General features: G+C 44.8%; 1 protein-coding gene and 3 pseudogenes across 1 annotated transcript; all 4 read right to left on the bottom strand.

The window, feature by feature from the left end:
- Positions 1 to 3,887: 3,887 nt before the first annotated feature.
- LOC124968157 (olfactory receptor 7A17-like) lies at positions 3,888 to 4,856 on the bottom strand. Its single transcript, XM_047530474.1, has one exon. It carries the CDS (start codon positions 4,854 to 4,856, stop codon positions 3,888 to 3,890), a length of 969 nt encoding a protein of 322 aa, XP_047386430.1.
- Positions 4,857 to 28,905: 24,049 nt separating this feature from the next.
- On the bottom strand, positions 28,906 to 52,682 carry LOC124969533 (adhesion G protein-coupled receptor E2-like; annotated as a pseudogene).
- A 3,991-nt stretch (positions 52,683 to 56,673) lies between these two features.
- LOC124968155 (olfactory receptor 7A17-like) lies at positions 56,674 to 57,542 on the bottom strand (annotated as a pseudogene).
- A 9,229-nt stretch (positions 57,543 to 66,771) lies between these two features.
- Positions 66,772 to 72,089, bottom strand: part of LOC124968154 (olfactory receptor 7A10-like) — a 6,240-nt pseudogene continuing 922 nt past the window's right edge.

The following is a 72,089-nucleotide window of genomic DNA, read 5'->3' as shown; positions in this document are numbered from 1 at the left end:
CACCCTCCTTGGAGTATTTTAGTTCTATTGTGACCCAAAATTCACAGTCAATTTCAACAGCCTCTGTGATGTACACTGTGGTCACCCCATGCTAAACCCCTTCATCTACAGTCTGAGGAATAAGGACATCAAGAGCGCTCTGAGAAGACTCTTTGGGGGAAACCGTGAAAGCCCTCATTCTCCTGAGTCTTAACAGTGATGTTGATCACTTGTTTCAAAGTCTCACAGGAGGAAATTACACTATTTTGATCAGATGGTGATCTGATCACCAGAGTTATATTTCTTTTTCAACTTCTCTTAAAAGTTATGTAACAAGCCAGGCACAGTGGTGCACATCTGTAATTCCAGCATTTCAAGAGGCTGAGGCAGGAGGATCCCAAGTTCAAAGCCAAACTCAGCAACTTTTCAAGGCTCTGAGCAGCTTAGTGAGACCCTGTCTCTAAGTTAAATATAAAAAGGGTTGGAGATGTGGCTCACTGGTTGAATTCCCTGGGTACAATCCCTAGTACCAAAGGGGAAAAAATTGTTATGTAACTCTCCTTGCTCAGTTTTATGCCCTCTCTGTCATGTGAAGAGTGTTCCCCTCTATCCTTTGCATACTTCCTCAAAGGTGCTTTCAATCTTGGATCAGAAACATTGGAAATTCCCATTTATCTCATGGCACCACTGAGATATATTTCATTTGTGGGTGAGTAGTTCTTAAGAACATTGTTCTCAAATGACATAAATCACATTGTTACTTTTTTGTTGTTGTTAGCAAAAAACACGGTCATTGTAGGAGTGCCAGGCTATCTCAGGTTCAGGTAAGGTCCCGGAGTCAAGACCCCCAGACTCTAGGATTGGGTTGAAAGCAGGCTTGTGGCGAGCAGCCTGCAAACTCGTTATTGCCGGCCTAACCATATATTTTATAGACTTTTTGCCCAATCACAATGTACCACGGGGGATCAGATCACCAGGCCCCTATACAGGTTCCCTTGGTAACACTAGGTCAATTTGGGGGCAGTTGTTTACTTTCCTAAGTGGCCAGAGCTGAAGGCTCCCTCCACAGTTTTCCTGATGGGCATGAATGTGCGAAAGGTTTTCCTTTTACACACTTGAGATGTTCACTGCTGCTAGCCAAGACTTAGGATTTCCTCCCAACAGGTCATGTGTTGAACTCATCCTATGAGAAAACCACACTTGACAACCAAGCTCATTTGTAACTTTGCCACCAGCAGAAACCCGAGGACCACAGCTATGCACAGGGGCATCAGCATCTCAACGGCTCTTCCTGCTGATGTGCATTCTGACAGACCAGTGTGCTTCAAGACTGAGCATCGGCTTTTCTTCTCCGGTTAGAGGTCTGTTTTCTTACCTCAGCTTGGTGCCCACAGTCCTGCACCACAATCTCTGCCCAAAGAAACTGATTGGCAAATACATATCCCCAAGTGAAGTCCGTATGGAAAGACAACTTGGAAACGATAAGTCTCTTTGGCCTCCGCATCAGAAAGGACTTCCAATAGGACGCAGGACTCGCTCCCAGGGTAATGGCATGAATCCATTAACCCCTCTTCAAGCACCACCTCTCAAGAATGTCACAGTGATGGCATTTGAATTTCAACTTGATTGTGGAGGAGTCCTTCACTGCATAGAATTTTTCAAGACTTGAATCAACTTGGACTAGACTGCAAGCAGCCCCTCAGAGGACTCACTTTTATCTGGGTTTCAATTCCAACATTGCACACACCTCCCTTGTCCTGGCATCTCATTCAAGGATTGCTCTGTGTGGTATGTTTAACTGATAGAAATAAAGTGATACTCAGGGTGGGGCCAGGGAAAGGAGTCACATAAAAATTTTAAGTTGCAGACAAATAAGAAATTATACTGTCATTTCTGTATGGTTTATCAAGCTGCCTAAATGCATTCTACTGTCATGTAAAACTCATTAGAACAAATTTAAAAAATTAATAGAAAGAAAGATTCTCAGTCATGAATTCTTGATCCAGAAATTACAATGTTGTCTGAAAAGTAAAAACAAAAAATAAACTCTCATAATATATGTTGTATTATTAAACAAAAGATAACTTCTTACTTTAAATATAACCAAGGATTGTGGAAGATGGTTGTCCCTATGTAAGTGGATATCGCTCATAGAATAGCAATTTCATTTGTGAACTGCCTGATCAGTGCATTATAGTCATACATAACCGTGGTGTTCACTTTGACATATTTGTACACTCATGGAATATAATTTGTTCTACCTCAATCCCCAGTACTTCCACATTCCCTCTTCTCCTCCCTTGTCCTCTTTCCTCTACTCTGTTGGTCTTCCTTCTCTTTATTGCTTTTTTCATTACTGCATTATAGATATACATAAAAGTGGAATCTTCATGATATATTTATACATGTACATAGCATAAATTGACTAATTTCTAATTAAGCTAATTTTTTTAAAAACCACACCCACAAATATATAATATCATACCATATCCCATAAATTGGTGCAATGATAATTTTTTTACATAAACTTTTATTTAAAGTTCATGTCAAAAACATTGTTAATGTAATAAAAGCAAATGAATAACTGGTGGAAATATGTGATTTGTAGTGTGTTTTGGAAATCAGCCTAATCGCAGCAACCACATACTACCTATATACATCCCAGAACATGATGTAAGTCTCAAATATGCAGAATAACAAAGGCCCAGAATCAGCCTAAGTGTATCACCTTTCCTTCATGAAAAAGAAAATGTGGCAAATATACACAGGTGGTATTGTTCCGCCACAAAAAGAGTGAAATCCTGACAGGCACTGTGGCGTACGCCTGTCATCCCAGCAGCTCAGCACTGCTACTGAGACAGGAGGATCGTGAGTTTAAACCCGGCCCTAAGCAACTCAGAGACCATGTCTCTAAATAAAATACAACATAGGGCTGGGGTGTGGCTCAGTGGTTAGCATCCCTGGGTTCAATGCCTGTTACCAATTTAAAAAGAATAAAATCCTTCATGGTAGCAACATGCATGGGCTTGGTGCACAGTGAGCAGGTGACAGAAGTCCAACAGAGGGAGACAAGTGCTGCATGTTTCCCCGGGTGTGCTGAAGTAAGAAATAAACAGGGTCCTCAAAACCAGAGTAGCTATTGTTGAAAGTTTGGAAGAGTGGGTGGAGGGTGGGTAACAGAAGCTGCATGCAAATAATGCACACTGTGCAGACAGACACACAATAACATGGCAACTGAAATGGCTAGTCAAGCACAAAAATAAATAAAACACTTCCATCAAGGATACCATGTTTCCCTTCTACAGCCACATCCACCACCTCCCTCCCCTTGCCCAACCCCCAAGGACCACCCATCTGTTTGCTATTCTACCTTGCCCTCATGTAGTAATGCTATCTAGAGTATAAATCAGCTACTGGGGAAATGCTGAGCCAATGTCCAGGGGCCTGGTTCCCCTGAGTGCAGCAGGCACTGTGGACACTGTGGTGAACAGAGGCAGCTCCCCACACTGAGCACGCCACACATGGCCAGCTGGGTAACACAACCCGGGTTGTCAAGTGTGGGATTTTTTCCATAGGATCAAAGCTTATTTTCATTTTTATTCAAACATAAGGAAAATCATTTGGTGTGATTTGTGTCATTTAAGATGAAATTATTCTTAAAAATACATCCTTTAGGTTAATTAGGAATATCTAAGTATTTCTGATACACAGATGGCAATTACTGGGGAAAGTTAGAAAATATCACAGTGGAGAGGACTGGATGTCAGAGAGTGGAGACTGCAGTAAAGAAACATGGAACTGAATTGTATGGACAAACTGAAACTTAGGAATAGAACACAAGGAGCAAGTTCTGCTTCCACCTGCTGATGAGGACTCAGGTTCTGGCTCTGAGGCTCTGAGCCCTGTAATTATGGGCACATCTTCAGTCTCAGCACAACTGATGATTTCATATATTCTCTCTCACAGAGTCTCCTCAGAGCACTCTTGAGGTTCTTATTCCTCAGACTGTAGATGAAGGGGTTCAGCATGGGGGTGACCACGCTGTACATCACTGAGGCTGTTGCAGTAGAGCGTGAGTTCTGGGTCACAGCAGAACTGAGATACACACCTAGGCTCGTAAAATAAAATAAGGAGACCACAGAGAGGTGAGAAGCACAGGTGGAGAAGGCTTTATACCTGCCCTGAGCTGAAGAGATTGCACGGATGGAGGAAACAATCTTGGAGTACGAGTAAAGAAGGCCAGCGAGGGGACCACCAGCCAGCAAGACCGCAACAACATACATCACCACCTCATTGACAAAGGTGTCAGAGCAGGCAAGGTGGACCAGGTGATTAAGCTCACAGAAAAAGTGGGGGATTTCCACATCAGTGCAGAACGAGAGCTGCAACACCATTAAAACTTGTAACAGCGAATGAAGAGCACTCATGATCCAGGACACCAGAACCAACAACCCACATCGCTGGGAGTTCATGATGACCATGTAGTGCAGAGGATGGCAGATGGCCACAAAGCGGTCATAGGCCATCACAGTCAGAAGAAAAATGTCCAGCCCTGCAAAGAGTATGGAAAACTGCATCTGGGTGATGCAGCCTGCATAGGTAATGGCCTTGCTCTGTGTCTGGATGTTCATCAGCATCTTTGGGATGGTGTTGGAGGTGAAGCAGATGTCCACAAAGGACAGGTTGGAGAGGAAGAAGTACATGGGCGTGTGCAGGTGGGAGTCTGAGATGGTGGCCAGGATGATGAGCAGGTTCCCCAGGACAGTGACCAGGTACATGGAGAGGAAAAGCCCAAAGATGAGGGGCTGCAGTTCTGGGTCCTCTGAAAGTCCCAGCAGAAGGAATTCTGAAATTTGTGTCTCATTTTCTGGACCCATAGAGTTGATGTAACTAAAAAGAGAGAGAGAGAGAGAGAGAAAAGAGACATGATGTGATAATGTAACAATACCATGACATAAAGGCTATCATTCATGTTCCACAGTCAGGACACAAATTTCTGTGTTTTGTGTTTGAATCTGTTCCCCTCGGGGGATTCCCTTGTCACCTATGATTTAGAATTCCAGTATCAATTTTAGCTTTTCCCCAGAAGTTTATCTATTCAAAAGTTTGAAATTTTTTTCATGCATTTGAGGAACACAATCTAATGGTGACCGTGTTCCAGGCACTGTCCAAGTCATGGCAGAGTAAAACTGAAAAAAACAAACAACAATTTTAAAAGTCCAAGGTTCCTAAGTCTAATGAGGGAGAAATAGTACGAGCAAATATAAGGAGGTAGGAAACTAATCATGTGATGTGCCATAAGTTGGAAGGGAATAAAGCATCTATGAGGGAGAAAGTAGAGAGGGAGCTACTTTGTCTTGCGTGCTTGGCTAAGACAAGCAGATAGGTGACACTTGCCCAGAGACGCCCAGGCAGAGAAGGAGGGAGCCAGAAAATATCTGCAGAAGTGTGCAGCAGTGAACAGCCAGGGCAAAGGCCCTGAGTAAGGTACTTGTTCAGATGTTCAAAGTCAACAGGGTCCCATGTGACATGCAGGATTAGCAGGAGGGAGAGGGACGTGAGTGGGTATCAGAAGATCCAAGTGGTCCCGGTGCTGTGCATATATCACAGCATTTGCATTTTAAGTTGTCCACCAAGTCGACTTGAGAGTGGAAAGCCACCTTTGTCATTTCCTCCGTCACCTTATGACCTGGGCTCTGCACTTTGAGTAACCTTTTAGACTATGTTGAGCCCAGGTCCCCTTTCTGTTTGTCCTCCTCCAGCCTCTAAAGACACAGACACACAAACACACACACCACTTAAAGGTAAGCCCTGTGCCGGAGTCTCCTGGGGCCATGTTAATACCATTCCCACATCCAGACACTCTATTAGAAAGCAATGGACACCAGACAAGCTTTTGAGACCAAATTATCTTTCTTCAAATAGATAGACAAGTGGTACCCAGAAATTCCAGTTTGTGAATATTTGGTACACATGAAAACTTGGAGCTTCCTTTCACTATGGCCATTCTGCACCCTGTGCTTAAAGAAATATAAAACAACAGGGGCTGGGGTTGTGGCTCAGTGGCAGAGCACTTGCCTGGCCTGCAAGGGTCCCTGGGTTCAATCCTCAGCACTGCAAATGAAAGAAAGAGGAGGAGAGAAAGAGAAGGGAAGGAATATATAAACCTGCTCAATAAACTTAGATGTTAAGTTGCCCTAGGTGGGAAGAAGGCATGGAACCTCAGGTGGTACCCCAGAGCTGGTGGGAATGAAAAAAATGAACAGTTTCTGACAACATTTGAAGCCCAGTCGTGTTTTCTTGAGGACTAGAAACCAAATAAGAAAGCAAATGATCAACAGATGTCTCAAAAGGCAAGTGTTATCATCTTTTTGGTACCATGACACCTACACCACAGGATAAGCAAAAATATTTTAAAAACCAAGGGCAAAGATAAGAAAAAAATAATAAAAGAAAATACATAAAGCACAACAAAAATTGTACATATTGATATGAAGCGTTCCTGTGCCATTCAATACTGTTTTGACTTACTGGAGTTTCATGTTTGACTTCATTTTTTATGGACACAGTAATAGTACATATTTGACATATAGAATGTGGGGTTTCAATACCTGTATACATTGTATAATGAATGAATCAGGGTGTCCATATCCATAAATAGCTCAAGTATTGATAATTTCCTTGTGCTAAGATTACTGAAAACCCTCCCTTATAGGAACTTGGAAATACTTCTGGCGATGGAATACCAACATTTCCTCCACATATCTAACTGTAACTTGGTATCCATTGATCAACTCTGCCCCCTCCGTGGGCCCCTTACCCCCCGCATGTTGGAAACTACTCTTCTACTCTCTACTCCTAGATCAATATTTTTAGATTCCACAGCGAAAACCAACTAGATTTGTCATTCTGTGAAATAAGCCAGACCCACCAAGAAAATATACAGTTGGGTTTTATGTGCACAGTAGCAGATGAAACCGGTCCCTTTCTTGACTTTCTTGTGTGGTGTATTTTTTGTTTTATTCACAGTCTTTCAGTTTGAATTCCTAGGATAAAACCAAGGAGCACATCTAGCTCTGGTTGTGGTCTTCATCTAACATTCAATGTCCTTTTAAGACCATATTCTATAAAATCTTACACACGTAAAATTTCTATTCTTTTTCCATTGAAAAACATCCTGCTTAAGACTTAGCCCCAAGGGCATTACATCAGGCACATAGTTCTTCCCTCATACTGTGTCCATATTGTGGTTCAATACCACATGAGCAGACTGCACCAGATTTGGTCACATGTCTGTGTTCACAGCAGGATGCGAGCATGTGTTCATGGTATAGAACAAAGACACAGAAAAGCAGAAGTCGTGAAATAAACCAAGGACAGCAGGGGACAGAACCAGGTTAAACTGAGGGGTTACAGAACAACTTTATTTAAAAATTGAAAGGAGCATCAGACACTAAGTGAATGAAGATATGTAACACCAATAAATTTCATAATTAAATGGGCAAGGATTAGATGTAAAAGATATAATGAGAATGTTCCTCAAATGCTGTGGCACACAGCAGGTACTAAGTTACCATTTGTTGAATGAATAGGGAATTCTGCCTCACCCTTGATGCAGAAAATATGACAAAATCATATTTCTATGTTGTTGGAAATCCTCGATAGTTAAATAAAAACTGGCATAATTGCCTATCTACTTGGAAGAAATAAGGCAGTACCCTAGTTTACACATCTACTAAAATTAAGAGGAATTAAGACTTCAATATGAAAGTAAACAATATATGTTAGAAGGACATCAAGAAAGTGTTATATAAGTTCATGGGGAGACAAAATTATCTGAAGGCAAAAAAATCCAGAAGTGTTAAGATAGACATGTTTCACTAAATGAAATTTTAAAAACTTTTTATGGCCAAACACATCCCTCCAAAAGTCAAAAGAGAAATATTAATCTGAAAAATTCCATTGAAATGCTGATAACCATAGAAAATGGGTATTTGAAAATAACAAGTCGATCAAATGCTGCTCCACCTCAGATATAAGAAGTGCCCTCCCTTCACTCTCCATCCCTCCACGGCAATGCATCCCCCTCTTTTCCACCTAATTAATTGCCGAGGTCCTGGGACACATGCTCCACTTACACTGAAACCAGAGGGAGCCTCCCCGCCCTCTTCTGACGGGGCTGCCTTTGCCACCATGTCATTGTCAACAAGGACCTGGCACTGCTGAGCTCACTGCTCACTCCTCCTTCCACCATGGTAAACATAGATTCCAATGAGTTAATCAAATACTTCATCAACTACCACAGCGACCTCTCAGCTCTGGGTGGGGCTGGGTGGGCTCTCGATGAACTTAGGTACACATTCTTGGCTTCCAGCCTCTCCAACGCCTTCCTGCAGCCCCTGCTGGGCTCTCAGACTCACCTGGATGGGTTTCTGGATGGGAGGTCTACACATGAAAGTCCAAATTCCCCCCTGAATGGTTGATGATGAGGACTGAAACTGTTCCAGGCAAGACAGCAGGAAGGGCTCAAGCATCAGCACCCAAACCCGATGTAGGAGTCCAGAGTAAACCTCCAGCCAGTCCAAGGCTGCACAGGCTGGAGAACAAGGGCAGGAGAGATGTTTATACAGCTCAGGGCTTCTGCTCATTAGGCACATTTCCAACACCAAGCACATCATTTCTCTGTAGGATGTTGCTCTACACCAAAAGCAATTTTTCTTACAGACTCTCTCTTCCCAATATATACCAGGGTAAATGTCAGGGGAAGAGTCTTTATTTTTCTTTCTCGTGAAATATTCTGCCTTCCAGAGATCTAACCTCCTAACGCGTTATCCAAGACCACACCTAAAGTTTTCTCCAAAGTCTGAAGGGACAAGACTGTCTTGTCCCATGAGCCCCCAAAGCCTGGCTTGTGTTTGTGACACAGTCCTTGATATCTCCAGAAAATTTACTATTTCTCTCTTCAACTAGGGCATGAACTGTGATCCCTTGATAGAAAGCTGAGACTAATACATTACTTGGATTCAAAATACTCTAAAACAATTGAAAATACCATGTTTATGACCAAGTTAAGAGCTGTCATGTAACCATGTATTTATAGAACATTTGATAATTCAGACATAAAGTTATATTTTTATGCATGCTGCCCTGTGATTAGCAATTCATAAGAATTATGATCAATTTTTAAATTAAAGTCCATTCTTGAATTGGACATAACTTTCCTATGTTCAATATTAATATATAATCAGTGTAACTCCACATCATGTACAATCACAAGAATGGGAATTATATTGCATATGTGTATAATACATCAAAATACATTCTACAGTTATGTATAACTAAAAAGAACAAATAAACACTTAAAAGAACACTTAAGAACATTTAAAAGAATGTATTTGAATTTTAAGAGGGATGCCAGCAACACACATATATCCCAGAGACCAGCCAGGATGAGGAAGGAGAATTGTAAGTTGAAGGGCAGTCCTAAAGAATTTTATAATACCCTCAGCAACTTAGACTCTGTCTCAAAATTGTAAAATAAAATAAAATGGGATTTAACTCAATGGTAAAGTGCTTCTGGTCTCAATTCCTAACACCAAAAGAAAACCTTTAAGAATGAATAATTATTTAAATAAATAAAATTAAAAATGAAAAGAAAGAATATAGGGATTATATTAAGTGTAGAGATCACTTTGGCTACTCTGGGCATCCCTAATAATATTAATCATTCCAATTGATAAATACCAAATGTCTTTCCATTTGTCTGCAAATTCTTTAATTTCCTTTGCCAATGTTTACTAATTTTCATTGCATAATTAATTTGGTGAATTTATAAGTATTTCATTTACTTGGTTTTTGTTGCAAATGTAAGTGGGATTGTTTTGTTACTTTCTCTTTTGGTTAGTTGTATAGAAATGCCACTGTTTTTTGTATATTGATTTTGTATTCTGTGACTTTGCAGAATTCATCATTTCTAACGGTTGAAGAAATCTTTAGAGTTTTCTATGTATATGATCATATTGTCTGCAAATAGTAAAAAATTTAATTTTCCTTTCCAAAAAAGTTCTTTTTTGTGATCTTCACTATTAGGATCCTCATTGCACATTCACAAGTAGGGGACTTTGAAGGGTTAAGTGATCTGCCCACTGGGTCCAAGGAAATTGGCATCTCAACAAGTGAACTTTAGATGAGACAAATATTCAGTCCATTAACAGAATGGAAAGGCCACAAGGACAAGGACCAGGTGCCTGGAAAATAATAGATGATCAATAAACATCTGGGCTCCACACACAAAAATGAGAAATGTTTAAGGAGATGGGATGCTCATCACCCTGATTTGATCATTGATCATGGTATACACATTTTGTATTATCACAGTACCTACAAATGTGTATAAAATAGGCCAACTTAAAAATAATCTTTGACATATCATGTCATGTGTAAAGGGGAATTTGATTTCTCCTTTTCCAGTTTGGATTCCCTTATTATTTCTCTGGTCTACTTGCTTTTGCCTCAACTTCCAGTATTATGGTGAATAGGAATGAGTGGGCCCCTTTTCTTAATCCAGATGTTAGAGGTAAAGCTTCCATCCTTCCCCCTTTCAGTATGATGTTACCTGCAGGTTTGTCATTGTAGTCTTCATTGTTGAGGAATCTTTCTTCTTACCTAATTTGTTGCATTTTACTATAAAGGGATGTTGAATTTTATGTCCCTTCTGAATCTATCAAACTGACTGGATAGTTTTTGCCCTTCCTTCTGTTGACAGGAGGCTCCACATTTATTGATCTGATGTGTTGAACCATCCTTGTATTCCTGTGATACATTTCCCTTGATTGTGCTATAGACTCTATTTGACATACTGGTGGGTTTGGTTTGCTGGTATTTTTATTGAGGACTTTTGAATCTATCTTCATCAGGGATATTGCCCAGTAGTTTTCTGGGTCCTTGTCTGGTTTTGATGTGAGGGTAATGTTGACCTTATAGACTGGAGTTGGGTCTTTGATTTATTTTTGGAAAAGTTTGAAAAGGCTTGTATTCGCACCTCAAATATTTGTGAGAATTCAGAAGTGACACTGTTGGGACCTGGGCTTTTCTCAGAGGGGAGGCATCTTATTACTGACCCATTCTCCTCACTCCTTAGCAGACCATTCAGATTTTCTTTTCAGATTTTCTCTTTCTTCCTGTTTCAATCTTACTGACATCTATTTCGCTTCCATCATGTTCCCAAAGATACTGGTGAACATCCAGAGGCACAGAAAGTTCATTACCTAGGTGTCCTATATCACCCGAGTGTGTGTTTTCAGTTTTGAGGTCCTGGACAAGTGAGTTCCTACTGTCATGGTCAGTAGCCATCTGCCACTCCCTGCACTGCACTGGTAGCCATCTGCCACTTGGTAGCCATCTGCCACTCCCTGCACTGCACTGTCCTCATGATCCCCAGACTCTATGCCTGACCTGCTCATCAGCGTGCAGTGAGCCCTTCCTGAGAGTCTGACTGGGTTACAGCTTTCTTCCTGCACAGACTCCACACACAGGATTTCCAAATCCTGCGCTACTTCTCTGTACTGCTCAGGTGTTCAGCTTTCCTGTTATGATTCCTTCAACAGTAACATCTTGCTACACATGGTGACAGGTGTCAAGGACTTTTTTCCTCTTGCTGGGATCCCTTTCCTCTTATTCTAAAAGTGTGGCTTCTGTCCTGCAGATTGCAACAGCAGGAGGGAAATACACCTGAAGTTCTCACCTCTCAGTTTTCTCCCTGGGGGTCAGTTCAGCTCCATCTGCACACACACCTCCTGGACAGGGGTGTTTGCCCAATCCTGTACTCCCTGGTCACTCCCATGGTGACCTCCTTTATCTTCACCCTGAGGGACAGGATCATGAGGAGGGTCCTGACAACACTTCTGTGTAGCCTTTGACCTTATGGTGACACTGACCCTGAGTCTGGGCAAAATGTGACCGAGGGTAATGGACAGGGCCCTTCTTGGTGGACTCCAATGCAGATGCTTGCTTAATGTGTTTAGTCACCATTTCCAAATATTTTTTGAAGGTGGTCTTCAAGTCTTTTGCGCATTTGGCATTTTTCTTCTTTTCAATTTCTAGGAGGAGGTAAATTCCTTATCAGATTTGTGCACATGTGAGTGTCATTTCCCAGTCAATGGCTTCCTTTTCCATTCTATGCATTGAGTCGTTTGAGGAGAAAACTTGCACAATTTTGATAAAGCCCAATTTTTGTCATATAAAACAATGTGTTCTGCCATTATTAGTGCATTATAGTTATGCATGATATTGGGGTTCACTTTGGCAGAGTCATATGAGCATGGAATATAATTCACTCTGTCAGTCACCAGGGCTTCATCTTTCCCTGCCCTCCTCCCTCACATGTTCCCCTTCTCTACTACTGGTCTTTTATTTGTTTATGGGTTGTTTATAATTAGTATTTATAGATATGCAGAAATTGAAATTGACAGTGGTATATTCACATATGTACATAGCATAATTTGTTCAATTTTTCCCACCATTCCTCCCTTTTCCTGTCTCTCTCCCTACCCCAAACCTGTTCCTCTCCTCCACTGATCTCCCTTCCATTTTGGAGGGATTCCCTTCCTCCTTGTTTTCCCTTATGTTGCTTGAGTTTCTTCATGTGAGAGAAAAACTTCCAGAAGCATCTCACTTATTTCACTTAGCATGCTGTTCTCCAGTTCATCCATTTATAAGCTAGTGCCATTATTTCATTCTTCTTTATGGCTGAGTAAATCTCCACTGTGTGAAATGCCACATTTTCTTTGTCCATTCATCCTTTGATAGGCATCCAGGCTGGCTCCATAGCTTGGCCATGGTGAATTGTGCTGCTGTGAACATTGATGTGGCCTTGTCATTGTGCTATAGTGGTTTCAGATCTTGAGATCTATACTAAGGAGTGGGATAGCTGGATCATGTGGTGGATCCCAGTTTTCTGAGGAATCTCCATACTTCTTTCCAGAGTGGGTAAACTCATTTGCAATCCCTCCAACAACATATAAGTGTATCATTTTTCCCACAACCCTGCCAGCATTTACTATTTTTTATGTTCTTTATATTTTTAAATATTTTTTTATATTATTTATATTTATCATTCTGATTGGAGTGAGATGAAACCTCATTATAGTTTTGATTTACATTTCCCTGATTGGTGGGGATGTTGAACATTTTTTTTAATATTTGTTGGGTATTTCTCTTTCTTTCTTTTTTTTTTTTTTTGAGAAACATCTATTTAGTTCTTTTGCCCATTTATTAATTTGGTTTTATGGGAGTTTTGATGTTAAGTTTTTTGAGTCCTTTATATATTGTGGATATTAATCCCCTGTCTGAGTAGCAGGTGGCAAAGATCTCCTCCCATTCTGTAGACTCTCTCTTCAAACTCTGTTTCCTTTGCTGTGCAAATGATTTGAAATTTGATGCTTTCCCACTTATCGATTCTTGGTTATATTTCTTGTGCTTCAGGGGTTTTGTGGAGGAAGTCAGTGCCTGTGCCAACATGCTGGAGTGTTGAACCTGTGTTTTCCTCTAGCAGTTGCAAAGTTTGTGGTCCAATTCTTAGGTCTTCTCTCTACCTCAAGTTAAATTTTTTGCAAGGTGAAAGAGGTGAAGTTTCATTCTTCTACATATGGACATCTATTTTTCCAGCACCATTTGTTAAAAAGCCTGTCTTCTCAGATGACATTAGGTCACTTGCAGGAAAATGAATGGGACCATTTTGTTAAGCCAAATTCAAGAAAGTCAAGGGTTACTTATTTTCTCATATGTGGAAGCTAGAGAGGAAAAAGGAAATGAAAGGACAGGGTGGGGGTTCTCATGAAAACTGGAGGGAGAACAGTAGAGCAGAGGGAAGGGACCAAGGGGCGGGAGGAGGGAAGGGAAAGGGGAAATAAAGGAGAATGATATTGGCCAAATTCTGTTGTTAAACTGTGTGCATGCATGCATCTGTAACAACAAATTCCACCACCATGTACAGCTACGATGCACCCATATAAACTATGGGGGGCAGCTGTTTCTCTCCAATGTATGTTTGTGGCACCTTTGTGGAGTATCAGATGACTCTATGGGGTTTGTCTATTTCTTCTCTTCAATACCATTGCTCTTCATGTCTGTTTTGGTGCCAATACCATGCCGTTTTGGTAACAACTATTGAATAAGAACTTTAGATTACATAGAGGGAAATGAGAGGGTGGGGGTGTGAAAAATGGTGGAATGAGACAGACATCATTATCCTAAGTACACGTATGATTACGCAAATGGTGTGAATCTACATCATGCACAACCATAGAAATGAAAAGATGTTCCCCATTTGTGTACAATGAATCGAAAAGCAGTCTGTAAAAATATAAAAATAATTTAAAATAAAAGAATGGTCAATGGTCAGGCAATTAGGGTACAGGGCCCAAATTAAGGTCTTGTAAAGACCACACCAGGAGTAATCTTTAGAACCATGAATGGCCCCATGAGGCCTTTTTCAAATGTAAAGACCATGAGACTTGCCAAGTGGAAACTTTCCAACTCCTTTGTCCCAGGTTGGGGGCAAAATGGAAGGTGGCACTGATCCTGATGGGAGTTACAGGAGGATTAAAGCTCAAAGGCTGAAGGACGTGGCCAACGGCTTTGGTACTTCTTCGATGCCTGTTTAACATAGATTTTGGTCAATGCTCATACCAAAAACATAGAAGCCCTAGTCTGGCACACCAAAAGGGTTTTCCTGCTCTCAGTTCCCCTCCTGCATTGTGGGAGTTCTATCTCTTCTCTTCTCACTCAAATGAATCCTACTCTGTTTATTCTTGCCTTCCATTATTGTCTGTGGATTTTATTTTTCAAATTTGTGAGACATGAACCCGGAAGGAAATTGGTAAAGCCCATAGCCTGCACAAACCCCTCTATCAACAGAAGCAGGAATCTGGTTCATCCTGATAGAGACAGACAGATGAGGATGGTGGGAACAGGAGGCTAAGGGAATAATTCTTTAAAGTGGGCCCCCTGTGCAGACCCCCCACATGCTTCTTCTCCAAGAAGCAATTTACCTGCAGCCCTGCTTGGCCTAAGTGAACAGGATATGTCATATTCCTCAGCCAACTACCTGTTATTTGCAGGAGAAATTCAGGCCTGAAATAATGTCAACAAGAGGAACCCAAGTTACCCTGAAGGGGGAGACATTTGTGACCCTTTTCACAAACCAGATCCCACAGGGAGATAAGGATAATTCCTCCTAACCATAACTCTGTAAGAATTTATGGTTAAGTAGCCAATTAGAATTGTCAGCAGGGGCCAAGGTGACCTAGAGTTGTCATGGCAGTGGGGACTTGAAAGTCTGATGCCATCCTGCTGTCCATCAAAAGTCAAGAGGTACACCTGGGCAGGACTCTCTGGAAACTTCTCTAAGACCCCCAACAAAACTGGAGTGCAGGTGAGGCATGCTGTCTGTTTCCTCCCTGAGAGGACCCACTCTCTCCCTTGAGAGGTTATTGAAGGATAGGAAAAGGGAAAGGGGACACTCTCAAGCAGGTCATCGTTTTAATTGTACTGATTCAAGGGGCACAGTGTGTAACAATCACCACATGTATATAGAGAGAGTGCAATAATCTAATCAGACTACTTACCATTTCTACCTTCTTAACCATTTTTTTGATTAATACTTTAAACTTGTGCATATTTATAGGACACAGTTTAATTTTTTAATATGTATATATGATATGCACTGATCAAATCAGGGTGACTAAAATTTTCATTCCTTTATCATTACTTCGTGTTTGGAATCTTCAAGCTCCACTCTTCTAGTTAGTTATAGAATATATAATAGGTTATTGAAAACCACAGTCACCCCACTGTGCTGCAGGAAACTAAAACACATTCCATTGAACTGTGCTTTGGTGCCCATTATCCTACCCCCGTATCTGCCTCCTTACCACCCAGCCTGATCTTAATTCCCATGGACAACTCATCTGGGGATGAAGACACAAACGAGCATGTAAAGTGCTGCGTCCACCTACCTGTTAGTTCAATGATTTAAGCACCATAAAAAGGGCGAGAGGCTCAGCCTGGCTTTGATAACAACATCTCAGATCCCAACATCTTCATATAAAGAGAGGAGTCCCCCCAACATTACATGTGGGCTGCAGGCTACTGGCTCTGACCCAGCTGTGCTCTGCTCAGTGTACATCACCATTTGGGGAAGCCAGCTGAGGAACACCCCCAGGCAAGAGGCGCTCCCCTTCCTAACAGAGAGGAAGATAGAAGTGATAGACTCTCACGACGCCTCTGCAGGGCTTGTCTCCCCACATTCTATAAATTAACCCATGTCACATGTGTCAATCAGGTTCTCCAGAGAATCCAAACCAACAGAAGACAGACAGATAGATAAACGATTGACAGATAAAGATGGAGATGGAGATATAGGATTGACTCACACAATCACAGAGGATGAGTATTTCTACTGTGGCTTCTGCAAGCTGGAGACAAGAGATACAAAGCAGATTACTCAGACCTAGAAGCTGAAACCCTCAGAACCAGATTGACCAAGAGACCAGCCCTCAGTTCTAGGCTCAAAGCCCAAGAGCTCCAGAGGTGGCTGATGCCAGTCCCTGATGCCAACTGCTGAAGAAATGGAAGTCTGATGTTTGACAGCAGCAGCAGGAGAGAATGAGCCCTGCTCCCAAAGGAAGAAGCAGTCTCCCCTTCCTACACTTTCTGGTCCCATTCAGGGCCCAGGCACTTACCTGGTGTGGCTAACGTTCAGGGTGGGTCTTCCTCACTCAGTGTGCAGACCCCCACAGCACTCTTCCCTAGAATGGGCCTTCCAGACACACCCATAAGGAATTTACCAACCCTCCAGGCATCCCGCAAGCCAATCAAGTTGACACCCAAGTTTAATCATCCACTCATCCGAATCCAGAGGCCCTCAAGGGACATGCACTCATATCAGGTGGGCTCTGTCATGGCTCAAAGTGGTGGCAGGGGGACACACTCTTCCTACAGAAAAGAGGAGCTATACGCAATTGTGAGACATAAAACAAATGCTAAATGGGGCAGAAACAGAAAAGACAAGACATTTCTAATGACATCAATATTTGTGAATCACATGCTCCAGACTTGCAAGAAGGAGGAAGAGAAGGATCAGAGGAATCACTTGATGCAACCCAAAACAACAGCTTTGCAGATCTTCCCAACAGCAGAACATAGTAAAGCAACTTAGAAGAGGCTGAAAACCCTTACTGTGCCTGCTTGGAGCCCTCATGAGTGGGTCAGAGATGGCACCCATGAGTCCAACACAGCATAGGGTGGTGGACTCAGGCTCAGAACTGCCCACCTGGGTCCTGGGACCATGTCCCCTCCTCCACCACGCTCTGTCTCCCGGGAGCAGGTCAATGCTGCACTCACTTCCTGTGCCAGGAAACCCTTGTGATGTCACAGTGACCTGAGCCAATGAGGAGCAAGGTGATGCTCACAATGGCTGCTATCTGTGGAGCATCTGCTCTGGGCAGGTCATTTCCTGTGGGCTCTAACCTACAACTTAGCTCACACAGTAACTCCATGGAGAAGGGGGAATCTACCAAGTTTGTATATAAGGAGCCAAGGTCTGTAAGTTTAATTTCCTGATATGGAGGACATATACAAGAGGCAAGCGTCAACGTTTCTAGGCAGAAGCTGAGCTACTGAGTTCACATCTGACCACCTAAGATCAGAACGGAGGTGGGTGGAGGTGTTCATGGTGGAGAAGGCCTTGGAATTCTTGCACTTGACTCTGACACTGGATAACAGCCTCCGTGCTCAGTAATGGAACTACCATGTGATCTGGCAATCCCACCAGTGGATACTCATCCAAAATTAATGAAATCAGTATTTCAAAGAGATACTTCCATATCTATATTCTTTGAAGCATTATTCGAAATAGCTAAAATCTGTATTCCACCTAAGCGTCCATCAACAGATGAATGAAGAAAGGAAATTTGGCACATATAAACTATGGAATATGATTCAGCCATAAAAATGGATGAAATTCTGTCATGTGCAACAAAACACATGGAACTAACAGGTCATTTTATTACATGAAATTAGGCAGATGCAGAAAGACAAATGCCACCTGACCTCACTCAAAATGCAGAATCTAATTTTTTGGTCGGGGTGTACTGGGATTGAACCCAGAGGTACTTTTCTCACTGAGCCACATCTCCAGACATTTTTATTTTTCGTTTTGAGACATGGTTTAGGTTTAGGGCCTCACTAAATTGCTGGGGCTGGCCTCAAACTTGTGATCCTCCTTCCTCAGCCTCCCAAGTCCCTGGGATTACAGGTAAGCACCACCATACATGGCAGAATCTAAAATTTTATAGAAGCAATGATTAGAATAGCAGTAAGGAGGGGTGGGTAGGTTTGGGGAGGGGAGATTGGGGAAATGTTGGTCAAAGGATACAATATTTAGTTAGGAGGAACAAGATAAGAGATCTACTACTGCATACCATGGTAACCACAGTTAACAATATATTGAAATCTTGAAAAGAACCAAGAGTGGATATTGAGTGTTCTCGCCACAAAAATGACAACTATGTGAAGTGATATGTACATTAATGAGCTATATTTAGTATTTCAAATATATATACATAAATGTACACATCAAAACATTATTGTTTATGCTGTAAAGGAACACAATTTTGTCTGTTAAAAAAAGAATGGTCAATAGTAACTGGAGATTGGTTACGCATGCTCAATTTCTACCACCCTGACCGCCCAAACCATAATCTGCATTCAAACAAGATCCCCAAGTGATATTGGGGAAGTTCTGGTCTGGAAAAGTCTTTCTCAAACTCCCCACTGTTGACCTTGGTGCTAGACACCACATGTCAGGGTACTCTGCAGAATGCTGGGCCGCATCCCTGACTTCAGCCCACCAGCTACAGCACCAAGTTGGGCTCAGGGAGTTAGGAACCCGAATTCCTCCAGACACCAGCAGTGTCTCGAGGGGGCAGCATCACCCTGGAGGAGGAGCACAGCCCTGGAGGAGGAGAACTGGGAACACCGTGGCTGATATTCGTTCTTAATCAGTTCATAACATTGGGAGGATCTCTTCGTTTCTCTCTGCCCTATTTGTGCAACTGTAAGACAAGTCCCTAATATGACAGACAAACGTAAAAATTAAGTTGCAAGGATTTAATTGCAAGGATTGCAAGATTCTAACTTGAATACACAGTACACAAAAATATCACCTATATCTCTTATTAAATGTTTCATAAATATTAATGACCATGCTTATCTGTGTTCTGAGCATGAACCACCTAACTGTTTTGCAAAAAGCATCATGAAGCCAAGAGTGGTAGCGATTTCTCATGGTTTTATACCAAACGAACAGGGTTCTCTTCCTTGAAGAAGAGGGGATAGAAAATTTCTGAAGATATCAGGAGCTGTGTCCCCTCTGCAAGCCAGGGCTTTGGAGTCCAATGAGTCGGAAACCTCAGACTTTGGAGGACATTGTAACTAAGCAACAGCAGAAGTGCTGAGGAGATTGGATTTCCAGAGGGCAGGAGGCTTCATGGAGAAAGTTAAAAAGACTGAATTCACCTGATTTCTAACCTGGTCTCTTGAGAACATGGAATGAGCAGGACAATTTTCCTTTCTGCTCAGACCAAAGTCCACAGGGAAGTCACGTGCTCAGGGGATGGAGTAACAAGAAAAAAATGTACCTGATGAACAGGACAGGGAGCTATAAATAGATGCTCTGGCAATATCCCACAGAGAGTAAACCAGCGCCTCACTCCTTCCTCCTGTCTTGTCTGGGGACAGAGCTTCATTCTCCGTCTTTAACCATCCAGACCAGAATCCAGACTTCCACAAGGAGACCTTCTTCCCAGAGGCCCCATCCAGGTGAGTCCTAAGACCCCAGCAGGTTCTGCAGGCAAGAATCTGCAAGAAGAAAAGTCTAAAAAATTTACCTGAGGTCACCTGAGAACCAAGCCAGCCCAGCCCAGAGCAGAGAGTTACTGTGCTTGTTTTCTTGTCTAATTTGCAATGTGTTTCCTATGTTAAAAGAGAGCTGTGTGTTTTGTAGACTCTGCAATGCAGTTAGAGATCATTGCTGAAAATTCTATGATGGGAGGCTAATTGGATGAGACTGAATGAAGAAGTGGTATAAGCAATCTCACATAAAATTGGAGCACATCCAAAGAGTTTTGCAACTAGGGAGTTAGAAATTGAGTATTAGGTGTGGAGGGCCATGCGGGGAGGTCTTTTTTCTCTTATTTTTAATGTGAAGTGTGTTTGAGCCTGTTTCTTTATTCATTACAGGATTAGACTAATGGATTGCTTACCAACATCACCTTGCAACAACAGCTTGTGAGACAGGCATCTCACGATATCTTCACTCAGGCTGGGTACTCACATGACCAAACTAAGTTTTATTTGCTAGGTCAAAGGGAAAACTAAATTGCTTTATGCTGCAATGCTTTTGTTTGTTAGCCAGGTTCTTACTCTTTGAAATTCCAAATTGCTTATGAAAGTTCATTGTTTTTATCAGATCTGAGTTTATATATGTATATATTTACATATATATATACATATATATATATTAGTTGATGGACTTTTATTTTTATTTATTTATATGTGGTGCTAAGAATGGAACCCAGTGCCTCACACATGCTAGGTGAGTGCTCTAGCCACGACCCCAACCCAGATCTGAGTGTTTTATCTTGTGATTTCACTTTTTTTTCCAAAAAATAAAAATAAAATAAAATGGAGGAGTTTTTTTTTCCTTCTAAGTTTGTTGCTTACCATTTAGTGTTTCTATATATGCATAGATATATTTGGGAAAAATTTTGTGGTCAAATCAAAAAGACCCAAAAGTCTAATTGCATTTCTAGTTTGGGAAGTTCCTCTGCATGGTTAGTAGTAATCAATTTTCTTTTAGACCTTTTTCTTTTGCAGATTTTTGAATTTGTTCTCTTTAGTTTTATATAACACCAGGATACACCCTGACATTATCACAAAAGCATGGAACACAACCTGGTCCAATTCTGTCCCCAGTGCTGCTCCCACCCCACCCTGCCCTCCACTCATCCCTCTTGGATCCATTTACACTTTATTTTTTTTTTAATTAGTGTCCTGTGGATACCTTTTGCCATCCTCTTTCAGACCTATTTTCTCTTCTTACAACCTTTCTGCTTTGGGGGTTGGTTCTATGTTTACAAGTAACCATTGTCTTCTGCCCTCTGGTGACACAGATTTTTTTGCACTCAACCACAGATTGCCTTCATTTTTCTCATGAATACATTTTAGACACAGTAGTTTCATTATATGTATGGATGTTCCCTTTCTGTACAAGGGAGTTCTGTATAATAAGCATCATGGGGTCCCCATCAGAAATAGGTGGGATAATACCCAAGATGCATCTAGTCCACATGCCTGGCCACGTGCGTGGTCATAACTCATAAACAGAGCTATGAAAATAATCATGATTCATAATCATAATCATGATCACAAAATAAAGGTCAAAATAAAACATGTGTTTATTATGGGCAAGGGTTTATGGAAGGGGGCACTTCATGTAGAGTTGTAAACCTTACACATTCCAATTTCCTGAGTATTCACCCTGAAATACACATTACAGACTAGCAGATTCACTGGGGGATGGGTGGCTTAGTGCAAAAGGACTTGGCTAATGTAAATGAGTCCCAGGGTTAGACCCAGGACCTTGAAATAAATAAATCAATAAAATTTAAAACTAGCAGACTCGTGTGTCCCTTTACTCAGCAACTCCAATTATCTATGAATTTATCTAAAATAATTAAGTTGGTGGGAAATAAGTTTAAGCTATACTCTGCAATGTTAGGTAATCTTTTCTGGTAGTTTCTGTGTCTGGTCGAATTGTGCCCAAAAGCTAACAGAGAAAGAAGGAGACACCTGCCTGGACACCTGGGATCACTCTGAGATCAAAGTTCTGCATCACTGCTTGTACATGAGACATCTAAAGCTGAACTCAGAGGCTGGGAGCTGAGTGGTGGTGTCCAGGCTGGGCAGGAGAGGAAAGCACGGGCAACGGGTTAACAGATGTCAAGTGGCTCTTATGTAGGGTACTCAGTTTCCAGTCCTCTGCTGTGCAACCCAGTGTCTAGGGCTAGTGAGTGACATTCTGCACTTGAAGTTTTGCTTTGAGGACAGATCTCATTTTCAGTCTTCTGACCGCAGATCAAACAGAAAAACAGAAACAAAGGGATGCAGGCATGCTCTGGGAGGGGGTGGATGTGTCTCTGACCTTCATTGTGGTGATGGACCACCAGGGTTCACATGTCTGAACTCATCAGATGGCACAGATTAGATATGTATACAATATAACTATACCATGATAAAGCAGGTTAAAACAAAAGTACCAGGGACAATATGTGGCAAGTGACCCTCTTAATCCTGACAGTCTTAATATCTCAAGAATTTCATGGAGGCAACCTTCCTCAGCAATCTCAAACACAACCTCTCCTCCATCTCCCTCTTGCTCATTCTGTCTGCCAGTGGCTCGCCGAGTGAATACTGACGTATGCAGCAAGCACCAGTCTCAGGGCCTTTGCACTGCTCACCCCTGCTGCCAGACACCTGCTTCTGGAGTTAACCTTGTTGTTCCCTGCACTTACCTGAGGTCTCTGCATTCAAATGCCATCTTGTTTACCTGTCTTGCCAGGACCCCCATAAAAACAGAACCATATCTGCTCTCCTTTTTAACTGCAACCATTCTCTTCATTACAATTATAACAATCTGATATGCTATATGATCTTTTTCTATAATTTGTAAATGATGTATAAAACTTGTGCACATTGATGGCACGCCATGTGATGTTTTAATATATGTGTGAGTTTTGTAAGGTTCAAATCTATCTCCAAAATCATGTAGCATTCCTTTATGGTGAAAACATTAAAAATAATCTGCTCCCATTTCAAAAATAATTTATCTACTTCTTTCTTCATTACTGAAGCATAGGGACATTCATATTTCAGCAACCACATGCATCACCTGGACAGTGCCAGGGCACATAGGAACTCTGCCTGCGTTCCTGGAGGGCATGAAGAATTGCTCATTTTAATTATTGAATAGGCAGTGTTTGCAAGTCCTTCCATAGAGACCTGAATTCTGAATCAGGCATGGCACAGGGAATGTTCTGAGGAGGACCAGGTACAAAAACTACTCACATCATGTTTCTCTTTTCTGGTAGTTACATGCAGCACATGGAATCAAAAAATGACACATATGTATCAGAATTCCTTCTTCTGGGATTTTCAGAGGACCCAAACTGCAGTTCCCTCATCTTTGGGCTTTTCCTCACCATGTACCTGGTCACTGTGCTGGGGAACCTGCTCATCATCCTGGCCACCATCTCAGATGCCCACCTGCACATACCCATGTACTTCTTCCTCTCCAACCTGTCCTCTGTGGACATCTGCTTCACCTCCCCCACCATCCCAGATGCTGGTGAACATCCAGACACAGAGCAAGGCCATTACCTATGCATGGCTGCATCACGAAGATTATTTTTTTACATTATTTGTAGTGTTGGACAACTTCCTCCTGACTGTGATGGCCTATGACCGTTATGTGGCCATCTGCCACCCCCTGCACTACACAGTCAGCATGAACCCCCATGTCTGTGGATTGCTGGTGCTGGCATCCTGGATCGTGAGTGTCCTGAATTCCTTATTACAAAGCTTAATGGTTTTGTGGCTCTCCTTCTGCACAGATATGGAAATCCCCCACTTTTTCTGTGAACGGAACCAGGTGGTCCACCTTGCGTGTTCTGACACTTTTCTTAATGACTTGTGGTATGTCTTGCATCTGTGTTGCTGGCTGGTGGCCCCCTTGCTGGCATCCTTTACTCCTACTCCAAGATAGGGTCCTCCATCCGTGCAATCTCATCTGCTCAGGGAAGGTACAAAGCCTTCTCCACCTGTGCTTCTCACCTCTCCTGTGGTCTCCTTGTTTTATTGCACAGGCCTAGGTGTGTACCTCAGTTCTGCTAGTGACCCAAAACTCACGCTCTACTGCAACAGCCTCAGTGATGTACAGCGTGGTCACCCCCATGCTGAACCCCTTCATCTACAGTCTGAGGAATAAGGACCTCATCAGTGCTCTGAGGAGACTCCTTGGGAGCACACCTGGGAAAGGACCAGTTTGTCCACCTCAGAAGAGTTGCCCGTGATTTCAAGTCTCAAAGTTTTGGAGCCCAAAACCGTGATTCTTTAATCAGATTGTAGACTGAAATCTTGATCAATTATTGTAATTTCCACTTCTTCAACATCAATTTCCCTGTATGATTAAAGTAACTGTCTTGACTAGGCTTTCTGTTCTTTCTGGTCTTTCAAATTTGTTTTCCTTGGCCACGTCCTATCTTCCCAAACTTATTCCCAACCTTTGGTCAGAAACATTTGGAACTTCCCACTTATAGCCTGGAGCAACACGGCCTTCTTAAGAATAATTTTCTGTTTTTATTGGTTCCTTTTAGCTAAACATGACAGCAGAATCCATTTTAATGTAAGTATATAAGCATGGAATACATCTTATCCTAGTTAGGATCCCATTCTTATGGAAGTTCGTGTTGGTGGGATCCTGTCCTTCCTTTTCTTTCTCTTTCTTTCTTTTCTCTTCTCCTTCACCCCCCAGTGCTGGGAAGGGGACCCAGGACCTCAGGAGAATCAGGCAAGCACTCGCCAACACTGAGCTAAATCCCCAGCCCTTAAGAATAATTTTTTCTCCAATACCATAAAAAACAGGTTATTTTTCTTGTCTTTTACTAAAGAATGCTCATGAGTCTCACAACTCCTCCGGGACACCCTGCACTTGGAAATGGGAGCCGTTTACACGGCTGTGTAGTATTTGAACTCTGAGGCCACAGGTTCCCCCCATGCTCACATAATGCATTCTCTTCTTTTTCCTTCTTCTTTCTTTCCCTTTTCCTCCTTCCTCTCTTCCTTTTGGCACTGCAGCCCAGGGCCTCGTGCAGGCTAAACACCTTGCTGAGCTGCGTCCTGGTCGCTGTTTTTTACACCCCGACCTTCGCTGCCCTTCCTGGGACTTCAATCCACCAGGCTGCTTTGTAACTGGTCACTGGGTTTCGTTCTCTCCTTAGGGTCCTGTTTTCTGACTCAGCTCTATGCACTGTAAACCACGTTGGAAAAAACTGTCCACGATGCTTCCAAGTAGCCTATGTGGAGAGACACACTTGAACAAACGGATTGATTCAATATGGCCTCACTGTCAGGGAATACCTTACAAACGATGAAGCATAAGTTTAAATGAGGTGATTTTAATGCTATGGAAAATATTTCTTGGCACATTCTGTCTGTTTCTGCCCACTGAGGTGTGGGAGGTCACCGTCCATGTGTGGGAGGGTCTATGCGTTGGGTTTCAGGAGTGGTTGGTGGACTGTATGTTGTTTCATTGAATTGTCTTCCTGTTGCTGTTGGATATGTCTAGCACTGTCTGCAAATAAGACTCTTCCTATTGCTCCAAGGGTCTCCCAGTTTTCTAAATTTTATCATAATCTCTATGGGGCAGGTGAGTGAACAAGATCATCCAGTATTATCCCCTTGCCCTCAGGAATCAATTTATGATCTTTGGATGACTCACAGGAGAGCCTGAACTCCAGCCCAGCCTTATGACTCGGAGCCAACCATCCCCTACTCAAAGTTGCACGTCCCTCCACAACTCCAGGTCAGCTGGAAGCTCATGGGAGTCACTTTGGAATACAGTTATGTGAATGGAACTTGAATAGCAGAGTAATTATGAATGTTCTCACCAAGTGTCCAAACAAAGGTCAAAATCAGAAGTAGGAGATTATTATTATTGCACTCAGTTCTTTTTCCCTTGGATTATTGCAGTAGTTAGCTATTGCTGTGTACAAAGCCATCCTAAAACCCAATGATATAAAATAACACCACGATCATCAAGTGGAAGTATAAGATAGGGGGTGGAGGGTCACCCTGAGCTCTGCTGGTCTCCTGAGTCTGTCCTCAGCTGTGAGGTCTGCATTGTGCTTCCAAGGTGCACTGGATGTGGAGGGCAAACACAGCACTGTTCTCTCTGGAGATCATTTATGGTCCATGTACTTCATTTGTACATTTAAGGTTAATCTCCTAGTTTATAGGAAAAAAAAATTTATTGATGTGAACTAATTGAATGTAATTCCACTGTTCCTGTACCTGGATGTGATCCTTTGCTTCCCTCCCATCTAGAAAAGACAGTTCCACCCTCAGTAAGTGTTACTAGTCTTATGTGCCCTGTATTGTACCCTGAGACATGCATTGCTTGATTTTTTTTATTTTAGCTAATTTATTTGCAAATAAGGACATATAATAACCTGTACAGGTTTGAAATGTTAAATTTTAAATTTGCTGAATCACAAGAGCTCCACAACAGTGAAGAATATGTATGGCATGATTCCATTTGTGTGAAATTCAAGGAAGTGCTCCATATGTTTTAAATGTTTTGCTGTATAATCATTAAAAATCGGTGTCCTTGATCCATCCTGTGGCTAGGACAGGAGGCCACTGTGTTAAGTGAAATAAGCCAGGCACAGAAAGACAGGGACTGCAGGATCTCACTCAAATGTAGAATCCACAGAAGCTGATCTCAGAAGCACAGAGTAAGCAGTAGTTCCCAGAGACTGAGAAGAGTGAGGGGTTGTGAGGGATGGAGAAAGGCTAGCCAATGGGTACTATGTCATAGTTGGATAGGAGAAAAGGGTACTCATGTTCTATTGCACAGTAGGGCAACTATAGATAAAGATATTGTGCTTTCAAAAGAAGAAATACAAATGGCCAAGAAATACATGAAAACCTGTTCAACTTCCCTAGCAATTAGGGAAATGCAAATCAAAACTACACTGAGGTTTCATCTCACCCCAGTCAGAATGGCAATTATCAAGAATACAAGTACCATAATGCTGGTGAGGATGTGGAGGAAATGTACACTCGTACAGTGTACTTAGTACAATCACTTTGGAAAGCAGTATGGCAATTCTTCAAAAGACTAAGTATGGAACCACCATAGGATGCAACTTTACTTGGTGCTTGAGTTCTTCTTTTCCTACTCGTATCCCTTTAATTTCTTTGGTTTTAATTAATTTTAATTAATTTTTTAATTGCTCTGGCTAGAGTTTCAAGGACAATGTTGAATGGAAGTGGTGAAAGAGGGCATCCCTGCCTTGTTCCACATTTGAGAGGGAATATTTTCAGTTTTTCTCCATTTAAAATGATGTTGACCATGACCTAAGCATAAATAGACTTTACAATGTTGAGGTATGTTCTAGTATCCCTATTTTTTCTAGTGTTTTGAGCATGAAGCAGTGCTTTATCAAATGCTTTTTCTACACCTACTGAAATCATCATATGATTCTTAACTTTAAGTCTGTTATGTGAATTACATTTATTGATTTCCAGTATTTGAACCGACCTTGAATTCTTGGGATGAACCCAGTTGATCGTGGTGCACTAAGATTTTATATGTTTTTGTACCACAATTTACTAGAATTTTGTTAAGAATTTTGCATCTATGTTCATCAGGGAATGGTCTAAAGTTTTCTTTCCTTGGTGCCTTTGTCTGGCTTTGGTATCAGGGTGATACTAACTTCATAGAATGTGTTTGAAGGGTCCCCTCCTTTTCTATTCCATGGAACACTTTGAGGAGATTGGAATGTGTTCTTCTTGAAGGTCTTGTAGAACTTGGCTGAGAATCCACCTGGTCCCAGGCTTTTCTTGGTTGGTAAGCTTTTGATGGTTTCTTCTATTTCATTGGTGAAATTCATCTGTTTAAATTATGTATGCCCTCCTGATTAATTTTGGATGGATCATATGTCTCTAGAAACCTGTCTGTCTTTGAGATTTTCTATTTTGTTGGAGTGTAGATTTCCAAAAGAGCTTCTAATTATGTTTTGTATTTGAACAATGTCTGTCTTGATATTTCCTTTTTCATCACGAATTCTAGTATTTTGAGTTTTCTCTCTCCTTCTCTTCATTAGTGTAACTAAGGGTTTATCAATTTTGTTGTTTTTTTTTTTCAAATAACCAACTTTTGTTTGTCAATTTTTGAGTTTTTTCTTTTGTTTCAATTGAGTTCAATTATTTCCCGGTTTTAATTATTTCCTGTCTTCTACAACTTTTGTTATTGTTCTGTTGTTCTTTCTTTAGGGTTTTGAGATGTAATGTTAGATCATTTATTTGTTGACTTTTTATTCTTTTATTGAATACACTCCATGCAATGAATTTTCCTCTTAGTACTGCTTTCACAGTGTCACAGAGATTTTGATATGTTGTATCATTGTTCTCATTTACCTATAAGAATTTTATGTCTTCTACTATCCATGCATCATTTAATAGCATATTATTTAGTCTCGAGGTGTTGGAGTGGTTTTTGTTTTTTATTTTATCATTGATTTTGAATTTCATCCATTATGATCTGATAGAAACAAGGTAGTATCTCCATTTTTATATTTGCTAAGAGTAGCTTTCTGGAATAAATATAGTCTATTTTAGAGATGGATCCATGTGCTACTGAGAAGAAAGTGTATTCACTCATCGATGGATGGAATATTCTATATATGTCTGTCAAGTCTAAATTATTGATTGTGTTATTGAGTTCTATTATTTCTTTGTTCAATTTTTGTTTGCAAGATCTGTTCAATGGTTAGAGAGGTGTGTTAAAGCCGCCTAGTATTATTGCGCTGTGGCCTATTTGATTCCTGGAATTGAGAAGGATTTTTTAACATACATGGATGCACCATTGATTGGGGCACACACATATATATATATATATATATTATAACAGGATTGAACCCAGGGGCCCTTAACCAATGTACAACAGGAGGCAGATTTGGACGGACTCCATGAGATACACCAAACCTGTGTAATCGGGGTGTAGACAAAATAATGACTCCCAAGGATGTTCACGTCCTAATCCCATAACCTATGAATGTTACCATGCATGGAAAAAGGAACTTCTCAAGTATGAGTATGTTAAAGATTAAAAAAAATCTAATTTTAAATTAAACTCATTTAGATCGCACATATTAATGGTATAATGCGATGTTTTTATATGTGTCTATATTGTGGAGTGTTTAAATCAGGCTAAACATAGCTATCTCCTCAAACATGTATTATTTATTTGGGTAAAAACTTTCAAAATCCTTTCTTCTAGCTTTTAAGAAGATGTGGTGCTGGGAATGGAACCCAGGGCCTTGCACATACCACCATGGAGCGGCACCCCAGCCCGCTCATAGCTGTCTGAAACGCACGGCACACTTTGTTATCTAGTGACCTACTGTGCACAGCACTGCAGAGCTTCTTCCTCCTGACCGTAACCTAGTACCCACTGATCAATCTTTCCCCAGTCCCTTTCCTCCCCCAGCCTCTGGGAACCACCGTTCTACTCTGAATTTCTACGAGATCAACTTTTTTGCACTTCACATATGAGTGAGGTGATCTCAAGATGAGAAAATTGTCCTGATTGTCCAGGTGACTCTATTGTCAACTCTCAGATCTTTATGAGAGTAAGAGGCATGTAGGAGACTCAAAGATAGGGGTGAGACACAATGATAATAAGAGGGAAGGAGGCGGAAGGAAGGGCGGGAGAGGGAATCCTGTAAGGCCAGCCGACAGGCAGGCATGAATGATGGAGTCCAGAAGGCAGGAAGCATGGTCTGTGGACAGGAGAAGAGACATCCTGCCTCGGAACAGGGAGTGACCCTACCGTGCTGGGTTTGGAGCTGTCAGTCACAGCCCTGCTAGACAGGGTGTAGGACTCGGATTCAGCTCTCCTGATCCTTGTGAACCATTTCCTGTACTGCTCTCGAACCTGCAGAGGCAACACAGGCTCCGGGTCAGCTCACTGAGAGGGGTGCAGGTGGGAAGGCTGGGGTGGGAGTGGGCAGGGGTACCTGTTGGCTGAGGAGGCAGTAGACCAGGAAGATGAAGACACCCTGCAGGCTGTTGACGATGGTGAAGAGGTAGGCCATGATGCGGGCCACGGGGCCCACCTGCAGAGTGCCCAGACACCAGCTGCAGCCCAAGATGAAGAGCTGAGCCGTTGCTTTAAATGTCAGCAGCCTAGGTTGGATGAGAAGGGAGGCTTAGTATGCACCCACAACACAATCAGGCCCTTCTCATCTCCACCCACGGAGGCTCCTACCCTCCCCGGTACGCGATTCCTCAGGCTGAGCTCTGACTTTACTCTCAGTGATATCCCACAAGAAAAATGCCATTTTGGGTCCAGGATAGCATTTTGACTTGGACCAAGGACAGTGATACTTCATAAGGTTAGTTCCAAAACTTTGTTTGTTCCATGAAGATCCCAAATTTCATTAGCCAGGGTTGCTGAGGATGCCCCGTGCTAGGGCTTGGACAGAAAAATTAACACAGAGAAACCGGGGCAGTGGTGCTGCTTGGGAGGCTGAGGCAAGAGGATTGCGTGAGCCCAGGAATTGGAGGCCAGGCTGGGAAACATAGTGAGACCCCATCTCGGACAAAATAAACATAGGACAAAATTTCTGTTTACATTAAGTGTACAGTCTGTTCAAGTGACTAGTGCAACTAAATAATGATATGGAAAAACTCGAAAGGTTAATGAGAGGAAACTAGAAGAAAGAGCATGACTTTTACACAGAGACGCTGAATGAAGGAATGCCCAAGCCTCCCGGAGGATCGGAGTGGATTAGGATTTTCTAGAGGGAGGAACATTGGCGGGTGAGAAGCTTTCTGAATTGAGGGTGGGACAAGGAAGTGCAGGCTGAGATGTGGTGACTGTCACCAGAACATAAATGCTCTTTGAACTTTTGCTGTAGAACCACTGGGAAAAGTCCAAGGATGGCTTATCAACCTATGCCAATTCTTCCTGAGGCCGAGGGGTCACAAGCTGGGATCAGAGATGGATGTGTTTTGGGGTGTTAGCAGCGAGTCCTGAGTCTGAACTGGCAGCCATGGAAGCACATCTGCACTTGTTAATTCCGGGCCACTCAGAAGCCCCTGAGGAGGGCCAGAGGGGCTGTCCAGGCACATGGCTTTGCTCTTGGGCATCATCCATGTCTGTGGGGTTGTGTCCTTTGCTCCATCTCACCTCATGTTCTGGAGGGTGGACACATCTCTGTTGAGGGAGGACAGCTTGCTCTTCACAATCCAGAGGGTTATCAGGAAGAAAATGAAATTGATCTTCAAGAAGCCACAGAAGAAAAGCAAAGAGAGTGGAATGAATTGACATAACTTTCCTGTGAACAATACATCACAGTGAATCCCACCATCAAGCACATTCATGACAATGAGGTCCCAACTAGAATGAGATATAGTTCATGCTTACAAAATGTATCAAAATGGATTTTACTGTTATGTATAAGTAAAAAGAACCCCCTGCCCCCAAAGAGAGGGAGAGAGAGTGAGAGAGAGAGAGAGAGAGAGAGAGAGATAGAGATAGATAGATAGAGAGAGAGAGAGAGAGAGAAAAAAACCACAGAAGGTTTATTAACATCTTCTTTTCTCTTTTGCAGTTCTGGGGATGGAATCCCAATGGCAAGTTCTCTGCCATTGAGCTACACCCCCACCCCCAAGGCGAAGGTTGAATAAAAATTTAAACCCATCGTCTCTCCATTCTAGCCCATAAAGCATCAATTCCACACTGAAGTAGGTCTGAATATTTGTAAGTAGTGTTAGAATTTGCAGATGTAGGAGAAGTCCTGGAAAATCCAACCCAACCCACAACAATCTAGGGATATTCCTGTTCTTGCTGCTATCCTCATAATCCCACTCTTCTGATGACCCTCAGATAGACAGCGAGGAACTCTGATGACATCACTCACAGAAAAGATGGCACAGACCGGTCCAAGGAAGCCCCACACAAACCCCTTTTCTGGATGGAGCCAGCAACTGAGAAAGAGAGAGAATAATGTCACTTTCCCAAGTTCATATAGGAATCCACGGACAGTGTGACTCCACATCCTGTAAACCACGGGGACGGGAAGTCATACTCCATGTATATATGCTATGTCAAAGTAACTCGGCTGTCATGCCTATCTAAAAGGAACAAATAAAAAATCAAAAAAGAGAGAGAATAAGTGCATTGATCCTTGAAGAAACAGAGCAGTTACTTAGATCTCTTCCTCCCTTTCCTTAACAAATATTGAGTGTCTCTGTGATAGACTCTGAAGATATCAAGAAAGTGCACATGGTTTTATATGCCACGCATCTCTCCTCCAGAGGATACACACTGTAGACACAGTGTCACAATAAAACAAAAAAGCAAAGTTCTGAAACTGGATCCTTGGCTGTCATATTAAGTTTTGGGTCTATGGGATTAAGATGGTTAAGGAGAATTCCCCAAGGGAATCATGTCAAGGAAGACATGAAGACGAATGGGAGTCACTGAGGTAATCAGCACTGAAGCAGGCAGAGGTCCGTGAACACGTTCACAGTGTTTGAGAGTCCTGTGAACCGGATGGGGTTTTAAGGGTTGTCTTGCATGATTCAGTATATATATATATATTTGTCTGCTGCAAAACTTATCCAATGACTATGACTCTTTCATGGATTTATGGAGATGTAGTTCATGTCCCATAGAATTCACTCATTGAAAGTACACACTTCTGTTACATTGTCATGTTGTGTGCATGTACGACTATGTAACAACAAATTCCATCATTATGGACAACTATCATGTACCAATAAAAATGCAGAAAAAAAGTGTAGCCTGATTTTATCAATGAGTAAATAGAGGCATAGTTCAGGTAAGTGCCTGAGGATTACTAGTGTCCCTCCATCGTAAGCTCTGAAATACTCAAAATGCTACTTGGATTTGAGTGATGGCCATGGACATGCTCAGGAGGAGAAGGACAAGTGGAATCTGCATTTACCGAGTAGGGGTCCCATAGAGGTGAGGTCTGGATGCTGCAGAAACCGCCACAATGACAGCCGGGACTCCATAGCCCACAGGGAACATGACCTTCCTCATGAATCTGTTCCTGCTGGAGGAACTGAGCACCGTCAGGTTCCGCACTGTGAGGAAGAGGAACAGCCCCTCCAGCAGCATCCAGGTGAAGGAAGCCAGGTAGAGGTAGTGCAAGGCGCCTGCGACCATGGCGCACAGCACCTGGGGAGGAGAGGGACCCCGAGTAGCAGTCAGGGTCTGGGCGTGGCCCAGGATGCCCCCTGTGCCCCTCTGGCATGGGATTCCGATGTGCACTCGGGCACGGCACAGTAATGCATCAGCAATGGGCTGCATATGCAGTGGACCCATAAGATTACAACAGAGCTGGAAAGGTCCTGATGCCTAGTGACGTCACAGCCAGGAAGCGCTGCTGTGCTCCAGATTGCTCATGCATTTGTGGTTACATAAAAGTAGGGTAATACAATTATGTACAGTACCTGATACTTACAAATGGCAACAAATGATGGTTACTGGCTTACACATTTACTACCCTAGGCTTTTCTCATTATTTTAGAAGTGACTATAGTTAAGAGGGTTTAGTCTCTTCTCCCAAAATGGTGCTGATCCTGGGAACAGTTGAGGATGCACATTGAACAAAAGAGTCAGAAGCTGAATATTCACCCATCCTGGGGCTGGTAGGAGAAAGAAGCTCACTAAATAATCCCTCGCATAAAATCAGAGGTGATAATCATCCCATAAGATGGGTTGACATACAAGCCGCATGAAAAAGCAAGACAGCCCACCACACTTCAACGACTCACTCCTTGGACATCATAGTACAGGAAATGCTGGAGAAGGAATTCAGAAAGTTCCTGGTTAACATGTTGAAAGAGCTGGAACAAGATGTAAGGAATGAACTTAAGAGAGGAAGTGGAAGATCATTTCAATAAAGAGAGATTCTAAAAATGAACCAAGTAGAAATTCTGAGAATGAAAGACTCAATACATCAAATTAGAAAATCAGTAGAACCTCCTTTTTCTACAGAAAAAAAGTTTGCTGTACAACAGGATGCCGTGTGCTGCCAGCCCCGTTGCCTGCGACTTGTGTCTCTTGATTGCATCAGGAGGCCACGGCACGTGATTGATGGATACCATCTAAAGTTTGCTGTCAGTTCATCCCACGTGGTACACAGAATGAAGGAATTGCCCAACCGCGCAAGCCCTGTAGCTAAGCAACATGCGACAGTAGATGACGGAGTTGTAAACAGGGTCCCTTTTCTGGTTGAATTCGTCGATGTGAAATGGGCATCTAACCCCTAGACTTCCCCAGGACCCAAGGCTGTTTGATTAGGAGCCCGGTGCAGCCAACTCCGTGGACTCAGCAGCCCCTGGGGTGGGCGGGGTGGGGACACCTAGGTACCTTGGGCTGGGTCCTGTCGATGGCGGTGAGGAAGAGCAGGTGGGCCAGGAGGAGGCAGAGGGAGAGCTGCAGGTGCAGGGAGGTGCTGGTGTTCTGGATGGCTCTGCACAGGAGGAAGGTGAGCGCCGCCAGGACCAGGCACAGCAGGGAGACGGCCAGCCCCACGCAGGTGATGACGTGCAGCGCGGGGTCGTCCTCCTGGTCAGAGGAAGGAGCCTTCACAGTCGCTGCCCTGCTCTGAGGTAGGGACCCTCCGCTATTTTTGTCATTTGGCTTAGCAAATTCAGGAATGGAGGGACCAGGTTCATGTGTGCAATTGATGAGGCAGGACTCCAGGTTCAGAACATTAGATTTTAGGTATTCTGAACTGATCGGTTAAGCTACCAGAAGGACCAGATATAGAGTCCTTACTCAAGGAGAAGACCTGGAATTCCTGACTGTGGGGCACAAGAAGGCTGTGTGTTGATATGTGAGTGTGTGCCAAGCTCCATGCTCACAGTCCCTCTGTCCCTGTCACACAAGGCCACAAGACAGAATCTACACCTCCATGTCCAGGCATTAACCTCCCATCCCAGACCCCGCTGGCCTCAATCCAGCACCACCTGTTCCTTTTGGGTCTAATCCTGTGCATTTAGAATCAGACACTTGGCTAAAACAAGAAAACTATTTTAATGATAGCAGTAGCTTAAACTTCACATTTCTCCCACCTCTTTCTGAAAATCATCTTAAAGTCTTAAAGAAATTAAAAGGCCCACCATCAATTCTATTTCAGTATAATTGAGAGAAGAGAAACGAGGGAGGGGGGAAATGTTCAAATGGTAAATAATGAAGGTAAAAATTTCAAAGTAGGTGCATCTGGGTGAAGTATATGCAGATATTATTTGTGTAGTTTTTGTTTTTGCAACGTATCTTTAAATTTGAAATTGTTTTCCAAGAAAATGTTTGAAAAACTACAAACGCTGCAGGTGATATTTGTGCATGCCACACTTGAGACTCTTTGGTGTAAAGACAAAATTGGTCAATTAGGAGGGAGGACAGAGGAGGAACAGAAGGAAAGAATGTACACATGATAAATAAAATGGAGGTAATTTCAAAATAGATGCATCTGGGTAGGGAGTAATTGTTTTTTTTTTTTTTTCATTTTCTCATGGTTTTAAGATAACTTGGAGAAATAGGTGGTAAAGTGTAAATTTTAAGCTACCATCATCACTAACTTTCTTCCTTTAATCACGTATCTGATTTATTTTCTACTGTTTTTATTTTTGCAACCTATCTATAAATTTGAAATCGTTTCCTCAGAAAATATTTAAAAATAAATAAAAAGTCCTCCAGGCAGAAATACAAATGGTTCTTAATGAACAATTCCACTCCTGCTAAAAAGGACACAAATCTTTTCCTAGATATATTTACCTCTCACTCAGGTAAGGGCCCCACAATGAGGTCTGCAAGTAATCACACACCTTCATGTAATGCTGGTGGGGTTGTTAACAGGTTCAGCCTCTATATGTTGAAACCTGGCGATCTCTATTAATGTAGTTATGATTTAGTCACAGGGTTCTCGCAGTAAGTGCTCATGATGGGCTCACCTGAGGGAGAGTCTGATCCTGGGGAAGCAGAAGTGACCAGCTCACCTGGCTAGAGGAGAGGCAAACACAGCCCCTGGTCCTCCCTGACTCCCGGGGCCCTCTCTAACCCCCGCCATCACCAGACCTTCCTGAAACCTGACCACCCTAGTCTTACAGACCTGGTGGTAAGCAGAATTCTAACTTGGTCTTCATATCTCCACCCGCTGCTGTTCCACAAACCTTCTTCAATCCTGTGATAAGCTAGTGTTGCTGGAGAGGGATTTAGCAGGTGGAAGTCAGGTCTCAATCTGTTGGCTTTTAGATTAGGGGGTTTATTCTGGCGTGTCTGGTTTAATCAGGTGATCCCTATTAAAGATCTGGACTCTTCCTGGGAAAACAGATTCAAAACTTGAGAGGGCTTCCCTATGAGGGACATTTTCCTGCTGGTTTTCAGATAGGAACTCTGGCATTTTGTGAGAAGGCCGACAAGAGGGCCTTATGAGAAGAAGTGTGGGTGGCTTAGGAACAGAGTGGGGTCCCCTGCTGATAGTTACTAAGGGAAGGGAACTGGATTCTGCCTGCAACCGGGGGGCTTGGAGGAAGGCCGCAGGTCCCAGATGGGCCTGCAGCCCTGGCTGATGCGCTCAGCTCAGTCTTGTAAGACCCTGTGCAAGGAACTCGTCTCCCGAGCTGGGCTGCTGACCCACAGGAACCGTGAGGAGCAGCTTTGTCTTACTTAAGCAGGGTCGTTGGCATGAGGGGTTCTGCAGCAATGAGGCTGAGGGCGGCTCTCACCTGCACGTCGTAGAGGACCAGGAGGACGGCAAAGCTGCTGAGGTGGGTACAGTGGCAGGTGGTGCTGCCGTTGCCGGTGCCCACGGTCCTGCAACCTGCAGTGGCCCAGTGACCGTGTCCATTCTGGTCATGGTCCCAGAAGACACAGAGCACCTTGAGCCTTGGCTCCGGGGTCACCAGCTACAGGGACAGGACACAAGTGTGAGCTGGTCTTTTTGTGCTCAGAGAGGCTGGCCCGGGAAGGGCTGGCTTTCCTGGATGGGGTGCACCTGTGGGGGAGCCCCACTGAACCTCAAGGTTAAGAAGGACAACGAGGTGTGCTGGGCCTGGGGCTCTTCCCACCCCACCGCACTCACACGGTGGAAGAAGGTGAAGATAACTGGCGAGTTGAGGTTCTGGGTGTCTTTGTTGCTCAGAAAGGCCGAGATGACATCTGAGAGCAGGACAGGCGAGACTCTCGGCAGCAAGTTCTTGTGTGTCCCATGGGGAGCCACTGGCTGCTCAGGCTGCAGGACCAGGGGAGCCTCGGCCATTAGCTTGCCCATCCCTGGAGTGGAGATGAAGCCCACCACAGAAGGGCCTGCAGGATGAGGCCAAGGGCGTCTCAGGGTTTCCACCAGGGCCCCTTCCTCCTTAGGTGGTCTTCTGAGTTGGTGTATTATAATCACACACAGTGGTGGGACTTGTCACACGGTCACACATGCACGGAGCACAATTCGGTGAACATCACTCCCCAGCACCTCACCTTGGGACACTCCTCTTGTGACCTCTTCCCCCGCCACACCACCCTTTAGCTTTAATTCTGTATTTTCACATCCTTGGGCATCTTTTCCCACCCTGAGGCCTCTTCAAAACAGTATGGTACTGGCATAAAGATGGACATTCCCACCTTCTCCCCATCCCAGATGTTACCTGTGTGACCAGATTCCTGTGCCAGATTCCAGTTCAGCTGCATCTTTGCCTGATTCTGACTCAAGGTGACATTGCCGTCTCCTTGCTTCTGCACCTTTAGGGACAGTTCTATGAGTTGTGGGAATAAGAAGAGTTATGTTAGGAATATATGTGTGTACATGTGAATATTATATATGCACATATATATATCACATCTATCATGTGATATATATGTGGATATGTGTGAAACTTCCAATTCACTATAACCACAATATGTATATAATGTATGTATATAATCCTTCATAACTTCAGATTTCATATATATGTGTATATATGTGTTGTGTATGCATATGTGTATATACATATATCTGTATGGAATCTGAAGTTACAAAGTTATAACAGTAAGAGCAATTGTGCACCAGCAAATTAGATAACTTGGATGAAATGGACAAATTCTTAGTGACCCGTGAACTACTAAAACTGACTCAAGAAGGAATCGAAAATCTGAAGTGACCTATATTGGGTAAAGAGATTGAATTGATAGTGAAAAACCTCCTAAATGATCATCTGAGGTCAGATGGTTTTGATTGTGAATTTCACCAACCATTTAGGGAAGAGTTAACATGAATCCTTTTTATGCTATTTCAAAAAACAGAAGAGGGGACACCACCTAATAATTTCTGGAGACTAGTATTACTGTGATGCCAAAGATATCACAAGAAAAGAAAATAAGAGACCCATATCTGTTAGAAACATCTAACAAAACATTAGGAATAAATTTCAATAAGAGACTCAGGACTTGTACATGGAGAACTATAGAAGGTATTGAAAGGAGTTAAAGACCCTAAATGATTGGAAAGGCACCTTGTGTTCATGGACTGGGAAACTTTATGTTGGTAAGATGGTGACACTCCCCAAAGAGATCCACAGAGTCAAGGTCATCCCTAGCAATATCCCAACAACCCACTAATATTCTAATTTGCTTAAATAGAAAAATTCGCCTTAAAATTAACATGGCATTGCAAGAGATCCAAGTGCTTAAAGCATTGTTGAAGAATAGCATCTAAGTTGAAGGACTCACCTCCTGATTTCAGAACCGACTGCAAATGAGCAGTATCACCACAGCATGGTGCTGACGTTAAGACAGATGGGAAGCTGAGTCCAGAAATAAACCTATGCACCTATGGTCAGTTGGTATTCAGCAAGGGGGCCAAGACTATTCAATGTGGGTAAGAATAGTCTCTTCAGTGACTGATGGGGGATACTCACAAGTAAAGAAGGAAGTGGGACCCCCTACCTCACACCATACAGGAGGGTTAACTCAACACAGATCAAAGGCCTACATCTAAGAACTGAAGCCCACAGGAGGAAACGGTGGTATCTTTCTGAACTTGAATTTGGCAATAGATTCTTGGATATGAAACTGAATGTGCAAGCAAGGTGGAGAGAATAGATAAAGTAGACTTCCTCAAAATTTAAAACATCTGACATTAAAGTGAAATGATTTCCAAAGACATGAAAAGATAATCTAACGGGATGGAAGAAAGCATTTCCAAACTGCACATCTCAACGTGCTGTCAAAACGTATAAGAAGCTCTTATGACCCAACAACTGAAGGACCAACCCAATCACAAATGCACAAAGATCTGAATAGACATTTTTCCACAAAGATACACAAATGGCCCAGAGGCACAAGAAAAGATGTTAAACGTCACCAGTCAACAGGGAGAAGTCAAACCCACAAGGAGACATCACCTCGCATACACTACAAAGGCCATGATAAAAACCAAATGAAATGGAAGTAACACGTTTTGCTGAGGTTGTGGAGAGGGACACTTGCGCCCCTCTGGTGGTAATATAAAATAGTGTGGCCACTTTGCAAACAGTCTGGCAGTTCCCCCCCAAACCGAACATAGAACTACCAGGTTACCTAGTGAGTTCACTCCTTGGTAGACACGCCAAAGCACTGAGAACAGTTATTCAAACACTCATACATCAATATTCTTAGCATCGCTATTTGCAATAGCCAAAATGTGGAACCAACCCATATGTTCATCAGTGGCTGAATGGGTCAACAAAACACCCATAAGATGGAATAATACTCAGCCATGAAAAGGGATGAAGTGATGGTATGCCATGCTCAAAAGCATTATTCCAGGTGAAAGGAGCTAGATGAACAGGTCACATATTGTATGCATGCATTTATACTAAATGCATAGTTTAGGTAAATCCATTAAGACAGCAAGCAGATTAGCAGATGCCAAGGGCTGGGGGCAGGGAGGGGTGAGGAATGACAGCTGAGGAAGTACCATGCTTGCTTTTGGGGTGGTGAAAATGTTTTGGAAATGGAGGTGGGTGGCTGCATAAGTTTGTGAATGTTCTTGATTCCAGTGAAACATAGAACTGGTGAATTTTAAACGGCAAACTTAAATGGCGAATTTTGTTCTGTGGATTTTACCATAATGAAACAAATCTTTCTTAAATATTGAGTGAGATTAATTTCTATGCCTCCAAATTAGTTTTTGAAGCTGTTTTTCAATTTTGCTACCTAAAATTATTGTTATCTTATGCTGAGAATTCATACTATACTGTAAGTGTATCTTATTTGTGGTTTTACGCATTTAAGTTGTTGCAATTTGCTTATGTGAGTCACTCTGAGATACAGCTGTGGTCCCTCAGCTCTAGTGAGATTGAAGAGGAGTGAGGTACGGACCAGGAGCCTGGCGCAGACCCAGGGACTTACGTGTGCCTGCAGAATAACTGAAGGTTGATGTCTCCTCAGGCAGAGCCCTGCTTAGGGTTATCAGTGTGTTCTCCACCTCTGCCAGCAAGTGTGTGGCCACACAGTGCTTCTGTGAGGCGGGCAGGGTCTCCAGGTCCCCAGGGGTCTCCAGCAGCTCATCCACCCCCTGCATGAGCCCCTGGAGGAAGGGGGCACAGAGCCAGTGGCTTTGGGTCAGAAGGACCACGTGAAGAGCTTGACCACTCAGCCCCAGAGAACAGACCCCAGACACTGTCCAGCTGGGTTAAAGACAGCACTGTTTGGGACTTTCTGGATGGCCCTTGCTCCTCAGAGGTCAGCTCCATCCTTAAATGTCAAGGATGACAAAAAAACAAAGACCAGGATCAGAGCAAGAGGAAAGACAGTGCACCTGGGCGTCCATCAGGTGTGTGGCCTCCAGTGTCCTCTTCTGCCAGCCCTGGGAGAGCCGCCAGATCAGACCAGGACCCCACTGAACTTGGGCCTGTCCCCCTCCACCCAGACCAAAGCTGCCCACCAGCTTGGGAGGTCTCCACCTGCTTCCCAGGATCCTACCCTTACCTGAATTGTGTCCTTGGCTGTGATTGGGTTGAAATCCCTGTGCAGATCCTGGACTTTGTCAAAGAAGCGGGACAGACTCTGGGGAGGTGAGATGAGGGTCCATGGGTGGGTGGGAGGCTCAGGGCCAAGGGATGACCAGCACTGAGCCAGGGAGTCCCACCTCCCTGTCCTGCCTGGGGCTGCTCACCTGGCTCTTGACTCCGGGGGGCAGCAGCCAGGTGAAGAAGGGCTTGACTGCAGGAACAGGACAGTGGTTCATTAGGAGGAATGCACGTGTACGCGCGTGCGTTTGTGCATGTGTGTGTGGAAGGATCTGGGGTCAGGGCAGGCCAGGCACCTTGGCAGACGGTGTTGTTCCGGCCATTGAGGTGCCCAAGGATCGGCTCCCAGCCTGGGTGGCAGAGGCACTTGTAGGACCCCAGGGTGTTGTGGCAGATGGTGGAGTTGTGGCACTGATGCCACCCGGAGCTGCACTCATCCTCATCTGGGGACACAGAGAGAGGGGTCGGTCCCGGCCCAGCCACAACCAGCTGCTCTCTGCCTTCCGAGCTCCACCCCTTCTTCCTGCCATTAGTGCCCGGCCTGGGCTGCGGTGCTGCCACCTGGCGACCCACACCCTGGCGTGGCAGGCGCGGGGTCAGGGAGCATGTGAGGCCTGGTGCGCCCCAGGCCTGCCCTGTACAGGTGTGGAAGCACGTCACCCCGTTAGTTATTGGCTGCTGCCCGGGTCCCCGGAGCCTCCTGTCAGAACCCCAGCTCCTTCCCGGGACCTCGTCTTTCTGCAGGCAGCCCGGGAGCATCGGGGCTGGCGCAGGCGCCCGAGCACGGGGTCTGGTCGGTGTGCCCGGGAGGGCTGTGATCAGGGCTGGACTGTGGGTCTGGGTGTGGCCTCCGAGCTCGGACCTTCGCAGACGGTCGTGTTCGGGCCGTTGGGGGACCCAGGGCACCGGCTTCCAGCCGGGGCGGCAGTGGCACTGGTAGCCGCCCTTGTGGTTGAGGCAGTGGGTGGACTTGTGGCACGGGTTGAGTCCAGGGGCGCATTCATTCACATCTGAGGACGAAGCCAGAGGGTCAGGCCCCTCCCCTGACCGGCTGCCACGCCCCCACTAGCTGCACCCGTTTCCCCATTTTGTCGCCACCCCAACCAAGGACCCCTGCCTGTGCCCCACCTAGCGACCTTCAGCTTCCCCTTCAGAGCACCTCACGGTGGCCTCCCTCCATGAGGGGCACAGCAAGGTCCTGGTCCCCAGTTTACAGGAGGTGGAGCCAGGAGGGAAACTGAGGCCAGGGGGCGAACTTCCTGACCAAGGACTCTGGCCGCTCCCTTTCCGGCCACGGTGGAGGCTCCCTTCTCCGAACTGAGAGTGCTTCTCTCTTCTACTCTCACGCGACAGATGAGGAGGGAGCTGAGGTCTGGGGGCCTCCACCAGGACCCTCGGGCCCAGAAGGCCCTGCGACCTCCCTGCCCTGTGGTTCGAGGTTCCTGGGAGCAGAATCCATAGGCAGAGTCCATGACCTTGACCTGTGGGAACCTGTAGGTCGCCCCCCTCTGGCGCAAGACCTGCCTGGGCTGCACCCAGGCTCCTGTCCAACCTCACTTGTCCTCCTGGGGCCTCTACCTGTGCACAGCTTCGGTTCTGTCAAGTTGAGCTCAAAGCCAGGCAGACACTTGCAGGTATAGCTGCCCTGAGTGTTGGTGCAGGTGCTGTGGTCCCTGCAGATTCTGGGGTTCTGCTTACACTCGTCCACGTCTGCAAGAGGAAGGGGAGGGTGGAGGATGCCGGCAGCCGGCAGCTTCCGGGGGCTGGTTGGGCCATATTCGAGCCTGGTGATCAGAGGGTTTGGCTGTCAGCCCAGGCTGCCGCTCGTCCCGGTTTCCTGGCATGGAAGCACCAGGAGGACCCCGCTGGCCCCCCAGGAGCCTTTCCTAATCCACAAGGAAGCACTCCATGGTGGGCATGGTCTCCAGACGCTGCTTCCTCCCTGTGCCCTCTGCCTCCCTGGGAAGCTCCCAGCTGGGGCAGGGTGTCATGGCCTCCTGTGTCCCAGCCTGAGGACGTGGAGCAGAGGCCAGATGGGTCCTCCTGGAGCTGTGTGCTGGGAAGCTCTGAGCTCCCGAGGCGGGTCTTGGCTTCCAGGGGGGCCTTTGGCCTGATTCTGCTAGCGTGGCTGCTCGATGACTGAGTTTTCCTTGGGGTCCCAGTGACCTAGCAGGACAGTGCCCTCTCGTCCCACTAGCTCTGGGAGCCCAGCTCCAAGGAGATGAACTGAGATCCGCCCCTGAGCCAGGCTCACTGGGACAAGATCAATGGCAGGGACAGGAGTGAGGACCATGCCAGAGAGGCCAGGGTCGACATCCAGTCAGGCAGCCCCGGGACCTTGCTGGTGTCCTCCTGACCCCCATGAAGGCATCCATGTTCTATCCAGGCCAGCTGTGGGTGAAGACAGCGGCAGAGAGTGGAGCTGTGCTGATAGGGAGGGTGGCAGGCACTTCTGCCATCTGTCCTTCAACTCCACCAGGGACACAGACCTGTGGGCCTACTGAGTGGGACCCAGCATCTCTCTGTTCCCAGTAGTCAATCCCCTTGAGATCTGGGTTGACTTTCTTTGGAGCGGGTTGGGGCTGGGCAGTGGTCTTCGGTGTCACCCTCTCGCTGTGTGTTCCAGACTGGAGCATCTTCCTCCACCCAACTAGATGTCACCCTGCCCACCCCTGCCACACCATCCTCCAGTGCCCTCAAGTGGACCAAAGTTAGTGGGGAGTCAGGATGCAGAGCAGGGCAGTGAAATGAATGATGCAGAGCGCTGGAGAAGGGCGTGGCCGATGAGGGCGTGGCCAAGAAGGGCGTGGTTGTGGGCGTGGTTAACGAGGGCACGGTTGGTGGGGGCGTGGCCAAGAAGGGCGAGGTTGAGGAGCTAGTGGTTGAGAAACGCATCTTCTCCCCGCAGGAGTGTTGGCTGGAAACTGGGGCCTACCCTTGATACTCCTTCCTCCTGTATTTCTGGACCGGGTCCCTGGGTCCATCGTGGCTGGGGGACCAGAGAGTGTTCCAGGTGTGGCTGAGCCCCTGTGGAAACGGTCAGGTCTCATCCCGGCAGCCACTAACAGTGCAAGAGGACAGAATGGCGCTGGACTGTGCTCGCCGCGGGCTCCTGAAATATCTTGAGTTCCACCCGCTTTCGGTTCATGGAAAAAGGATGCCAGCTGGTCAGCAGGGTGTCCTGAAAGTCCAGAAGTGGCCCTCTGCGCAGGTTCTGGGTCTTGGGGAGTGAATGGGGATGGGCGGCCAAGTGTCTTTCACAGTTCTCAGATGCCTCAGAGGGTGGGGCAAGGAACCCAGGGAGTGGGTATCAGGTCTGCCCATCGTAGGCTTCCTGGACTGTGAGGTCAGTGGCTATATCTTCAGGTACAGTGGAGACCATAGTGTTGAAGGGTGAGGAGGGGTAGAAGTAGGGCCCAGCTGAGCCCCTCACTGAGCAGAGGCTTCACCTGCAGGGTTCTTCCAAACCAGAAGTCGGCTCTTTCCCTGTGGAGTCCACTGGGAGGGGACCTCACCCCTGCTCACCTGTGCCCATCCACCTGAATGAGCTCTGTCCTTCACCCCTGAAGCCCTGGCTTATTTCTAACCCAGCAATGCACCTCCTCAATAACAACAGCCACCATCTGAGAAGGAGGGTCTGTGCTTAGAAGGATCTGCGACCCCTAGGTGCAATTGTCTAGGTCTCTCATTGCCTCAGGGTGCCCAAGCACGTGCATAAGCAGGAGCTGAAAACCCACCCACTTTCTAGGCATCACATGTGGCTGTGTCTTCCTGGAGAGGAGGAGCTTTTTGACAATTCATAGCAAAGCATTTTCCTTTGGCCAGCGCGTGTACACATGGCACAATGCGCACCCACAGGGACCCTGTATCCTCAGTTTAGCCTGGTGTACCTCCTACCTTCATGTACCCTCCTTTTTCTCTCTGTCCTTGGCACTAACATTTCTCTTGGTGAGTCCTGGCTCCTTCCTGCCCATTGCTGGATTCCATCTGGCCCCATGGATGCCCAAAGCAGCTTTCTTTGTCTAACCATCTTGCTCTGGAATGGAGGCAAAGCTGAAGATGAACAGGAGTTATTCCTCCTGGGGATCATGAGTCAGGCAAGACCTTGGCAAGGACTGGAGCAAATTGTGTGGAAATAGCTTTCTTCTGAGTAGCAGGGACATGGTCCCAGGAAGACTCAAACTCCCTGGGCAACTCCTTAAGTGGGTGCACCATGGAATAATGCTTTTAAGCGCCTAAGATGAGTAAGCACCCACCATGTGCCAGGCTCTCTTAAAGGCACTTGTAATTTTCTTAATCCTCCTGGAAGACACAGGAGGTAGACACTGTTACTATCATCTTCTTAATACAGATGGTTAAACCAAGTTCGAAGAAAGGGAGTGTTTTGACTAATAAAATGCAGCTAACAGGTGTGCAGTAGGGATTTGGACCCAGGAAGTCAGCTGCAGGGCCTGCCTCTGGCCTTCATGCTACCTCTGTGTAGGGACAGGTACATGCACACCTGCCTGTCTCAGACCAGGGTACCTCTCCTGTAACCAGGGTTCTTCCTTCTAGATGTCACAGCAAAGGGTCTGGTAACCTCAAACCTTACGATAGGGAGCGGGGCTGAGGGGAGGGTCCACTTTGCCGGTGTTCTGGCTGTCATTAATAAAAAAAATTGGCTCCAGAAATGAGCACACAGCCTGGGCTGCGTGTGCGGAGTAGTGCCCCTCTGCTCTGGCCCCGCTACGTCTGCCTACTTTCCATGGGACATCGTCATGCCTGGCCCACATTTGTTGACGTGTGCAACACAACAAGACAAAGGCTCACCTCCCAAAGTTGTGTTTTCTCTCAGAGAAGGGATCCCAGTGCTTGACCTGACGCTGCTGTGAGACTCAGACAGGACTAAGATCCCAGGTGGACCTGCTGAGGCTGGGTTGCTCTGGAAGTCCCGAGGACCACAGAGCCCAAGGACGTGTAGATTCAGATTCTGTGCCAGAGGGGGCCTAGCAAGGGATCTACATCTCCCCCTCCATCGTTGAGTGGCAGTGAGGCTCAGCCATCCCTGAACCCTCCCCTGTGGGAATCTTTCCACTACTGGGGTCCTACGGGTGGTTTCCACTCAGAGAAAGGGGCAGTGATGGCCACCCTTGATGCCAAAGCAGTGGTGGTGGGGATGATCGCCAAGAGCTTCCCAGAGCAACACTCATCATTAACCCCTGAGGACACAGCCAGGTGCTCAAGAAAGAGCAAAGCTGGGGATCTCCCATCCCTTGGCTTCAAAATGTACTGTAGAGCTGAGCTGTAATGGTCAAAAAAGGGTGCTACTGGTATGAAAACAGACCCACGTACCCAGGAAATAGAATAGAAAGCCTAGAAAGAAATCCACATATTTACAGTTGATTGATCAAGAACGCACAATGGGGAAAGAACTCTTCAATAAATGGTCTTGGGAAAACTGGATATGCAAACGCAGGAGGAAACCAGGCCCTTATGTCAGACCACATAAAAATGAGCTCAGATTAAATAGTGACATGTAAGATTGGAAATTGTGAAACTACTTAGAAGAAAACACAGGGGAAAAGCTTCATGACTTTGATCTGGCCAGTGGTTTTTTGGATGGGACCCCAAAAGCACGGGCAACAAAAGTGGACAAATGGGATTGTAGCAAACTAACAGCTTTTGTAAAGCAAAGAGAATGGTCAACAGAGTAAAGAGACAACTTAAGGAATAGGAGAAATATGCTGAAACCACACATCTTATTAGGTGTTAATATGCAAAATATAATAAGGAGCTTGATCAAATATCAGGGCTGGGGTTGTCGCTCAGTGGTGGAGCGCTTGCCTTGCATGTATGAGGCCCTGGGTTTGATTCTCAGCACCACATAAAAATAAATAAATATTGTGTCCATCTACAAGTAAAAAACATTAAAAAAAAAGAAAACCATTAACCCCATTCATAAATGGGCAAATAACCTGAATAGACATTTCTCAGAAAATGGTAGGCAAATGGCCCAGAGGCATAGAAGAAAACACTTGCCATTGCTGATCATCAGGGGACTAGAAATGAGGGGTGACGAATCATGGCCTCACGCCTGTTGGAATGGCCGTTGTGGGAACTGGGTGGGAACATGTGTGGGGAGCAGGCAGAGAAAAGTACGCTTGGCATCCCTCGCTGTGACAAAAGGCAGTAGACTGTCTTCAAATACCACTGAGCCACATCCCCAGCCCTTTTTATTTTTAATTTTGAGACAGGGTCTCACTAAGTTGCTTGGAGCCTTGCTAAATTGCGAAGTCTGGCTTTGAACTTGTGACCCTCCTGCCTCAGCAGCCTCCCGAGCTGCTGGGAATATAGATTTGTACCACTGGGTCTGGACAATGTGCTGTATTCTTGAAAAATCACTAAGGGATTAGATTTGAAGTGTTCTTACCACAAAAATAAGCAGGTGAGGCATTGCATACGCTAATCATCTCAATTTAGCCATCCCGGTATGCATACCTATTTCAAAACATCATTCTGTACGTGATGAATATGTACAATATTTTTATTTGTCAGTTAAAGAAATAAAGGGGAAAAAAAAAAAAAACCCAGGAAAACATTCCTGGGGAGGAATGACTGAGATGGTTGTATAACACGAATGTCCCCGGTGCCACAGAACTAGTACACTGGAACGTGGTTAAAATGATACATCTTATGGTATGCATATTTTATAATAATTTAGAAAACCCCTGCCACAGAGCAGCAACAAGAACAAAAGCTAGGTGCTCAAGCCAGGTATGGTGGCGCATGCCTATCATCCCAGTGACTCAGGAGGCTGAGGCAAGTCTGAGACCAGCCTCAACAGCAGCGAGGCCCTAAGCAATTTAGTGAGGCCCTGTCTCAAAATAAAAAAAATTAAAAGGTCTGGGAATGCGACTCAGTGGTAAAGTGCCCAGGGTTAAATCCCCAGTACCAAACAAACAAACAAAACATAGAACACAAAAAACCCAGGTGCTCAGGCCCCAGCCCCCTGCCAGCTTCCACCTCTGTTTCCTCACGTGGCACAAATGCACCCCTTGATCATCCCCAAGAAACCCCCAGCTCCTAGTGTGACACTCAGCAATGCAGGTGGACATTGATGGGCCTTTCCCAGGTGCCCCAGCACGTCTCCAGGGGAGTCTGCTGCTTCCTCCTCGGGCAGAAGATCCCCCTTATCAGAGTTGGCCACAGATAAGAAATGCGGAAGCTTCTCCCAGCAGCCCCAGCTGAGGCCCTGGGTGCTTCCTGGCATCTCGTCCCTCTCTGTTCTCTAAATAGGAGAGGAAGATGCTCATGCAGCAGGTCCCCTATGAGAGTCCCAGGGACCCACAGAACAGAAGCTGGAGGTGAAAGGCTAACAGCAACAGCTTCAGAAGAACCCAAGACAGGAATGAGTAAAAGTTCATGGCAGAATGGGCCGGGGTGTTCCAGAAAGGGACAAAGATTCTTAGGGCCCAGAAGGATTCATGGAGTCAGGATGAGGCAGGGAGGGCTTCTGGTCTACCTGCAGGATACTGCTCACCTGGGCTGTGTGAAGCAGCAGCAGACCGGCCTGGAACAGGGGCGGATGCACACTAAGGGCCCCCTGTCCTGCCCCCACGTGGTGATCAGATGTCTCCTCCTCTGTTCCCAGCTGGTAGGACTGGCTGCAGGCACGTGCTCCAGGTGGAGGGGCTGAGGTGGAGCTGAGCTGACTGGGTGTGGCGGCGCCCCAGGGGTCCTTGCACCACGCTCCACACTTCACACACAATCCTGGGCTTCCCTCCCCGTCTCCCCGGATCCCCCAAGAAACCAGTCACTGACAGCCACAGCCCTCATGGGATCTCGGGGGTTCCAGGCTCCTGGGGGGCAGGATAGCAGGATATACCCAGGGCTCAGAGAGAGGAAGCGATTATGCTGATACGATGCTGCTAACTGATGACCAATCCAGGTTTTGGACCCCAAGAGTTGATCCCTGCATCTGAGCTTGGCCTTCCTACCACCCTGCCTCTCTGTGCTGGTGGGACGGTGTGCGTGCAGCGGGCACCACATGGGTACACCAGGGCCTTGACCCTCGGATGCCACGGGAGTATCTCTCTGGACCCCAACCCTTGTGACCTGGGGGCATGGAGGACGTGAGGTGGTCCCTGTGCATCTCAGTCCTCTGGCTGCAGCCCTGGATCTGGACCCAGGGGATGCTGAGGTGGGGATGGGCTGGAAGCTCAGCATCGCCCTCCCCAGACCTCAGGGCAGGCTGAGAGCAACTCCTAGGGCCCAGGCCCTTTTGAAGTCCAAAGCCATCGCTGAAATAGCACTTTCTGTGAACCAGGACCTGCCAAGTGCCTTTGGACCTCATGTCCCTCAATTCTATGAGGAAGCACCTATGGCTCCCCTCCCCACTTCCGCCCCTGGTGCTGGGGCCTGACCCAGGGACTCGAGCCTGCTGGACAAGTGCTCTACCCCTGAGCTACGCCCCAGCCCACGACTCCCCTTCTACAGATGGGCGAACAGAGGCACAGAGAGGTGAAGTGACTTGTCTGAAGTCACATAGTGAATTGAGAGCAAAGCCACCTTTGGTTTTGGTTTTTGGCAGTGCCAGGAGGGAGCCCAGGGCCTTGCTCTGCTAGGCAAGCGCTCTGCTAGGCAAGCGCTCTGCCGGGAGCTGCACCCCAGCCTCTGCTTTTGTGTTTAGTTTTAGAACATAGGGGCTCTTTCCTGTGGTTTCTCTTTTCTTTTCTTTCTTTTTTTTCTTTTTCTTTTTTTTTACTTCTCCCCCCACTTTTTCCTCCTTGGGACAGGGTCTTTCTCTGTTTCCCAGGCTGGCCTTGAATTCCTGGCCTCCAGTGATCCTCCTGCCTCAGTCTCCCAGTAGCTGAGACCACAGGCACAGATCACTGTGCAGGGCTTTTGTTTTCTTTTTAAACAGAAAATCACAATGATGTCATCACATCTCACAAGTTCACAGGGTTCCTGATGAGCACCCTGGCCATCGTCACAGGCACAGCTATCAGGATGGGGCCCAGGCAGCTGGTTCCAGAGGGCCCTGGCCCTCACCCCCTGCCTCCCCTGGTGGCGGGTGCAGGCACAGCTGCCCCGTCTCCGAGTCCAGGTGCTGAAGCGGTAACTGGGCGCTGCCCCGGAGCAGCCCTGTTGTCCTGATCTTCATGCCAAGGGCGGGCGAGGGGTGGGCCTTACCTTGACAGGTGTTCTCACTTGCATTGGTGAACGTTTTTGCCCCAGAAAGGAGCGCGTATCCTGGGCTGCAAGTGCAGTAATAGTTCCCCTCCACATTCTGGCAGTCTGCGAATTTTCCACAGGACACTTTCATGGGTGGCCCACATTCGTTGATGTCTGCAACATAATAGGGCCATGGGTCTCAGGGAAGAGACTCCTGTCCCCTACCTGACCCCAGCATGGGGTCTGATGTTGAGTTAGAATCTCTTGGAGAGAATCCTGGGCTGTAATGCTGAGGCTGTGCTCTGGCTGGAGCAAGCCATTCCTGAAGACCACACAATCTACTCTGTTCATCTCAGTCCTCTGGCTGACACCCCCGGTTTGGACACAGGGGACAATGCCAAGGTGGGGAGTGGACTAGAAGCTCGATGTCACCCTCCCCAGACCTGAGGGCAGACTGAGACCAACTCCTGGGGCCCAGGTCCTCTCTCTGCAGGAAGCCACGCACATTTCCTGGTCTCTCCACCTTCTTCCTGTTTCCTTTTTCTTTTCTGTCTTTGATGATGGTCTCGAGGTCAAAGGCCGAGACTCTGACCATTACCCACGACCCCACTGGCACTGGGCCATGCCCCGCAGTCTCTGGTGTGCCCGCCCCGCCCCAAGCCTCTTTACCGTCACAGATCTCCAGAGGGTCCGTGAAGACCTCTGCAGACAAAGCAGCAAACCCTGGCTTGCAGCGACAGGCGGTGGCATTGACACATTCCGAGTGCGGAGGGCACCAGCTGGCACAGGCTGTGGGGCATAGACTGGTCAGAGGCTGGGAGGGGGCAGCGTGGTCCCGGAGGAGCACCCAGGGTTGTGGGGAGGCCTCTCTCCTTCTGGGCTGGGGGAGGGGCCCTTCCCCAGGCTCCGGCTGGGGACACGGCTCCCAGCACACTCACCCTCCGAGTCCTGGGCTCCGGCTCTCGAGAGACTCAGCAGGACACACAGGGCTGCGACACAGAGAGGGCGGGTCAGGCCCAGCAGGGAGAGGAGGCCGAAGGCCGTGCATTTGAGGGCAGGGGGCCGCGGACCCACCCAGGGCTGGGACCTGGTCCATTCCTCAGAGAGCCCAGGTAGCGCCTCTCAGAGGGTCTGGGGGACGGGAAGGGGCCTGAGCCTAGCAAGGTCTGGGCTCCAGCCGTGGCTTTCCTGGCCCGTGGGCAGGAGGCTGGAGCCCGGCGGCCCTGGATCAGATCCTGGAGCACAGGCAGGTTGCCTCCCTGCCCCTGCCTCAGTTTCCCTTTCTGCAGAATGGGGCCGACATGGCCCCACTTCCTAGGGTTGTGTGGAAACAAACCCCAATGTGTCTGGGGGTTTAGCACATCGTGTTCTTTAGGTAGGAGAGAAGGGTCTGGACCGGCGGGTCTCTCAGGTCCCCAGCTTGGTCGTTCAGGCTCTCTGGCCCTGTCCCCTTTCTCAGGGACACACACCACACCAGCCACCCAGGCTGCAACTGTGACTGGGGCACCTGAGAGCCACATCCGATGCTACTGTTGTCAGCCCATGGCCTGTCCTGAGACCCAGTGGTGACTTATTCCCTTCCCCAACAGGAAGATGCTGTGGGCATATTGGCTCAGGCTGGAGGGGCCCCTCCTCCTGATGTTCCTGACGCTTGGCAGCTGCCCCCTCCCAGGGCACATCCTGGGGGACCCGCCTCAAGTCAAAGGGCCTTAGATATCTCCTTGCTATTCACCAGAGAGAGACAGGCAAGGAGATGAAGAGTGTTTATCTATCCCTAAAATAAAGTCTAGGGGTTTTGATGGTTCATTTTTTCTCGATTTATCTAGAGGTGGTACTCAGACAGTTGGTCAAACACTAGATGCCGGCGTGAGGCATTCTTCAGATGAGACCCCGTTAAATGTGGAGACTTGGAGTAAAGCAGAATGCCTCTATCCTGTAGGTGGGCCTCATCTGATCCATAGAAGGCCTTACGAGCAATAGGACTGATCCTCCTAGGAGGAGGGAGTTGTGCACCTGGGCTGCTTTTGGACTCCAGTTGCAACATCAGATCTTCCCTGGGTCTCCACCTGCCACCTACCTGGCAGAGCCTGGACTTCTCTGCCTGCACAATTGCATGAGCCATAGCCTTAAAATAATCGTCTTTCCTTCTCTCTGTATAGTGCCCCATTGGTCCTGTTTCTCTGGACCTGTCCATCCCTCAGAGAGAGCCCAGGTGGCACCTCCCAGAGGGTCTGGGGGAGGGGACGGGGCCTGAGCCTAGCAAGGTCTGGAACCTGCTGCCTACGGGGAATATAATGAGGAATTCCCACTAAGTCCCAAAGTTTGCACTAGGGAGTAACTTTCTAGGACTAACTTTCTCCTTGGAGAACTTAATTAAAAAAAAAAAAGAGCTGATATCCTTTAAAACTATCTTCTCTGCTCTCTCTTGTAGGGACAGTGAGAAACAAGCCAGAAATGAAGCAAAGGACTGGAGGGGTGGCCCCTGGCTCTCGTTCTTGTCTGTCACCAATGTCATGACTGGACTTACCTGGCAGCAGTCTTGGACATCTGCTTCTCATGGTGCAAAGGCCAGCAAGTCCAGGCACAGGGGACTTTCAGTTCTGGTCTGAGTTAAGAATACTTCCTGTTTAAATATGACTCGTGACTAAGAGGACCACATTTAGGAAATCACTGATCTATATGCTTTCTTCCTCCTAGCAGAGGTGGATTTCTCAGAACTCAGAGGTCTCTTTCCAAATATTTGCTGAGTATGGGTGGTAATTGTGCTGAAGTTTCCTTGGGGGCGACTCTTGAGTCTTTTGATATGGGAAGGTGTGACGCTGTGTACTAGAAGCCTCAAACATGAAGGATCATTCTACTAGTCTTCTTGTCCCTCTAAGGACCTTGGTTCAGAATGAACCGACTTATCTGTTTATGATCTGTTAGTAGACTTACTTGTATAATTTACATTAAAACAAGTCTCATGATTAAATAAAGAACTTGGAGTTTCAGTAGATGGGGGGTCAGGAGAAGTAAAGTGGAGTTTCAGTAGATGGGGGGTCAGGAGAAGTAAAGAAGTAAAGACATGACTCTCCTCCAGGGCAGGAGAGGGTGAGTCTGTGTAAGCTCATGTCTTACTGCTTCCCTTCCACCCAGAGCACCAGCTCCCCAACCTGAGACAAGACTTGGAGCTCCCAACCCTCACACCCAAAAAATCCAAGAAGGCAGTTCCTGCAGAGCCACCTGGGTCCCCATGCTACTCTTGCTCTTTATAAATTTTAGCATTAATTTTTTCTGTATTTATCATTCATAATCACATTGAAAGAAAAACAAGTAATTGCTGTGAAAAATTAAACTAGTCTTCCAAATACCCGGAAGACACCTTATTCTTTGCGGACTTTATTGTTAAAAGTCCAAGTGTGCTCTGCATGCACTGTAATTTTAAATGCCCCTACCCCCAGATTACACCAAATTCTGCATTGCTTCCTGTCCCAATCTGAGTTTGCTCAGCTGAAATCTCATCCATTATGAATATAATGTGTGTTCTCCCTTACAAGTCCTAAGCCAATACTTGTAACATTTAAATAATACTAATAATGATAGGCACTGTTGAAAACAATCTCATCTTACCAATGGCAGCTGTTATACTTTTAAATCACTGTTCCTAACCTTAGGCTTTTCACCTTCCACCTGTAAAAAGATACAATATTATACTGTAAGTATTAACTTGATAATAACATATGTATTATATTTCAGCTTGCCTTTGCCATTTAACTTTGTGTATTGGAGATCTTTTTATATCAGTATAAGAGCTATCCTATGGACAGATGTAGCCTATTTTAAAAATTTATACTGGCATACCCTATTTATTTTGCTATTCTTTATTGATAGTTGCTTGTAGGTTGTGGAATTTCTTATTCTTGCAAATATACTGCAGTAAACCTTAAAAATAGCTTTCTGTGAACACAGGATTGTTTAATGTAAGCTAGATTAAAAGAAGTGTGATTTCTGGGCCTTAGGTGTACACAGCTTAAATTTTCATAACTGTACCAAATTGCTGAATAAAGTGTCCACATAAATTTACTCCAGTACCTACCATGTAGGGATATCCTTTTCACCCTGGTCTAACAATGATTGAATATAAGCAACTTGGTAGATTTTCCTAAATGAATGAAATATTAACTCCTTGTTTTTTCAAATTAATTTCACTTTCCTCAATGACTGTGTATTTATTAGCTATTTTTTTTCTTTTTCAGTTAAGAACATATAAATTTCTCTTTGTCTCAGCAGCTCAGGAGGCTGAGGCAGAAGGATTGCAAGTTTAAAGCCAGCTTCAGCAACTTAGCACTAAATAATGCTACCATCGACATTGGTGGACAAGCATCTATTTGAGTCCCGGTTTTCTGTTCTTTGGGGTGATGTTATTTAACTTTCTGAGGAACTGCCAAACTGTTTTCCACAGTGACTGGACCATTCCACATTCCCAGAAGTGGTGTATGAGGATTCCAAATTCTCCCCATCCTCACCAATATTATTATTTTCTTTTTCAAAAAATTGTTACTTTTTATACTACTTATTGACAACTTTTGTCAATAATGTGTGATGATCATTTCAGGGTAATGGACACATGCACCACTTTAAACATGTATCATTTCTTTGCACTGAGATCATTCAAAATCTTCTAGATTAAAAAGACGATTACATGCTGATCAGCTTTAGTCTCTCTAGTATGCAGCAGAACATCAGGACTCATTCCTCCTTTGTGCCCTTTGACAACCTCTGTTGCCCTCCTGCTCATCCCTGTCCTGGTTACCATTACTCTACTCTCCACTTGCAAGAGTTCAGCAGTTCTAGATTCCACCTCCAAGGGGGATTATGCAGTCTTCGCTTCTCTATATTCATTTTGGGGTGTGAAGTGCATCTCATCGTGGTTTTGATTTGCATCAGGTTCAAGTTTGGGTCTCGGAAAGTGAAGTTTTATTGGGAGACAGTCACACCTGCTCCTTTGTTGTCACTGACGGCTGCCACAGAAAAGTTGGCTGGACACTTCATTCAAGCCAGTGGTCAAGGTGAGAATCATGTTAGTGATTTTGTGTGTGTGTGTGTGTGTGTGTGTGTGTGTGTGCACATGTGCATGAGCTGCCTTAGGTCAGAGCTGCTTGGTGGATGGTGGATGTGATGGACAGAAGTACAGTCCCCACAGGTGTCCAAACCCTCATCCCTGCAACCTGTGATTTTAAAAAAAAATTTAATTTGTTCTAATTGGTTATACCTGAGCAACCTGTGATTATTATACCCCATCTTTTGTATCCAACTGTGAATATTGTCTTCAAAATTAGAACAAATACCAAAAATGCACACTGGCACTTTATTACAATTATCCTCAGATTTGTTCCCTTTTTTTATTGTAAGGGCTAGCTATTGCTGCAGAACAAGTGGTCCTCAACGCAAATGGTTTAATGAGGCTTTTATCACCAGATGGGACTACCTGGTGAGGGGTTTTCTGAGCCTGGCTTAGTAATAGAACATGTTGGCAGGACAACCTGTGGCTGGAAACCACACGATGGGGCAGGAATTAAAGCTCCCTTGTGAGTCAGCCCTTGATCTTGAAGACTGAAGTTATTTGAGCCTGAAGGACGCACATAATGGAGGACATGGGTATTGCTCACTTACTACCCTTCTAGTGCTAGTGGCGAAATTCAGAAACGGGGGGGGGGTGGGATATTTCATTTAGATCAATGGAAGGATTTGCATTTCTAGGTAGCACTGGACATTGTTAAGCAGAAACAAATAGATGACTCAATAATGCAACATGAAAAGTGCCGACCAATCCTCAGTGAGTAAACCCAGATACACGAACACCAACCTCCCACACCTCAGTGATCCTATTCGCAGTATGAAAAGATGTATTTTACATAATAAGACAACATGTAATGCAGACGTTTATCTCATCTTAAAGTCTTTTCTGATTCTGAGGCCGAAGTAATTATACTGTCATTTCAAGTTTTTCTTTCCGTGTCACAATTCAAGTGGAGACAAGTATCTGAAAATAAGCTTCGCCAGTGATTGTGGTAGAGAATGCTCACCAAGCTGAGCACGAGAGCAGTGTACCAACAGTGAGAAGAAAAGCTGATGCTCAGCCATGAAGCTCACTGGTCTGTTTGAATCTGTATCATCAGGAAGAGCAACTGAGACGGGGACACAGGGAGGCAGGAGGGACCCACGAGGGCAAAACTGCAGTTTTGGAATTCCCTCCAGTACAGGATGGGACAGGCTGTCTTAATTGTCAAATGCATTTTTTCATAGGAGGAGTACCATGCATGACTGTGTTTTAGTATCAGCCAAAGAAAAATTACTGGGTATGATCTGTCATTTAAGAATGATTTTCAGAAATGCATGTCATCCATCCCACAAGATAAAAGTGAACTTCCAATATCTCTAATCCAGGATTGAAAATGATAAACTGTTCAGATCTCAGAGGGAGCTGAAAACTTAGCAGGATGTGCTTTTTAACTTTTGTACAGAAATTGAAATCAAAGAAAAACTCCAGAGAATGAATAGAAGGAACTAGTCATAGAATCTAAAATCAGATCAAAATGTTGTGATTTTTTTGCATTGAGGCTTTGAGCCCTGAGATCAAAAGCAATTTTTAAGACCCAGGAAAATGGGCCTTTTAATAATTTCTTCCTCAAAGAGTCTTTTCAGAGCACTCTTGATATCTTTATTCCTCAGACTGTAGATGAAGGGGTTCAGCATGGGGGTGACCACGCTGTACATCACTGAGGCTGTTGCACTTGAGTCTGCATCTTGGACAATAGAAGAACTGAGGTACACTCCCAGGAGTGTGCAGTAAAATAAGGAGACCATGGAGAGGTGAGAAGCACAGGTGGAGAAGGCTCTGTACCTGCCCTGAGCTGATGAGATTGCATGTATGGAGGAGACTATCTTGGAGTAGGAGTAAAGGATGCCGGCGAGGGGGCCACCTCCCAGCAGCCCAGCTACAAAATACAGCACCATATTGTTTAAGAAAGTGTCAGAACAGGCAAGATAAACCAACTGATTAGTTTCACAGAAAAAATGTGGTATGTCCAAGTCTGTGCAGAACGATAGTCGCAGTGCCATTAAACTTTGTAATAGGGAATGAAGAGCACTCATGATCCAGGACACCCAAACCAGCAATCCACAGAGCCTGTGGTTCATGATGACAGTGTAGTGCAGGGGGTGACAGATGGCCACATACCTGTCATAGGCCATCACAGCCAGGAGGAAGTTGTCCAACCTACAAATAATTCAAAAAAGCACATCTGGGTGATGCAGCCTGCATAGGTAATGGCCTTGCTCTGGGTCTGGATATTCACCAGCATCTTTGGGACGGTGGTGGAGGTGAAGCAGATGTCCACAAAGGACAGGTTGGAGAGGAAGAAGTACATGGGCATGTGCAGGTGGGAGTCTGAGATGGTGGCCAGGATGATGAGCAGGTTTCCCAGCACAGTGACCAGGTACATGGAGAGGAAAAGCCCAAAGAGGAGGGGCTGCAGTTCTGGGTCCTCTGAAAATCCCAGAAGGATGAATTCTGAAACGTGTGTAAAATTTTTTGGTTCCATGTGCTGTGAAGAGAAAAAATTAAACATGAGTAGTTTTTGTACCTAGCCCCCTTTAGGGTGACCCCAGTGCCATCCTTAGTTAGGAGATTGGTTCCCTAATTAACTGATTTAGGAGTTTCAGTCCTTATGGATTTTCTTCAGCATGGTGTATATTCTACATTTTCAGTGAGCAATTCTTCCATGTCCTTGAGGAAGGACATTGAGTTCTGATCCTGTTCCTGGCATTGGCTGGACCAGGGGCACAGGTGCTGAAAAATAAAAGTGCCTAAGATCCAGTCGTGAGAAAGAATGAAGGTAGACAGTCACTAAAAGCAACAGCACTGGAAGAAGGTTTCTGAGGTTTTTTCCATGAAGTGAGGATACCTGTGGGAGGAGATAGATTTGTACATACAGGAGAACACATTACTGAGTACATACTTATAAATATTACAAATTTATAAACTGTTAAAAATAAATTGAGCATTCTCATAATATATGCACATAATATACAGATGGTGTAATTGCTATGAATCAAACATGGATAGGTAGGAAGGGAAGGAGGTGGAGATGCTATCCTTATGGGGGTCCAGGTAAGAGAGGTCAAGGGTGATGCTTGAGCAGAGGCCTGCAGGAGAGGAGGGTGCCCCTAGGTGGTCTGCAGAGCCCTGGGCCTGGCAGAAGGACCGAGTGGCACAGAGACCTGAGGATGGTGCTTTCTGCAACAGGTTCCAAAGGTAGCCAGGGTGGCAGCCAGAGTGAGCCAGGCAGGAGGAGGAGAGGCCCCGTCTGTGAATGCTGAGGAAGGAGCTGCCTTCCTGCTGCCGTGGAGATGCCGAGAGTCTCAGGAGGGGCCTTTGTTCTCCTGACTGCTGCTGGGGGCGGCTTTACTGAGGGAGCAGACCCCCGAGGAACTGCATATGCTTTATGCGGACGAGAGGGTGAATTCAGACATGTGTGAACCATGGCCGTCCCTTCAACACTTCAGTGTCATAGATGCGTCCGTCACCTCCAAGAGTGTCCCTGGGTCCCTATTGTATCATTTTGTTGTTTTTCCTCTGACAAGAACACTTACCCTGAGGTCTACATTGATAGCAAATTTTCACATGAATAATACCCTGTTGTTAGTGCTGGTTCCATGCTGTCTAGCAGGTGTCTGGACATTAATCTCCATATACAACTTTAACTTTCCACCCAGGAACACAAAGCCCACATTCCCTACTCCACACCCTGACACCACCCTTCTCTTCTGTGTGTCTCTGAGTGTGACCATGTTAAAAATCTCATGTATGCAGAATCACACATTGTTCTGATTTCAAAGGTGTCCTGTGCACCAAAGTGGACTCCTCCTTGTTTCTCGCTCTTGGTTAGGATCGGGGGGGAGGGGGTCTATATTGTAATGACCTCACTTTAGCCTGACAAGGACTAAACAAGAAAAAAAAAATTTCAGGTCAATGTGCTTGATGAACATAGAGGCAAAAATCTTCAACGAAATAATTGCAAAATGAGGTCAACAGTGTGTTAAAAGGATCATTCCCAATTTGGAATACATGAGCTGAGGTGCTGATCTAGACTAACTCCATAGAATCCTGCACCTCTCATGACGTTCTGTCACCTGTCCTCAGAGGATTTATCCTCTATAACATGCACACATTTATTTCCGTGGAGTCTATATTTGCCATTATAATGTATGGTCCACACAAGAAGAGAGTCTGCCTGTTCTGTTCATTTTATGTTTTCAAAGGGCATTGATATAGAGAAAATTAAAGAAATAAATTTAGAGTTTCTACACAGATGAATAAATGGTTTCAAAACAAGGTCATTAAATGAAATTGAAAGTTTAAAATCAAATTTCCATCAAAAGAACTAAAACAACAATTATTTAATTCCTTCAACACAAGTCTCTAATTCAGTATTGACAAAAACCTGGAAATAAAATGATAAAACCTACTTTTTTTAAAGGAGCAGTGAAAGAAGTGGTATCCAAAGTTATAACTTGACCCTGTAAAAACCTGAATGGATCCAGATATGCTCATGACTGTGGACCTAAGGTTAAGAATGATGGAATTGCGTAGCCACCTTGGTTATAGCCTGGCCACAGCTCCCGTCCTGAGTTCCTGCCAGGCACCTGGGCCAGGTGTGTTCCAGAATCTCCTCATCTATTCCCAGCAGTAAACCCGGGAGGCCCGGAGCCTATTCCAACTGTGCAGAGAGGAGATCTTGTAGATGTAATGACACTCCTGTGTATGAAGCCTGTGCTCATTAGAAAGACACAGGCAACCTTCACTTGAGTGCAATAGAATACGTCTCACAGGAGGGCAGAGGGTGATTGCTGCTCATAATAATAGAACCAAAACCAAAGGCAAAAAGGGAGTAATAAGGAAAAACATATAAGTACTGAGATACAGAGTGGTATAAAAGGAACTTGATTACTACAGATCATGAAGAAGAACTGTAAACATAAGAAGCAATGGAGCAATGTTACCAACTCATAGGTGTGGCCTTGTGAAATTCATAAGTTCATATGTTCCCTCTCAAAATGTCAATACATATATAAAAGAACTAAATGGCAAACAGCAAACTTAGTGAAAATAACTTCCAATTGTTTCTTTGAACTCAGAACATAAAGACCCCCAGATTCTAGAAAAGCAAAGGATTTCCAATTACAACGAGGGGGAAAAAAAGGCTAACGAGCTAAAAAATGTATTGTTTGTGCAATAAGGAAAGAATTGCAAAATAAATCCCTTTAGCTTCTACTTTAATCTATCAAATAAAACTTATTTTGTTCATGTGAACACCCAGCATGAGAGAAGATTCTGTGAGATGCATGTCTCCTGATGCATTGTTGCAAGTTAGTATTTGTAAGAGCTCATTAGTCTCACCTTTATAATGAATATGGAAATGGGCTCGAATACACTCCAGACTGAAAATTAAAGAAAGAAAAACCCTTGCCTCATTGTGCACCCGCTACACCTAAGACTCATTTTGCCTAACCTGCTACTGGGGAACTCCCTGGATATATTCTCTTTTATGGAAAATAATTTACACCACTTTTCCACTCTCATCCAACTGACTCTGTTCCTGTTATATAGTTGTCAAGAATGAGGTAGGCACTGCAGAGTCTAAGAGAGTCTGCTCATTAATAGGTTAAACAAGTTGCAGAGGAGTTAGTTGGCACACAGACACACAGCTCTCTCAGCTCTGGGCTGGGCTGGCTGCGTTCTCAGTGACCTCAGGTAAATTCTATCAGCTTCTGTTCTGGCTGAGCATTTCCAGCAGTACCTACCAGGGTCTTAGACATACATGGATGGGTCTCTGAGAAGGTCTCCCTGTGGATGTCTGGATTCCTCCCCAGTTGATGGTGGAGATCGAATCTCTGTCCCCAGACAAGACAGCATGAGGAGTGAAGCTCTGACCCTCGAGTCAGACTTAGGACTCCAGAGCAAACCACCATGTCCTGCTGTTCAGTCTGGGATTGCACATTCTGAGGGACAACATCAGGGCATCTACTTGTAGCTCCCTGTCTCTGTTCATTAGGTACAATTCCTCTTACCACTCCATCCCCTGAGCACCTGACTTCCCTGGGGGACATTGGTCTGAGCAGAAAGGAAAATGTTCCTGCTCATTCTATGTTCCCAAGAGATCAGGGCAATCAGGAATCCAGTCTTCATTTTTCTTTGTCCATAAAATCCTCTACCTTCCAGAGATCTAGACTTCTTACCATTTTTGCCCAATCCTTAGCTACAATTTCCTTCAGTGTCTGAGGTACTTGTCTTTGCTAGATTCCATGGAACTCCCAAGCACCGGCTTGTAGAGGGACACAGTTCCAAATATGTTCAGAAAATTGCTGTTCCCTCTTCATCAAGGGAAAGAACTGTATTCATTTATTATAAAGCCATGGTAACTTACCACAATCCTTGGAGTCATGCTTTTTTAAACACATACTTAGGAATTTTATGCTTTATGCCTTCATTTATAAAACATTAGGTCATTATTAGAGATATATTAGATTTTTTGTGTAAGATGGACTGAAGTTCATGTTACAAGTATTGTTTCATTTGATTTTTACAGATGTACACTATATGAGATCAACAGTGTTATGGACTCATTTTACATCTGTACAAATAGGGTCCAGAGAGGCTACGAGATCTGCCCCCAGGTATGAACTGAATAATAATGGGCTTTCCTCCTGGTGTTCCCAGTTCTCCTGCTCCAGGGCACTGTCTTCCACCAGGCATGATGATGGTGGCAGTGGTTGAGGACGTTTTGGGTTGTTACGTATTGGGATTTGTACTGAACCTAGGGGGTTGAGACCAGGGATGCAGCTCACTGGCCAGCAAAGTACAGGATGCCACACATAATAGTGTTATTCAGCATAAAAGTCCACAGTGGGGAGTTTGAGAAACACTTTCCCAACCAGAATCTTTCCAACTTCAGTGTGAATATGAATCACTTGGGGATCTTGTTGAAATGCAGGTTGTGATTGGCAGGTTAGTGTGGCCAGAGATTGTACTTTTGAAGGAGCTCCCACTTGGCATTGAGGCTGCCAATCTTGGATGGTGGATCTCTCTTCTTTTATTTAATGGAAAAATTGTGTTTATGGAGTATGACATAATGTTTTCAAGAACACATACACTGTGGAATGACTAAATACAGCTAATTATCAGGTGCATCACTTCACATGATAATTTTTGTGGTGGTCCACTCAGCATTTTTAAAGATTCTGTTGCTAACTAGAGTCGCCATGCTGTGGATCTCTTGAACTCTTCCTCCTATCTAGCTGAACCTTGGATGTTTGGATAACATCTCTCCCACAAACCACATCAGTCCCTGGTGACCACCATTTATTTCACCCTTTTTATTTTTATGAAATTAACATTTTTAGATTCCATATATGAGTGAGATCATGTGGCATTTGTCTTAATCTCCCTAATTTCACTTACGTGGGGACTTCCATTTCCATCTGCGTTGTCACAATTGAAAGGATTTCTTCCATTTTATGGTTGAACCATATTCTCCTGAGTATACATATGGTGTTTCCTTTATTCATCCATCCATTATGGACACTTAAGTGTTTATGTCTGGCTATTCTGAATAATGCTGCAATTAATATGGAAGTACAGAAGTCTTTGAGATACTTCATTTCCTTTGGATGAAGTAAGGATCACACAGTGGTTCCATTATGGAGCATGAGGCTCAGCATCAGAGTCAAGTGCATGCATCCTAAGGCCTTCTCCACCATGAATTCCTCCACCACCTCAGATATGATTTTAGGTGGTCAGATGTGGACTCAGTAGCTCAGCTTCTGCCTAAACAAGTTGACATTTGCCTCTTGAATGTTTCCCTGATGATAGAAATCAAACTTACTGTCCTTGGCTCTTTATATATAAATCTGGTAGATTTCCCCTTTCTACATGGGGTTTCTGTGTGAGCTCAGGCTAAGCTCATAGGAAATGACCTGCCCAGAGTAGATGCTCCACAGATAGCAACCATGTGACCATCACCTTTCTCCTCATTGGTTCAGGTCACTGTGACATCACAAGGGTTTCCTGGCACAGGAAGTGAGTACAGCATTGACCTGCTCCGGGGAGACAGGGAGTGGTGGTGGAGAGGACATGGTCCCAGGACCCAGGCAGGGAGCTCAGAGTCCACTTACCCTATGCTCCTTGGACTCATGGACACCATCTCTGACCCACTCATGGCTCCAAGAAGGCACAGTAAGGATTTTCAGACTCTTTTAAAGCTGTTATCCTTTGTTCTACTCTTGGGAAAATCTATAAAACTGATGTTTCTTGGTGCATAAAATTATCCTTCCTTACAGGGAGCTGTCTATGACTAGCAAAATCAGACTTGGTTGAGCCATCAGACACGGAAACCTGGTTTTCAGGAACTGGCAGTCATGAGAGATTGTTTCAGATAGCCTGAAGTATGTGGTTCCTGTGCAGAGTGGCTCACTGCTGGGAAATTTGCGTGTCCTAGATGTGTCATGTGACCCGCTAGAGCAAAATGCCTTCCTTAACTCAACACCATCCTGTTTCTCACAGAAGTTCCTATCAATCCCCCTTTGATTTGTACCACTATAAATAAACCAAGATAGGGCTCCATTTCTTGTTAGAGCAGATCCTAGCATGGCTCAATCCATCACACCCCCTGCTTCAAAAGATAATTGTCTCTTGTGGTTTTGCTACTACATAAGTTTCTTAGCAATTAATTTATAGTCAGACCAACCCTCTGATAGAACCCTTTCCCTCACCCATGCAGGACTTGTGATGAGACCTGAGATTCCCTTGCTTCTCATCCTTCCTGGTGCAAATCCATAGAATATAATTCATAAACTTTTTATGACATCAAAAATATAAACTGTTTTCCTCTCTGATTCTGCCCCATGGAGAGTTTATTTTATATTTTACAATTAGTTATCAGTTCCACATTTTCTGGAAGAGGACTTACAACCCTACCCACTACTGTGGGTCTTGGCCCTGTCTTGCCTGATAGGAATGCATGTCCCTCCTGTGTGACTTTGGACATGGACAAGTGGATGGCTAATTTTGGAGTGTTTTCTTGAGTGGATTGCAGGTTGCCCTGAGGACTGGTAAATCTGAACTCTGTGTATCTCTGGGACAGTGTTTCCAGAGACGATTGGTAGTGGACAGAGTGACGAAGCTTCCCTGAATGTGGGCAAAACAGTCTGCGTGGGGCCCTGGTCTGAACAGAACAGAAGAAGGGGAAGCTCTCTGCCGCCTCTTCCTCTGGAGCTGGTGTGTTCCCTCCTGCTCCTGCTGTTGGACATCTGTCCCCAGTTTCTTAAGCCTTGGCCTCATCCGCTGGCACCAGCAGCCTCCTGGGTCTTGGTGTCTCTCATTTTGGACTGGCTGCTGCACCATTTGCCTCCCTGGCACTGAGGCCTCTGGCTTCTAGGACTGAGGCACATGATTGGCTTCTCTGGTTCTGTAGGCTGCAGACAGCCATTGTGCAAACACTCAGCTTCTGTGATCACAAGAGTCAATCTCATATCTGAACCTGCATCTCCATCTACCATCTGTCTACTTTTTGCATTAGGAGAAGCCTAATGCAAAGTGCCCTGCATTAGTTGATAGAATGTGGGCAGACATGACCTGCTCCCTGGGAAGAAGCTGCAGGAGGCAGGTGAGATTCTGCCATGTCCTTTTCTTCCTCTGTGTGGGAAGGGTGGGCTCCTCTCTGTGGGGCTCTTTCCTTAGCCACACTCCCAGAATGATGGTGCACATGGGGCAAAACGCACCTGGGTCAAAGCCACACGCCCTGAAGCCCACAATGAAGGGGCCCAGGTTGTGCTCATGGGAAAGCACTCTAGCTTGGGGCATGGTGTGTTTTCTGCAAAGGAGAGCAGCACACTCCTCAGAGGATCTAACAAATACATAACAGTTAACCATCACCTGGCTGGACAAGGCAGGACACACACTTCTTTCCATCCACAACCCTAGATGACTTTTATATGGGAATTAAAAACTGGTGGGGAAGACTGGTGGAGGTGGGGATAGACAGAGGTTGGGCAACGGGAACCAAAACCCAGACAGAGAGAAGGAATAAGACTTGTGTTCTGCAGCATGGGGGGGCACCAGAGTTCACAGTGATCTACTGTATATTTGATGAATGAGGAGAGGAGCTCAGAGACTCTTAACACAAAGCAACAATAAGGATATTGAAACGTTCCTCTTACTATTTGATCCATACATATATTTAAAAAAATATTTTATTTACAGATAGGGTCTTGTTGAGTTGCTTATGGCCTCACTAAATTGCTGAGGCTGACCTTGAACTTGTGATCCTCTTGCCTCAGCTTTGAGCTGCTAGACTTATAGGCATGTGCCAACATGCCCAGGGCTCAATATATATTGTCTCCATGTATTGAAATAGAACACTACTTCCCACATATACATATGCAATCATTAATTGCTTATCAAAAATTTAATAATGTTTAAGGACATGAAAGGTTAAATACCCTGATTTGATCAGTGCATATTTTATACCTGCATTGAGATATAAAATTGTACCTCATTAAAATAAGCATTTGTGTGCTATTCAAAAAGTTTTAAAAAGGTTGAAGTCGATGAAAAGCTAGGTACCCTGATTCGATAGTTATATACTCTCTTCTTGCAGTGACTCACATGCCATACCCTAAATTTGTTCGATGAGAATATTAATTTATAGAACATTAAGGCTTCAGACTTTAAAGATTTTTTAATTGTGGCCACAGATCCTCTCCTCTCTTCTGTGATAGTTTGTGTATAAATCAATAAGATTGATTTTCAAAACAATCGTGTGTCTAGATGGTGCTCCCAGTGAGCCCATCAGAAGCTTGACCATGGTAAGTTGAGCGTGAACCCCCTGAACACCGCAGCTCAGCAGTCACTCGGCTGTGGAGAGGAAGTTGGTGGCTGGTGACAGAGTGGCTGCCAGGGAGCTGCGGGCGGCAGCTGCTGCTGCTCATGTTGCACCCTGAGGAAAAGGTAAACCCCCAAATTCAAAGTAGGATTTCAACTGAAGACATCTCACTTCCCAAAGAAAGTCAGAGGTCGGGTCCATTTGGATGACTTTCTGAGCTCAAATAGTCCTCCTCGTGATCCAAAATTCTGATCCATAGAAAGGAAAGGTCATTAAAAAAAAAGAGCAACACTGGGCTTCATCAAAATTTTACAGTTTTGCTCATCAAAAGACCCCACTAGCAAACTGGGAGTGGAAGCCCCTGATTAGAAAAAGATGCAAATCACACACACACACACACACACGCGCGCGCACGCGCGCGCGCGTGTGATAATAGGGGCAGCTGAGCTGGGCATGGTGCTCACACCTGTCATCCCGGTTACCCAGGAGGCTAAGGCAGGGGAATCGTGAGTTTAAGGCCAGCCCAGGCAACTCAGGGAGATCATGTCTCAAACAACAGCAACAAAACAAATAAACAAAAAGCTAAGTAATCACTTCTACAAATCTAAAGGAAGAAAACAATACAAAATGGACAAAAGACTTGTAGACACCCTTTATCATAAAATATTTGAAAGTGGCCACTAAGAACAGTAAGCAAGCATCTGCATTGGGGTCCAGCCAGGAAAACCGCAGAGTCAAAGCATGAAGGGCCCTGTTCCATTGCCCTTGGTCACACTTGTCCAGGCACAGGTCAGTGTTGCTGTGACCATCTGGTCAGCAGGCTGCACAGAAGTCTTCTCAAGACCCTCTTCATGTCCCTGTTCCTCAGGCTGTAGATAAAGGGGTTCAGCATGGGAATGACCTGCGTGTACAGGATGGAGGCAGACACCCCTGTTCAGGAGTTGCGTGTCCATGTGTTGCTGAGGTAGATACTCAGGCAGGTCCGGTAGAACAGGGAGACAACTGAGAGGTGAGAACCACAGGTGCAGAAGGCTTTATACTTCCCTCCTGCTGTTGAGATCTGCAGGAGAGAAGCCACAATTTTAGAATAAGAGAAAAGGATTCCAGCAAGAGGGAAAAAGCCCACAATGCCTGTAACCATGTCCACTACGACTCTACTGATGAAGGAATCAGAGCAACAAAGCTTGAGTGTGGGGGTGTCCGGAATTCCATCCAGTGCTTGACAAAGATCCTCTGGAGGATGATTGCAAAGGCTCATCCTAAAAGGAATTGCCGGATGTTTTGCTCCGAAGCATGGTGTTTTCTCTGATAATATATTACTCATTTCAGTCTGAATGGATTGCTTAAGGGGCCGAAGGGAATACAACAAAAATTCCAGAAAATATTACCTACAATCTGAAAAACAATGGGTCTTTACCACTAACAAAATTAAAAATAATTTTGCAACTGTACAATGAGTCCCTGAAAGCCTCTGGAGAAAATAGTTGTAGATCTGCCTTTGTCTCCAACAGGCTGGTTAAATTTTAACGATGGTTTTGTTCATGTGTGGTGGTGAGGTAAGAGAATAAGGTTTCATAACATTCCTTCCTTCCTACAAAGAATATGTCACCCCTATAATAAACGTTGGCACACAATTAAAATTGGGACGGCTGCCCTACTGTACCCCTTAACTCAGTAATTCAGATATTAACCAGATGGACCTAGTAGAGATAGTCACATGAGATGACTTGTCTATTGTTTTAACCACGGGAATATTAAGAATAGTTTTAGGTCACATAGAGTTTAGATATTAAGAAAGTAAATATTGGATTAGTTCACCGAGGTAGTTAGATATTCTTAAAACAATTGTGAATAGGTAAGGATAATCTGTAAGGTTACTGTTTTCTCATAATTTTCTGTTCCTTGTTAAAAACAATTTCAGCCTATGCTTTGAAAACTTCTTTAATATTAACCACAAGATTGTCATTATAGCCTGAAGAAAAATGTATAAAAACCCAGCCTTCCCCAGAATAAAGTGGGATTGATTGCACCAGAACTAGAGTCTGTATCTTTCATTCTTCATCCATCGCCGACGCTGTCTCTCTGCGCCCCGTTTACCGGTGTGGAACCCATGAATTCCTGCTAGGGCTGGACCCCGGCACAAGGACCTTAAAGTAAGAACTCACAAGTAAAGAGCATCAATTCCTGGATTCTTTCAGAAAAAAAAGTGTGGGAACATAATCAACTGATAGATTTGACTACACCAAGTTTACACATTTTTACACACTCCCCAAAATATCTCTATGCATACATGAAACAACAAAACTAAAAGGCAAACAGGTAATTTGTGTGGGGAAAAAACTCCAGTACTTTGTAAGAATACATTGGAAAATGAGGGAAATGCCCTGCAGTGTCTATGCAAAAGTCTCGAGGGAGAGACTCTGCTGTACAGAGGTAACTGGCAAGCAACCCCACCTGCATGTTCAGCCTCAGAGATGTGCAAATCATTGCACAGTAAGGCTCTTAGACATACTTGTACTCAGCTGTGACATAATGCTTTCCAGGTGAACACCAAAGGGAGAAATGATACTATTGAAAGTGCATCCATGACTTCTGTTGCAAGATATTTGCAAGATCCTTGATGTGGATTCTTGCCAACAATACACAAACATAATCAAATATTTCCAATCTAAGTAAATACATATCAAAATACACCATAACATGGCTGTTTATCCCTACTCCCTTAATTGCAAAGCTTCTTGGACCTCTGCTCTTTCTCTGGGAGCACTGGATGCCTCCCTCCCATCTTCTCTTCAGCCTGTTAGTTCCATTTCATGGCCAACAGTGAAACCTATGTTAATCAGTGCAATGTTAATTTCTCAGCTAAATGTCATGAATCAAAGCAACCTTGTGAGTAAATCTCAATCGGACAGGGAGCAGCCACAGAAGCCCTGCTCTGTGGTAGGTTGGCCTGGCTCTCCACTGACCTCAGCTAAAGAGTCCTGGGTTCCATTTTCTCTGATACTCTCCTCCAGTGTCCACAGAGCTCTCAGACTCACCTGGAGACCAGCTCTGTGAGGAAGGTCTCTCTGGAAGTGCAAGGTCCTGCCTGGGTGGGGTTGATGGTGACTGAAGCTCTGTCCCCAGAAAACACAGCAGGAAGGAGTCAAGTGCTGGGCTCCTAGGCAGACTGAAGACCTCAAAGGACACCACCACATCCCGTCCAGCACAAGGTTGTGCACTGAGGGACCACATTAGAGCAGAGTCACAGCTCCGTATTTCTGCTCATTAGGCTCATTTCCCTCTTGTTCCCCTGAGGGACACTGACCTGGAAAGACAAAATATTCTTCCTGCTGATTCTCTCTTCTCAAGAGACATGATTATAACCAAGTAAATCCAGTTTTTATTGTTCCTCCATGGATCCACCTGCCTTCCAGAGTTCCAGCCTCCTGGCTCTTCATCTCCCCTTTGACTAAAAGTGTTTTCCAAGTCTGACACTGATGAGCTCATCTTGATTGCTGCTCTTATATCTTCAAAGCATGGACCTGTGTTGGGCAAAAAGCACTGATATACCAAAAAATAATCATTCCTCTTTAATAAGGGTGAGAACATGGTCTAAAGCCTTGGGCATTTCACGTCATGTCTTCATGGTCCTTCCAACACTATCAGGAAATTTTGATTTTTACTTTTATGTTACTTGTTCTTTTTAGATATACATGACATAGACATATTACCCATACATGGAGTATAACTTATTCTAATTAGGATCCTATTCTTGTGGTTGGAGCAGGGAGGGGAAGAAGAGAAGTCCATTGGATCGGACAAAGAGGAATGATGGAAGGGAGGACTGGGGGACAGGAAGGACAGTAAGATTAACTGGACACACTTTCCTATCCTTGTGTTTGAATATACGACAAGGGTATCTCAACATCATGCACAACCACAAGAATAGAAAATTTATAGTTTTAAAACGTTAAGAGCTCCCATGCAGCCCCTCATTTTGAAATATTTATTAAGAAAAGATGTAATTAGTTCTTATTTTGCACTATAATCTGAGATTAGCACCTGACAAGAATTCTGCAATTTCATGTTTACTAAGGTCTATTCTATGCAGTCTCTTCTATGTAGTGATACTATTGTGAACTCCATCCACTGCAGATCTTCGGCTGAGCAATGCTATTACATTAAGGGGAGATGGGACCTTCATTTGAATTCTGGCATGACCCTTACTCTTCTCAAATAAGTGACTCTGGTTCTCAACTACATATGTTTTTCCCCTGGGGATAATTGGCAATGTCTGCAGCATGGTACTAAACACCCATAGCAGCTCCCAACACAAAAAATTACCCTGCCCCCACATGTCAGCCTTGAGGAGGTGATCCGAACCAATTCTAGACCAACTTCATCATTCAGAAGACTTACCAGGGATACAAGTTCCAATGCAAAATGTGAGGTCATGGGTCTCCTGAAACTCTGTAATTGAACAAGGTCCAAAGTGTCCAGTACTATAGGTACTGGTCTGTGAATCTCACTTTGAGTAGCAGGCCGTGATGCTCTATGGAGTCTGGTGTAGGTAGTTTTAGGTCTTCTCCTTCCAAATCATCATTGTGTGTTATTCCTGAAGGAAGTGCATCTACTCACTGTAGAGACAGTAATAATTTCCTGTCCAGTTATTATTATATAGTCTTTTGTATATTACAGGGTGTGAAGCCAGAAGGAACCTACCAGTGAGTTACAAAACTGGATCTTTTTAATATTTATTTATTTATTTATTTTGAGCCAGGGTGTCCCTATCTTGCCCAGGTTGGCCTCAAAATTGTCACCTGCTATCCTCAACCTCCAAGTCACTAGGATGAAAGGTGTGCACAACCATTGTCAGTCAATAATTCTATGTGGAAGCTCTTACATGGCAACTAATGTAATTCTGAAAAAGACACTTTAGTAGGCAGAATAATGATCTCCAAAGATGTCTGGAACCTACTTCAAAGAGAGTTTGAATATGCTGGATTAAAAACTATAATCATTCCTTTCCCTTTTTAATGATTTATTATTGTGTTGTGGTTATATATAACAGGGGTGCTTATTGTGACATACTCACACTTGCATGGAATAGTATTTGCTCCATTTCAGGCCCCAGGACTTCCTCTCTCTGCTCTGCTCCCTCTCCTATTTCCCCTCCTGCACTCTCCTGGTCTTCCCACTATTTATTCACTGTATTTAGTTGGTGCTTTATAGACAGACATGAAGGTGGAATTCACAGCAGTGTGTTCATGTGTAGATATGGTATACATGGCACGATGATCTCCCTTTCACTGTCCCTCATACCCACTCCACTGTCCCATTCCTTGACTCCATTATTCTCCCTTCTAGTGTCATGGGATACCCTTTTTTATGCCTCATTTCTCTCTAGCTTCAACAGGTGAGAGAGAAATTTGGCCCTTGATGTTCTGAGCCTGGCTTATTTCATTTAGCACAATGTTCTCCAGGACCATCATTTTCAACAAGGCCATAATTTCAGTTTTCTTTATGACTGAGTAAAACCCCATTGGGCATATATACCATATTTTCTTTATAAATCTTACTGTTGAATTTTTTAGACCATAATAACCTGTAGTAGAGTACACTAGCATAATAAAGATTGCCTTTCATGAAAAGCAGTTAAATTGCTGACATACATGGGAATTATAAAGCAACACAGAAAAATGGTGGCCTCAGATTTTGCTCCAGTAAATTTCAAAAATTACCTCATGTGCCCAGTGCTGCTGTTTCCATAAACACAGTAAAATACATGACTGTTTTATCAGTGAAACATAAAAATCTTCATCAATATGACATATTTCATGTGGGAAGAATGTTTTTGTAATAAATATTTGCTGTCTGTAACATAAAGCATTCCTCTTTCAAAGAAAAATCAGTAGACAATGTAGACGAACAGTTGACTGTCAGAGAAACCGAAGGCTAGATAAAGAGAGCTGGTTATATTGCATAGAGGTTCAAACCAGAATCATGTCAACTCCAGGGTTAACAGAATGAAGAGGTGTCACCTTCACAATCAGATTAAAACAACACAAGTCTATCTCTGAGTCTGAGCTGCCTGCAGTCATGGGCAGGTGCCCCTGAACCCCAAGG

This window comes from Sciurus carolinensis, chromosome 17 (genome assembly GCF_902686445.1).
Source record: "Sciurus carolinensis chromosome 17, mSciCar1.2, whole genome shotgun sequence".
Lineage (NCBI taxonomy): Eukaryota > Metazoa > Chordata > Mammalia > Rodentia > Sciuridae > Sciurus > Sciurus carolinensis.
This window is presented reverse-complemented; position numbering and strand designations above follow the sequence as displayed.

Bases quoted from the DNA above. Each gene is read 5' to 3' on its own strand.
- LOC124968157 (XM_047530474.1), bottom strand. From the start codon at position 4,856: ATGGGTCCAGAAAATGAGACACAAATTTCAGAATTCCTTCTGCTGGGA.